Genomic DNA, 71,324 nt, shown 5'->3' with positions numbered 1-71,324 from the left:
AAGAGCATGGGACAAGAACTTTGTCAAATCACAGAGGGACATAGCCTGATGGAGAACCAGGCTGGGGAGGCCTGAAATGCAGCACAAACTATTGCATTAGGCTTGACTGTCTTACTTTTAAATAAACAAAATTTACCATGGACCAGATTCTGCTACCCCTTACTCCTCATCCCAAGCACCGTACTCTGTGATTATCCACACTGATTTCAGAGCCTAATGGTAATGGTTTCCAGCCTCTGCTGAGTTGCTCTGGATTTGAATTGATGACCAGCTAATTACTAATAACCTATTACTGATCCCTTGAGACATCAGGCACTTGCTCTTCTAAGAAATTCTTCTTGCACTGGTGGAAAAAGGAGCATGAACAGAAAAGAGCCGCATGAAGGAAAGTGACAAGTGACAGCTGAAGTGTGTGTGTAACTTTGAGAGAGTGATACAGCAGTTCGTAGAACATGAAAACTGGAAGGGTGTGTCTAGACTACAGGGTTTTGTCGACAAAAGTGGATTTTTGTCGACAAAACTATACCACACTACCGCTGAGTTCTGCAGTTTTGTCGATGCTGGTAAACCTCATTTTACGAGGCATAACGCCTTCTGTCGACAGAGTTTCTGTCGACAGAAGGTGTTATTGCATGTAAACTGTCCTTTGCGTCCACACTACCATGTCGTCAAAGCAGCTTGCTTTGTCGACAGAACTCAATGTAGTCTAGATGCTCTTTGTTGACAGAAGTCTGTAGTCTAGACGTACCCGAAGGGACCTTGAGAGATCATCAAGTCCAGTCCACTTCACTCACAGCAGAACCACGCACCATGTAGATTATCCCTGACACATGTTTATCAGTCCTGCTTTTAAATATCTCCAAGGATGGAAATTCCACATCCTCCCTAGGCCATTTATTCTAGTGCTTAACCACCCTGACAGTTAGGAAGTTTTTCCTAATCGCCAAGCTAAACTTCCCTTGCTGCAATTTAAGCCTATTGCTTCTTGTCCTATCATCAGAGGTTAAGGAGAATAATTTTTCTCCCCCCTCTTTGCAATAACACCTTTTAGGTACTTGAAAGCTATGATGTCCTTTCTCAGTCTTCTTTTTTCCAAACGAAACAAACCCAAATTCTTTTAGTCTTTCCTCATAGCTCATGCTTTCTAGACCTTTAATCATTTTTGTTGCTCTTCTCTGGACCTTCTTTAATTTCTCCACATCTTTCCTGAAAAGTGGTGCCCAGAACTGGACACGATACTCCAACTGAGGCCTAATCAGCACAGAATAGAGCAAAAAAATTGCTTCCCATGTCGTGTTTACAGCATTCCTGTTAATGAATCCCAGAATGATATTTGCTTTTTTTGCAACAGTCTTCTCTTTGCTATCACTTTGCTTCAATTTTGGAAGCTTCAGTAAACAAAAGGACCAGTTCTACTCTTAATTATTTGATATAAATTCTGAGTTCTTCTGAATTCTTTCTGTTAACTTCAGTTCCTCATTATTAATTGAACTTAAATTGTACCCTTGATTTGCTAATGAAAAATAGCTGATGAATACATTATAAACATTCCACTAACCAGGTTGTATCAGAGTGGACACAACTTGGCATACCTCTCTTGAAGTCAATGAAATGATGCTGATTTATATCAACTGAGGCTAAATCTATGTAACTTGTGCTTAAGAGCTCTGAGGTTTTTGGTGCAGAAAAGGGTCTGTTTTGCTTCTCCTGTTAATGACCGTAGGGAGGTGATAAGGAACAATGCTTTAGATAAGTTAGAGTGCACTCTGTGCCATTCATATTTATTCTAAAAAGTTATGTAGTCCTTAAATAAAAGATTCACCTTCCACTGAACTCATTGCAGTTTGAAAAAAGCAGATGACAAAAAGATAAACTTAGAGTTTATGCATTGATAGTTTTCCTGATTTGTCAGGTGTATTTAATCAAAAAGGAGCAGGAAAAGCATTATTATAATAAACACACTACTACACAAGAAAAACATTGTTCTTGGAACTGATGATAATGTGTGATTAATGGCTACAATAAAAAAATAGAAGTTTAACCTACAAGTCCCTTTGTGTTATTAAGAGATTTGCCTTTGATCTTAACAATATGTCTGTGCAGTGATACATAGCTTTAAATTTGCAGTGAGTAAAACAGAAGAAAGTTTAGAACAAACTTTATCTCCTTTCTCATTGGAAACAGGGACACAAAGTTTTTGGCAGGGGGTTGTCAGAAGTTTTTCTTTACCATAAATGACTCAAATGCTAAACAAAGCTCATTGTTAAAGACTCTAGGGAGATTATTATTGACTCCAGTGGTCTTTGGCTCAGGTCCTTGGTACAAGGGGAGGAAGGATAGCCATTTGATTAAAAAGGATGGGGAGATCTGAGCTCTGTTTCTGGATCTGCCATAGACTTCCCCTGTGACCCTGGGCTAGTTATGGAGACCTAAATTGGTAAGAATGCCTGTTAATGCTGAGTGCCTACATATTTGGTGCCCAACTTGGGACACCTGAAAATGAAGCATGGGAAATATGGATCACACACAACTCCAAGTGACTTTAGTGGGAGCAGAAGAAAATTAAGCTCAAAATTAATGGATGCTTTTGAAAATGTGGGTGTCAACCTCTGAATCTCAGCTTCCACAGCTATTACACAATGATAGCATTAAATACCTCCACAGTTTGCTGTGCGGCTTCATTTGAATTTGAAAAGCACCTTGAAATCTTCGGATGGAAGTGAGGAGTATTAGTCTGAGTGTCCCAAGACTACAGTGATGAGCACTAGAAATGCAGGCAACCCAGGAGTAAGGATTGTGCAGTCAGGCCCCTGTTAGGAGAATGGTTGCTCTGCTTGAGTTTGGGTTCTGTAAGTCCCGTTTCAGGCATTTTGGGGGGAAGTTTGTATGCTTTGAATGCTTTGATTTAAAATCTCTCATGCTCGATCACCACTCGTTTGCTGGGCTATACTGTGAGATACAGGAGGAATTTAATGCCAAGTTAGAGGGAGAGCACACCCTCTGTAGGACCCAGTTGGATAGAGAATATGGGATATTGCCCAAATTGAAACATTGCATGTCTGTTTTTCCACTTATGGAGGGCCCAATCCTGCATTCCTTGGCAGCAGGATTGCCAACTCTCCTGGACAGAATGCCATTTCCGCAAATGACATCCAGTTGGGAAGCTGGCAACCCTAGGTAGCTGATTCTGAGAGTATGAACAGAAGGAAAACAGGGCAGGCCCACAGTCAGGAAGGGCTAGATTGTCATAGTCACCACTTGGCAGTAGAAGGGAGAAATCCGGAGCATCCTGGAGAAAGCAGGCCCTGAAATCCACGGAGTGCCTCATTGCACTCATTGGCTAAGCCTGATGTGCTCTGACTCTGCCGTTTTCATATGGGTCAGGTTCAGTGGACCCTTATGGATTATTAGATCATCGACAGCGACTTTATCTAGCTTCAAAAAAATCCTCACACTTCAAAGCATAAACCAACTCTTCAAGGGCTAGGAGGATTATTTCATAATTGTTCAGTACAGAGGTTCTTTTGCCTTCAACATATCTGCTGCTGGTGTTTGTAGGAGACTGGATACTGAACTAGTTGGATCTCTGATCTGATCTGATTTGGCCCCTACTTTGCACAGGGGTTGGTGTCTGCACATGTTCAGGGGTTGGTGACGGCACATGTTGTAAGACAGCAGAGAAAAGGGTTACCAGATTTGTACTGCATTAATAGACCCAAATCACTTAAAAACTAGCCTCAAAGTAGCCCAATATATTTATCAAAACATTTTTATTGACACATTGGCCTATACATCAAATAATAAATGAAGCTTTTGTTAGATTCTAAGTATGGATTTGATTAAAAAAAAAAAGCTACAAGTCCCAGCAGGGGCTTGTCCACCTCAGCAATAAAGCTATGAGATGACAATCAAATTCCAGACCAGCCCCCCCAAACTGGCAGGTGCTGGAGAGGTGTGTGTAGCGGGAGAGCGCATTTGGGGAGTGCTGGAGGGAATATTGGGGGATGCCGGAGGGGAGTGCATATACTGGCCAGGGCATTTGGGGGTGCTAGAAGGATATAACTTTATTGGAGGGGTACTGGAAGGGTGCATGTTTACTGCGGGGGTATTTGGGCCATGCTGAAGGGATGCAGGTGTATTGGGAGGTATGTGTGTGTACTGGGAGGGAAATTTGGGGGTGTTAGAGGAGAGCGTGTGTACTGAGAGGGGCATTTGCGGGGTTCTGGAAGAGTACACGTGTACTGAGAGGGGTATTTGAGGGAGTGCTGGAGGGGAGTGTGTGTATTGGGAGGAGTATCTGGGGGGTGCTGGAGGGGTGCGTGTGCACTGAGAGGTATTTAAGGGAGTGCTAGATGGCTACATGTATACTGGGAGGGGTATCTGGGGGAGCTGGAGGTGTGCAAGTATGTTGGGAGGGGTATTTGGGGAGTGCTGGAGGGGTACAGGTGTACTGGGAGGAGTATTTGGGGAGTGCTGGAGGGGTACAGGTGTACTGGGAGGGGTATTTGGGGGCGATGGAGGGGTACAGGTGTACTGGGAGGGGTATTTGGGGGGTGATGTAGGGGTACGGGTGTACTGCGAGGGGTATTTGGGGGGTGATGGAGGTGGTATTTGGCAACATTGGAGAGATTCTTGGTCCCACACTCAAGGGTGGGGACAATATTAGACTATGTCACGATGGCAGGGCAGGTGGTACATGCCCAGGAGACAGTGCCAGCCCATTAGTCAGCACCTTCTGGTGAGCTTCTCTCTTTCCCCAGAGCAGGGAGCCAGGGCCTGGCCTTGTCACCCCTCCTGGCCATGTTCTGAGGTCCTGAAAGGGGCAGGTGTTCTGGCTGAAAGGCGCTTGGCAGCTCTGCTTAGCTGGCAGGCCAGGCCAGGGCAGATGGGATCCACCAGCTGCAGATGCAGAGGGAGGGACTCATCAAGGCAGTGGAGTGAGCTCTGGAACAAGAAGGGAGGGCTGGGTCTGCCTCTGCCTCGCATGGGACATGTTCGTAGGGGGTTCAAGGGCTACATGTTGCGAATGCCAGTTGGAGTATTTTTGAGCTGTTGTGGGTTGCGGTATTTTGGGAAATTCCACAGCCTGTGACTGCTCAAAAAATACCTCAACTGGCATTCGCAAGTAGCCCAATTCCATGGGAAAACTGTGGACTTGGCAGGCCTCTGGAGCTGAAGGGTGGAGCCTGTATTCATGCCCATTTCCTCTTTTGCAGATATGTTCAGATTCCCAGAAGGAAAGAGCTGACAAAAGCCACATGTAAGCAAAATCACATCACAAGTAGCTTTATAGGGAACAATTCCCTGTTGTAGCATTAAAATAAGACACTTGAAATGTATTCCCCCTTCTGATTCAGCTGCTTTCCATTAGCAAGCCCATCAGTTCCTCATACTTGTCTGCATTCCTGTAAAGACTCTGTTACAGTGAGAACATTATATTTCAGACAGCCTTTCCCTAGACGCTGATCATCAACTGCCATCATGAAAACCTCTCATTGTCTCAACAGGCTGATCTGGGAGTTTAAGCCATCTTCACTATCAGATGGTAATTCTGTCCCTTCAAAAATGTAAGCTCACTAGTAAATCCCCACAAAGTGTCATCAGAACTTGAACTGTTTTAACCAAATGATGGAGTGAAAGTTTGCTCCTTTTGAAAAGTTTTCTTTCCTAACATTGGCTTTCTGCCATCTGTTTCTCAGCAGGGTTGGTTTGCTTTGTTTTTTGTTTTTGCAAGGGGAGGAGAGTAGTGGTTTATTCCTTGTGCCCTGCAAATATATCTTTTCTGGATCCACTGTCCTGCATGTTTTCCCTGTTTTTATAGGTGTTCCCATGGTTAAACAGCTTCTAAGCCAAACTCCTGTCAGACTTTATTGTAATCCCCGGAGAGAAGACTGGAAACTTGCTCTTCTTCTCCCCCAAAGAAGAAACAAATAGAAGACATTTGGGCTTCCTGTGCTCCTCTTTTCATTTCCTTCCTCCCTTTTCCTGTTTCTTGAACCCTAGGCTACACTAGGGAGTTATTTCGAAATAACAAGCCAAGAGTCCATACTACCAAGTCTGTTATTTCAAAATAAGGAGCTGGTTATTTCAAAATAATAACTCCTGCTTTCCATGAGGCATAATGCTTATTTCAAAATAATTATTTCCAAATCGCAGTAATGTGGACGCTCCACTGCTGGTATTTCAAAATAACTACTCCCCAGAGTCATTCAAAGTAATTACTCCCCAGTGCTTCCTGGGGCTCTAAGTCAAGGTTACATGTCCACATTAAGGGAGCCTGCCTTGGACTAATTTTGAGGCTTCTCTGTAGCGCGGACACACTATTTAGAAATAGTTATGTTGGGAGATATTATTTCAAAATCAGTTATTTTGAAATATTTTCCTAGTGTAGACTTGCCCTAAGGGAGATAGAAGAGAAAATTCTTAAAGAGACCTTGATCTACTTTCCTCCAGTCACCAGGACAATGGTCAGCTCTGAGGATTCAAATATCCATCTCACAAACATTTAAAAGGGTTCAGAAACAAGGACAGGGGGAGTTGTTCCTCTGTACTTTGTGATGTACAGTCATTTCTTCCCTACCTTCCTGTATAATCTGTTCATTTTCCAAAGCCCTTCCTACAGCATTAACTGATGGCAGAAAGGTTTTCCCTGATTAGTATTGTAGCAAATCCATGACTATGTAGGACCACTTGGATGCTCAGAACTTCATGGTGAGTCAGGTTGGTGGTGGTGGTGGGGGAATAACTCAGATCCTGCTATTCCTAAAGCCCATGCCACCTGATCTAAAGGAGAGATTTCTCTTAGTATCTGGACTATGACATACAATTGAGTTCTGTTTCTGTCAAGTAGAGGGGAGTGGTGACTGTAAATACATTTGCATCTTTGTTATGACATGTTTCTCCTGAGATTTCAGCATTTCTATGTATCGTCTAAAACACTGTGTACTTTGTGAAATCTTAAGGCTCTTGCCCATATTTCACTCCAATTCCTTGAGTGAAATCTGAGTAAGGACCTCAGAATGGGGCTGTTGGGAAATACAGAATGTACTTACCGCAAATTACACCCCATTTTGCTGCAGTTCATATGCACAGATCTAAGAATTAATGACCTTTTGCACACAGGACCCTGGAGATGACTGCCTCCTTTGCTTGCTTCGCTAGCAGGTGGTTGGGGTGGCGATTAGTACTTTCCATATTCACTGTACTCAGCAATCTGGGCCCTTTGGGCCAGACAGAATTGTCCTTACCCATATGCGGAATATGCAGTTGTGTAGGGCACCCAAACATTTGGGGCACCACTGAGTCTTAATGTCTACTCACCTGCTTCTTCCTATCTCTGTTCTGTGTCCCTGCTTCCTCCAGAAAGGATCTAGTTAACTTAAAAGAGGAAACACCTGACATACCTACTAGCAGAACGTTGAACCCGTGAAAGAGCCATTCGAGTGGTAATGAAGCCATTTAACAGGCATTTGTCAACCCCAGATATATTCTGTCTATTTCTAAATGTACTGTGTTAAGTTTGCAGGACCAGAGTTTAAAATTTATTTTAAAAATATTTCATTAGCATGTTGCTGAAGATTATAAATTCACAGCTCTAAAAAAAATCCTCCTCCTCTGCCACTCCCCTCCAGTGCTGCTGCCACTGGTCATAGGGGCACCAATTTAATAGTATTGCGCAGGGCCTTGTAAATCCTAAGGATGGCCCTGGGGCTAGAGCAACACAAGGTTCCTTTACAAAAGGTTGGAACAGGGGACACACTGAAGAGCAAGGCATCCATGGTCAAAGAGTTTGTGTGGGAGTTTCCCCTTCGAAGTCCATGTGTCCGTCTCAGGATCATAGCAGTCCAATGAATCAGAGTCTTGGATCGTATTGTCTGTAGTGAGGCAGCGCCCTCCAGTAACATACAGCTTGTTTTTGATCACAGCAGCTCCATGATGCATCCGCCTGTCCTTCATGTCCGCACACTTAATAAACTTGTTGGCCTTTGTATCGTAGGCAATTATTCTCCGGGTGTACCCTATACACAAACCAGGGAATGGGAGATATGAATGGTACTTTAAGTCAAAATCCAACAGAAGGGATCATGACATATTTCCTGCTAGTTTTCACAACCCTTGTCAATCTTGTAATGATATGTTATGTTAATTTTGCAGGACTAGGGGACTCCCTACGCACATCTAATGTACCTGGGATGTGCTAGCATGTCAGTTGAGATATATGTCTAGCTATCCAAGCTCTTTTTTTGCCATAGTATCTGAGCACTTGTGAATTCTATAAAACCCTGATATAAAGCTGGAATGTAGGATTAGCTGTACTAGATCAGACTGTAGCTTCTATCAATCACAGTTTGTGCTTCCAGTTTTTCAGCCTATGTTTTTCAAACCCCAGTGTATGTCTGCTAGCCATGAACTTTGGCCCCAGTGCTAGTCTCAGAAATATGCAGACAACTCCCATTGGCATCAGTGGCAGAATAAGGCCATGTGTCCCCGTTCTGAGAGCCATACTGTGCCTATCCATTCACACAGGAGCAGAAACACCATAACTTTTCACTTGTGCACTTCCCACCAATCATTCCCTCAAGGGAGAGATGTTTGCCTTCCCAAAATACGCAGAACAAGCAGTCCAGCTCCCTAATCTGTGGATCTCTTGAGCCTGTCTGGATCTCAGGGGATCTGTGGGAACCCAGGCATGTCTTCTGCCTGAAATGCCCCTTTTCCTCCCCTGTGTCCACATTCCTGGTGATACAATTCCCTTGTTATGGTGGGAGACCCCCTTGCTGGTCAATATTTCTGGAACTCCTTGTCAATATGGTTTACAGAAAGTGGATAGATCAGTTCTGAAAGGGCCAACAGCTTCCCAGTGACTTTGAAACAGAGAGATGAGTTTTCTTTTCTTTTCATGGACAGCTGGCTTTGGAAAGAAAAAATCCTTGGCCTGAACTAGGAAAGAATCTCAGGGTATGTCTACACTACCCCCCTAGTTCGAACTAGGGGGGTAATGTATGCATACCGAACTTGCTAATGAAGCCTGGGATTTGAATTTCCCGGGCTTCATTAGCATAAAGCCGGCGCCGCCATTTTTAAAAGCCGGCTAGTGCGAACCCCGTGCCGCGCGGCTACACGCGGCACGGACTAGATAGTTTGGAACTATCTTCGGATTAGGAAGCCTAATCCGAACTATCTAGTCCATGCCGCGTGGCTACATGCGGCACGGGGTTCGCACTAGCCGGCTTTTAAAAATGGCGGCGCCGGCTTTATGCTAATGAAGCCCGGGAAATTCAAATCCCGGGCTTCATTAGCAAGTTCGGTATGCATACATTACCCCCCTAGTTCGAACTAGCGGAGTAGTGTAGACATACCCTCAGTGACTGCATGAGCAGCATCACATGACAGAGCAGCCAGTTTTATTCTTCTTCCCAGTTTTCTCCGTTTGCTTATCCATTGTGACCACTACTTATAATTCTCTACTGGCATTTGAGCCTCATCATTTCAAGCTTCCTCATGGCTGAGTCAAGGACTGGCCATTGAGTCAGGTATTGTGAAGTCCTAGTTGTAGTCTCTGTTTCATGTGTAAAAGGGATCCTATTAATTTCAGTCAGTGCAAGCCACCAATGTCTGCACATTAAGGAGTAGAATTTGGCTCCAAAAGTGCATGTTCATATAGACTCCTTATTGTTTCTCTCCTGAAGTGATGAAAAGTCCTAAAATCTGCATCAGACAGCTTTATCTAATTGCTTTCCTTGTTGCACAAAATTTAGGGATAGGGCATAACCAGCAGCTCAGATATGGGCCCACTGGAATTTTGAGGTGTAGGGAATGTATTCTGATGCAAATCCCTAGAGCTGAGCACACCTATAGCTGCAAGAATTCTGTTTTCCAGTTCCAGCTTGGGGTGGCCCAGATTTTCTGAGGGTAGCTCATCTCACAAGTTTCCAGATATCCGGAGCTGGTCTTGTGAGCTTTAGGCCCTATCAGATCAGAATCTGATGCCTAACCCTAATTCTATCTCAAAGTCTGATCAAGATCTCACTAAGTATTCACTGCAAATAGAAGTTAAAAGTGGTAGGCAAGGGAGAAAATGAAGGCTTCAAACTAAAAAGGGAGCTTGTCTATGTGGTGCACTAGTTTATGCTAGAGAGGTATAAATTCTAGTGTGCCCTTGTTTGTTGCACACTACCTGGCCCACATGGCCCCCATTGGCACATATTAAAAGTCCTCTAGTGCCTGTTAATAAAATACCACTTCAAACAGCACTACACTAATATGCAGTAGGAGACTTTTAGTATATGCTAGCAAGGTCCATGCAGGCCAATTAGTGCACAACACACTAGTGTGCACTAAAATGTTCATCCCAATAGTGAGGTTTAAAATGCCATGTAGACAAGCCCCAAGACTCCTAGTGTTCAGCCACCATGTTCTCTTTTTGTTCATTCTGAGCTTTTTGCAAGGAAACCTTGAAATGTGGTGAATGCTGGGTTGTTATTTTAAAATGCATTATTTTGTTTTATAATTTCAATTATTGCAAAACCAGCATAATTAGGCAATGGTTTGGCATAATTGCTGGTAATTGACAACTTATCTGCAGGAAATCTGCCTGCTTTAAAGGAGAATGTTTAATGTTAGCTTGGATTTTTGAAGGTTTGTTTAATGATTTTTAAACACAGTTTAAGCCTTAATCTCATTAGCAGAGTGCTTGGGTCAACATAAGCGCAACAGATAAACACATTTTCAGGGAAGAGATGAAAATCCTTTTCACCTGTTTCTTCACAGTAGTCTGTTGTGAGAATGCTTTGCTTCCCCAGCTATGCTTGGGGCCTATTCCTGAAAAGTTTACTTAGGCCCTGGAGTCTTTCTCTTCTTTGAGTAGCAGCTTTCTCTGCGAACAGTCCCGATGGTTTCCAGGAAGGGAAGGATACTCTAGTGCAGCATTTTTCAAACTTGGGTTGGGGAGCCGCCAGGGTAAGCCGCTGGTGGTCCCTCACTGCTTTGTTTACTAAACATATTCATAGCCATGGAGCCTCACAGCTCCCATTGACTATGGTTTGCCATTTCCAGCCAATGGGAGCTGCAAGGCTCCATGGCTATGGATACATTAAGTAAACAAAGCGGTGTGGCCTGCCAATGGCTTATACTGGTGGCCCCACAACCCAAGTTAGAAAAATGCTGCTCTAGTGGTTAGGGTGTCAGTGTGGGACTTGGGAGTCCTTGGTTTAAATCTCTGCTCTATGCTTGGCTTCCTGTTTGATCTTGGGCAAGTCAGAGAGGCCATGCTTACCCTAACACTTCTGCAGGCGTAGCTATTCATAGATTGCAAGTTCCGAAAGTACTAGGGCGATCATTTGCCCTGAGTGTATAACACTGGCCATAGAACTTCCCCAAAATAATTCCTGGAACAGACTTTTTAAAAAATTGTCAGAGATGGAGAATCCATCCTTGGTAAATTGTTCCAATGGTTAATTACTATCACTGTTAAAATAGAGCACCTTATTCTGAGTCTGAATTGGTCAAGCTTCAACTTTCATTCATTGGATTGGGTTACATCTTTTCTGCCAAATTGAAGAGCCCATTATCAAATATTTGTTCCCCTGGCAGATACTTATAATGTGCCATAAAATCACCCCTCAGTCTTCTCTGTGAGTGGTTAGCGACTGGTATAGCTGAGCTGACAGAAGCTCCTAGAAGAGATGCGGTTATACTGGCAAAACTACGTTTTGATAGATATAGTTTTTTTTCACTCCTGGTGGGAGGTTTTACTCTGCTGGTACAGGCTGCAACTTTGCCATAGCGGGAGAAGCTAGTATACTGGTATTCCTCTGCTGGTAAAGTCGTTGCATACAGGAGATATTCTGGCATGTTAATCTGATGCAACTAATGCGTGAATGTAAAGTGGTTTAGTTAAACATCATTAAAACCCTGCATGAACATCCTCATTCAGAATTAGAGACCTTAATTTGTCTTAGTTTACAGTGAATTAAGCTAAACTGAATTGAGGCCACTTTAATTCTGAATGAGGATGTTCATGCAGGTGTTTAATGGTGTTGCACATGGGAAGTAGGGCATGCTGGTTGTCCCCCTTCATCCCATGTGAGCTGCAAAGGTAAGTGACAATGTTGCCTCATTTCACTATCCCTTCAAATGAAGGAAATTGCCTCAGCAAGTTGGTTACCTTACAATGTACTAAAGATGTAAAGAATCCATTGTAAGTATATCAAATTCCATCAGAGCTAATCTTATGCAGCTGACATAGAATCATAGAATCATAGGACTGGAAGGGACCTCGAGAGGTCATCGAGTCCAGCCCCCCGCCCTCAAGGCAGGACCAAACTCCGTCTACACCATCCCTGACAGATGTCTATCTAACCTGTTCTTAAATATCTCCAGCAAGGGAGATTCCACCAACTCCCTTGGCAATTTATTCCAATATTTGACCACCCTGACAGTTAGGAATTTTTTCCTAATGTCCAATCTAAACCTCCCCTGCTGCACTTTAAGCCCATTACTCCTTGTCTTGTCCTCAGAAACCAAGAGGAACAAAGTTTCTCCTTCCTCCTTGTGACACCCTTTTAGATATTTGAAAACCGCTCTCATGTCCCCTCTTAATCTTCTTTTTTCCAAACTAAACATGAATGACCTAGTATAACTGTTACCTCCAACAATGATAATCCGGTCTCCAATCACCACTGCTGGCGCACAAACATTTTTCACCATTCTGGTCTCCATTCTAAACCACATGTTCCTGGATACGTGGTAAACCTGGCAAGTACACAAAGATACACACACTATAAAGAACACAGCATTTCAGCAGACAGTCACACTTACAGAAATGGCAACTGTTTGTTTGTTGATTCATTAACATTCATGTCGGGAGTTGAATTGCTGAAAAATGGAGAAAATGTTCCCCAAAATTAAGTGCTAATCTGTTTCCTCTGAAAAAAATTCAGTTCTAATTTTACATAGCTCTCCAGTTACCCAACCGTTGTCTTCACATTGCTGAGTGGTGTGGGCCAGGCTAGCACAGAGAATTGATAATGGAATGGAACCTTGACCTGTTGGGAGTGGAGGTATATTTAGGACTGACAGAAATCTGTTGTGGATTTTAAGGGTTTGTTCTGATAACACATAAGAACATAAGCATAAGTAGAACTGTGTATGTGTCAGAAACTGCGGCGTAATTATGTTTGTAAAAGTAAGGAAAACTAAAGTAACTAAAACCCTAAAACAAACTGGTTTGAACTAACACTATACTAATGGGGGAAGAGAGTTAACATGCAAATGAGAAACTAATTCATACATATAAGCAAATATAACAAAAAGTTATAAATACATTTTATAACAACGGGAAGTTGAAGATGTATCGTCCAGTTTTGGAGGCGACTGTGATGAGATCATTCTGATAAGCTTCCCACTTGTGAGTAATTAATCACTATTCACTCAGTTTTGCCTTAATACTTATTAGACCCATCTGCTCAGTAAGTGACCTTTCATCCAACATGACCTGTTCATCTCTGTCACCAGTTAAATGTGGCTCCATTTGTTAGTGACTGAGAGCTGTTGCTGGACACTGTTCTGTTCAGAGGCCTACATTTGGAGTGTCAAACATGTCAACCACATCTTCTAAGTCAGGGGTGGGAAATCTAAGGCCTGGGGGTCAGATCCAGCTCCCAGCTTGCCTGGATACAGCCCCAAGGCTTGGGACTCCCCCCAGAACTGGGGAGCTCACACTGGTGCTCCAGCTCCATGCCCCCACCCCTGGCAGCTCCTTCCGCTGGGCTGGAGCATCAGCGCTGGCTCCCTGCTGTGGGGGAAAGAGCTTTGAGCTTCGCGGGCTGGGGTCAGGCGAGCCAGATCCAATCCATGGACTTTGCCTGCTGGAGGTGGAAAGCGGCTTCATACACTGTCGCTCCTCCTTCCCTTGACTGGCACAGTAAAGTACTGCCTGGAGGTCCATCCCTCTCCCCCGCTGAAAGTCTACTAGTCTGGGCCTTTTTGGCTCTGCTGTGCAAGGTGAAAGCAGGGAGTGCCTTTCTGATTCTCAGGAGCCATGTCAGTGAGGTGGTTTGGGGTTTTTTTTTGGTTTTTGTTTCTCACTTTTATGCGGTCCCCCCAGCTGATTTTTCTATGGGTCAGCGACCTCCAACCCAAAACAGCTCACCACCCCTGTTCTAAGTGATTCTCTCCACCTAACTTCCACTGATAATTGAATTACATCCCTGTGATAAATATAGAGCTGATTACGTGATGCTGCCATTTTGATCAACAGGGACTGAACCAGGGACCTCCCGTGTGAAACAACCTGGATCAGCAGCTAAGCACTGTAGCACACACTCTGCCTGATCCACAGCAGATGTAAGAGGAGCACATAGGATGGCAATCTTTACCATCTTGGCTGACATTATGAGTTGAACCAGGGACCTGCAGAATTAAAAGCATAAGTCTTCACAGCTTGAGGTAAACAACTAGGCTGTCTTTGGGTACGTCTACACTGCAGCATTATTTTGGAATAACATTCATTATTCTGAAATAACTATGTGAGTGTCTACACAGCTAGCCCATTATTTCAAAATAATTTTGAAATAACGGGTGACTTATTTTGGCATTTGTAAACCTCATCCCATGAGGAATTACGTCTCTTCCAAAATAGCTATTTCGGAATAGCAGTAGTGTGGATGCTCCACTGCTGCTATTTTGAAATTGCTTCCCCCCAGCCATTCAGAGTAATTACTCCCCAGTGCTTCCTGGGGCTCTAAACTGAGGTAGCACATCCACATTAGGGGAGCCTGCCTTAGACTAATTTCCAGGCTTCCCTGTAGTGTAGATGCGCTGTTTCAAAATAAGCTATTTCTGAGTGTTTCTTCCGGAATAGCTCATTCTGAAATAATTGTGCAGCGTCGATGTAGCCTATGAGTCCTGTAACAGACTCATATCCTCTGTGGACTGGGCACACTGGGAGACACAAAAACCACACTGACCAATCGGTTTCACTTGCCTGGAAAAGCAATATTAAAGCATGACTGACACGTTAAATGCTGAAGTATTGAATGTATTTTGCCTTCTTTTAAAACAGTTTTACAGCTGGCAGCCAGGTGGAGAGCCGTCTGGAACCCTGCAGCCCCCCAGCAGGGATCACTGAGAATGCATGGGCCATTGGGAACCACTGGCTTGTACGGGATGAAATGGCTGTTCCAGTCCTGGTGCTAGTGAATAGGAATCCATATCGCAGTACAGGCAGTCCCTGAGTTACGCGTTCTCCGGGGCGAGAAAAGCTGCTCCCCGTCTCCCTGGTCTGCTGGTCAGACCAGGGAGATGCGGAGCAAAGCCGCGGAGGACGCCCGCAGCGGGACAGCTCAGGCGCGCCGTGGCTGTCCCGCTGCGGGCGTCCTCCGAGGCTTTGCTCCCCGTCTCCCTGGTCTGCTGGGGGGGAGGAGGCGCAGCTAGTGCCCCCTCCCCCCAAGCAGACCAGGCTTTTCTGCCCACGACATCTGGGGTAGAGCAGCTGGGGCGCTGCTGGGTTGGTCCCGCAGCGCCGCTCCTTGGCGCTACTGGACCAACCCGGTAGCACCCCAGCTGCTCTGCCCCAGGCGTCCTGATTCAGCCGCTGCTGAAACTGACCAGCGGCTGACTACAGTAAGCCCGAGGCAGAGTTGCTCTGCCCCCGGCTTCCTGGAATCAGCTGCTGATCAGTTTCAGCAGCAGCTGACTTGGGGATGCCTGGGGTTCTTAAGTTGAATCTGTATGTAAGTCAGAACTGGCATCCAGATTCAGCCGCTGTTGAAACTGATCAGTTTCAGCAGCGGCTGAATCTGGATGCCAGTTCCGACTTACATACAGATTCAACTTAAGAACAAACCTACAGTCCCTATCTTGTACGTAACCCGGGGACTGCCTGTAATTGCCATCACAATTTGGTGTCTCTGCTGATACTGTCTGAGGATGAAGGACTGAGACCCTCAGTCAAGCAGACACTTAATCACCCACCTAATAGTGAGCATTGACTTCACCAGGAATACTCACATATACAATTAGCCATGTGGTTAAGTTCTTAGAGGTAGGGCCTGAGTAGGCATAACTTTGTAAGACTTTCAATATGACACCTTTCACATGCACCAAAATCATAGAGACTCTACCCTGAGATCTTGTACTCAGTTTTACTCAATGAGGAAAATCTCATTGAAATCAATGGGAGTCTGCCTGAGAAAGGACTGAGTAAAACCTCAGAAGGGCCTCAGGCTTTGGGCCTTAATAATAAAGGCTACTTGTGGAAATATAAAAACATTTAAACATAATTTTCTACATACTGGAGCATTTCCAACTTAGGCACGTGTTTCTTGCCTTCTACCGCATGAGACTCAATGCAAATTCAGTTCTATCTTGGGCTTTGATTTCACCCACTAGGTTTGGTATCAATCACTGAACACCCTAGACGAAATGCACGTATATTGACCAGGAGCAACAGTTACCTGTATTAGACGGACAGGGTTCTGCATAATATCTTCCCCTCCAAAGAGATAAATTCTTTGGTCTTTAGCTGCAACAGCAGGATGAAGTACAGCCACGGGCATGCTTGCCATATTCTCCCAGATGTTATAAATGCTATCGTATCTCTCCATGGAATTCAGTATTTCCTGGTTCTCTCCAATTCCTCCAATTGAGAAAATGTAGTTCTTATAGGCTATGCTTCTGTGGGAATAACGTGGAACCAGCATGGGTTCAACTAACCTCCATTGATTTAGCTTGAGGGAGAAAATATAAACATGATCACTGACTGGACTTTTCTCATTGCTAACGGGCATCCCTCCTAATACATAGATATTGCTATGCAGGCTCACTGTGGAAGCTTTGTAAAGGCGCACAGGATGCTTGGCGAGGCTCAGCCACTGGTTGGTTTTCTCATCATACAGCAGGACGTCCCTGGTTGTCGTCTGGTTGTCCTTCCTGCCACCAATGATTATGAGAAACTCTTGGTATGAATATCGGCGAGGAACGTGCCACATGGGTTTGATGTCAGGAGTGCTGGTGCTATACAATGAGAACATCTGTCTCCGGGCTGATTCCAGGATGCTTCTACAAGCGGGTGAAGACTGAATGAGGGAGTCATTGGCGATGAAGTGGAAAAGGAAGGTTGGGTGGACATACTGGAGCCGGACCTTCTTGAACAAATCTTGGATGTAGCCCTGTCGTGTTTGGAGGTCATGCCGGATCCAGACCATCAGTGTCTCAAACACTTGTTCCTCCTCAGCACAGAGCTCATCATCCCCCAGGTAATCAATAAGTTCCAGGGCACAAAGCTCCTTCAGGTCTTCAGAAGATGCTACTGCAGGAAAGCACTTCAGAGCCATCTCCTTGGCTTTCTTATTGAGATTCTGGCAGTTCAAGATTTCAGAGAACCTTATCATGCTCAGGCAATTATCAGGAGTCAGCTGTCCCTGGAGGTACAAGGAGCAGGCCTGAAACAATTTTATGTATTGTAACATAGAAGTGGCCTCCATGAGGTACAAGACGTTCTCGGGTGTTATAAGAATCTCTCCTGTGTAAACATAAAGGACAATCTGATACAAAATATTGAAGTCAATGCCTTTCAAGTCGACTTTTGCTTGGCAACTCTCTTTAAAGTTGTTACAGAACATTGCCTTGAAGTAAGGACTGCTTGCAGCCAGCACATTCCTGTGGCAAGGGATTTCAAACTCACTAGTGCAGAGAGTAACATCAGTCAACATCCCCTTTTGCCTTAAAATGTTGAGCTGCCTCAGCAGTTCAGAGGAGAAGTCCTGGTCTGTGAAGAGAAAGTCCTTTGCAGATTCTTCCTCCATAGCGAAACGTGGGAGAGAAGAATATTGGGCTTGGCAGAGAAAACAAATTCTTAGCAGCTTTTATTTCAATGCCCTGTCCCAAAGTGGCCAGGGAACAGATCTTTGATGGTTACTCTCTGTTTGTGCATAGAAATAGGAACACTGGTTGAGTGGAGTGGGAAGGCAGTACACAAACCAAGTGGTCACTCAGCATCTGTTTGTTTTTTAAAGGTATCAGATGTGAGGTCTGACTCTTTTATTAGCACGACACAAAACATAAGCACTACAGTTCTGTTGCTGACTTGGATTTAATGTGAAAAGCCCTAAGCAAATTGTATGTTCATTTTAAACATGTCTAATAAATGTACTTAGCCTGTTCTTTGCTAGTTTAAAAGTATTCACAACGGAGTAACTTATGACTCCTTCCCTTAAAGTTAGTCATTCCCAAAGAATGTAAATCTGGCAGAGCTAAACTCTGCAGTAGGACAAACTTCAGAGACTTGGAATCTGCATTAAAATGGCTATTAACTCTGCTTAGCTGTTGTTTTATATTAATTAGACATACAACTAAACAATGTGCCAGGCAGAATGATAATATGGCTATCTATCTTCATGGCTATCTGACTGCTCAATATGCAGTGAAATTACAGCTTAGAAATGTTTACCTTATGTTGTCCTTGACTGCACTTCACTCACTTTGTGCCGTTTATTCTTTGCTGAGATTTTCCATAGCTAGTACATGAATAAAAACTATATACCCCCAAGACGTTCCTTTCTGTTGGTAAGTGATTCATAGAGGGCCTTTTCTGAATTTGTTTATTCTGAAGGCACTTTCCCTGCTTTCAGGAGCTTTGTGAAAGAACCACCAGGCAATGAGGCATTGTGTACATTCCAGGGCTAAGAATAGTCACATATGGACTTCTCACTGTTATCACATGTGACTTTCCCCATGCCTTTTGCAAAGAGCTAGACATTACTGAGCATGCCCAAGGGGTGTTTTTTTGGCATGTGTTTACATATAACAAATAGACTCTGAAACCAAGGTACACTTATAAAAGTCCTGGCTGTCCATTTCGAAACAGCCGGAAGGCCCTGTCCTGAAGTGCCTGGGAATTCTAGAAGCCTGTAAACAGTCTTAAGTGCCTACCACTGGGCATGTTCAAAAGTTTCAGAGGGATAGCCAAGTTAGTCTGCAACTGAAAAAACTTAAAAAACAATGAATAATCCTGCAGCACTTTTTAGAGACAAACAAAAAATGCAGATGGTATCATGAGCTTTCATGAGCAAAACCTACTTCTTCAGATGAATGGAGTTAAGGGGTCCAGGTTTCCAATAAATAGCAGAGAAAGAGAGGGGATGAGGAGGGAAAGAGAAGGAAAAAAATGGGAAAAACTATTGTCAGTTAGGGTATGTCTACACTACAAAGTTAATTCAAACTAACGGACATTAGTTCAAATGAACTTTGATAGGTGCTGCACTAGCGCTTCGCTAGTTCGAACTTAATTCGAACTAGCGGAGCGCTTAGTTTGAATTAGGTAAACTTTGGGCAGGGACACCACTCCTACCCCCTGGCTAATACCACTCCATGGACCCAACCTCCATGACTTTATCTCACTTCTCTTTAAACTCTGTTATAGTTCTATCCTTCACAGCCTCCTGCAGCAAGGAGTTCCACAGGTTGACTCTTTGCTTTGTGAAGAACAACTTTCTGTTACTAGTTTGAAGCCTGCTACCCATTCCTCTCCTTTGTTGTCCTCTAGTCCTTCTATTATGGGAACTAATGAAGAACTTTTCTGTATGCACCCTCTCCACCCCACTCATGCTTTTATAGACCTCTATCCTATCCCCCCTCAGTCTCCTCTTTTCTAAACTGAAAAGTCCCAGTCTCTTTAGCCTCTCTTCATATGGGACCTGTTCCAAACCTCTGATCATTTTAGTTGCCCTCCCCTCTCCCACCCTCTCTCTTCCCCTCTCCCACCTCCTTTTCCCAGTCTCCCCGAGTTTTGTTCAATAAAGAGGGATTCTATTTTTGACCACACGTTTTCTTTATTTTGTACATCAGGAAGGGGGGCTAGGGAAGGGTAAGTGGAAGGAGGTGAGGGAGGAATGGTGTACGAGCCCCCGATGGGGAGGACTGGGCTGGCTCTGCGGGCTTCTGGGGGTGGAAGCTCTCCTACAGCCCCCCAATTGCCCCCTTTCCCCAGATGGCAGCCTGCGGCAAGTGCAGCCGGTCTGATGGCCGAGTGCTGTGATGTGCCGAGTGTGGGCACTCAGGGCACTCCAAGCCAGGACTGCTTTGCAAGCGGGGAACCCTTGAGAACTGTCTGTCCGTGGTGGGGGTCGGGACCCTTTAAGCACAGCCCTCGGCTAGCCTGAGACAGCATCTCCACGCTCTACGTCCTCATCTGATTCCCTGCCGGCACTGCTTCTGGCCATCCTTAACCCCGGTTCAGGGTCCACTTAATGTGGACATGCTAGTTCGAATTAGCAAAACGCTAATTCGAACTAGTTTTTTAGTCTGGATCCGTTAGTTCGAATTAGCTTAGTTCGAATTAACTAAGTTAGTTCGAATTAGCGCGGTAGTGTAGACATACCCTTAGAGTGTCCATGCTAAATGAAGCTGATAGATTGGGTCCTAAGTACTCTTAAGTGCCTGGTGCTTATCATTTCACACAGCAGATCAGTGTCAGAAGCTGCAATGGAACCCAGGAGTCCTATCTCCCTGTCTCTGGTGGTGATCACTTGAATGGTCAGAAATTCCTGACGTCTGCATGCAGTTACACCCAGGTAAAAACCAGACAAAGTCCTTTGGTGCCTCTGCTCTGCTATGGGGAGCACATCGCTAGTCCTGCTCTTGCACCGTTATCTTCACCCCAGCGGATCACAGCGCTGTGGTGTCATCTGTTCCTATAGTATAGAAACAGAGGCTGCTTCATACTACAACCTGGGCCCCATGTGGCAGTTTCCAAATATGTATTTACATAAAACCATGTTACATAAAACCATGTTAACATAACTGAGGGCTAGACAGTGCTGTCAAGATACCGCCCTGTGCTGGGGCAGGGCGGAGCTGGGGACAGAAGCAGGGGGAGCACTGGGAAGCATCTTGGAGCCTCTCTGGTTACACAGAGAGGAGCATAGTCTGACACCCCCCCATTAAATAACCCCATCCTGTGCAGCCAGCCAGCCAAATCTATCGGCCAGTGCAGATGGGGGAGTAGGTAGAACTCCATAGCCCTGCCTACTCCTCTCTCTCTCTCTCTCTCTCTCTCTCTCCTTCTCCCACTTTCAGGGGACGTGGTCCCGAGCAGCATAATTAGTAGCCCTTGCACTCCCAGGAGCATTGTCGCAGCAATGTGGGCCATGCAAGGTGGGCTGGGGGAAGGTGCATTGCTGCCTTCCATACCGCTGCCTAAAGAGCTGGTCATCATTATGTCCTAAATATTTACAGTACAATTCAAAAACCAAAATTAAAGGTTCTGCTCCACATTCAGGGAAAATTAATGATGCTGAAACCCGAGCAGATAAGTCAAAAAGCAGCCAGGCATGTCTGCGTTATATGGTGGTTCTTATGCTGAGTGCTTTGGCATGGTGTCTCTCTGCACTAGCACTAGCTCCTTTAGGGTTTGTTTGTTTAGCTTTTCTGGCAATAGCCAAGGATTTATTTTTTAACCCTTAAAGAAACTATCACAGTCCTTCAATCCTGGATACGCTTCACTTATATTGACATTTTATGGTGTCGGGAACTGGGGTTAGATGGGTGGGATTTTTGCTGTTCCTCTTGTTCTGGATGCTGGTGTATGTTTGAAAAACATTTATAACATCAAATCTTGAGGTCTTTACTTATGCAACATCCTTCTGACTTCAGACCCTGGCCCATATAGTTTAAATAAACAATTCCTGTTTGACTGGGAATTGATGCTAAGACTTCACAAAGGGTTTCTGCTAATTCCGGCCATGCCTCTGGGGAAGTGAAGGTATTGCTGCCCGTCTTTGATTACCTCTTCCCTTTGCATGAAGGGGGGAGGAAGGGCTAACAGTTTCAGAGATGATTCTCCCAACAGTGGCGCACCTTAGAGAGCTATGTGCCTCAGCTGGATCATTGTCAATGAGTTTGCTTGAATGATGTCATAGTCATAACTGTTTCAGCTTGACACAGAGCAGAGCCTGCAACTGAACTAGCAGCAAATGTTTGGGATGGGTTTTCCTGTTAGTTAAAATATGTTTTCATGCAGCATATTAGAAATAACCAGGTCTCTCTCTTTAATGCTTAGATTGGCCCAGGTACCTCAGCACCCTACAATATATCACAAAACCTCTGTGAAGTAGCAGTGTATCTCACAGGGAAACTAGGGTGCATCTACACAGCACCCTAAGCTCAAAATAAGCTACACAATTTGCACTATGCAAATTGTGGAGCTTATTTTGAGTCTATTTCGAAACAGGCTGTTTTGAAATTTGGCACTGTCTACACAGCATCAAATTTTGAAATAACGCGCTATTTCGAGCCATCCCTTAACCCTTGTGCAACGAGGTTTACAAGGATGGTGAAATAGCATCCGTGTTATTTCAAAAACTATTTCAAAATAACAGGCATGTTTCTAAGATGCAAGGTAGCTACAGCATTTTGGGATACTGAGGTATCCCAAAATATCACCTCTCTGTAGATGTATCCTGAGACACAGAACAACTAAGTGACTTGATCAAGGTCACATAGAAACCCTGTGGCATAACATGGAATTGAACCAAGGCCTTGTCACATGAAGGTCAGTGCCTGAACTACTGGACCATTGTAACAAAAGCCTCTGAAGCCTCTTGTTTATATGTCTGGATGTTGTGTGCAGGACATACAGGTATCTGTGTAATCCCTCCCTTAGTGCCAGAGGAAGAGTCATGCTATTATGTTACCCAGCTCTGGAAAGAGAGGCAGTGATATCTGTTATCATTCACCAAGGAGTGTGATTGAAATAAGATGCAAAACAGCATGTTAGCAGAGAGCTGCACAAAGCACACCTGTGATACCAGGTAATGTTTCAAAGCAAGTGATAAGAACAAATTGTGAGAAAAGAAAGTGAATCTGTATGTCGAGCAGTTTGGTCTAGTGGGTTAATTTGTTGTTATTAGCACTGTGGCCGTGGTTGCAAGTCCCCAGATGAGTCCGCAGCTCTACTGTGCTAGGGACTGAACAGGTATGAGGTGACAGGCAGCCTGTTCTCTAGAGAGCTTAGAATCTGGACCAGACAAAGGGTGAGAGATCAGAAGTGTTAGCCCCATTTTCAGTCTTTTTTAACATCTCTAGTATTGATCTGGGAGAAATGTAACTTGAATCCCCTCCCACACCCAAACTCCCTCCCAGAGCCTGTGCCCTGCACCTCCTCCTGTCCTCTGAGCCCCTTAGCCCCAGCATGGAGCCCCCTCCTGCATTCCAAATCCATCATCCCTGGCCCCACCCGCCTGCACCCCCAACTGGAGCCCCACACCCAACCCACTGCCTCAGGTCAGATCTCCCCTCACCCCACCCTAAACACCTCATTTCTGGCCACATCCCAGAACCCCCTCCCCAGTACAGAGCCCCCTCTCAGACCATATCCTTCTGCTTCAGCCCTGAACCCCATCCCACATTCTGAACTCTTTGTCAACCAGAATATTTGACTAACCACAACCCCTCAACTTGCTGGGTAACAAAACTTTTACTGTATCATGGTGACCAGAAATGATGGAGCTGCACAGACAAGTGGGAGGGGCTTGAGTCACTGGAAGAATGTCACAGGTAGGTAGAACTCAGCACTACTACATGGGAGGCAGAGGACAGTGACATGTAAGAGTTGGATGAAGCTCTTCATTCTGGGTCAGATGGGACAGTGCAATACCAAAGCTGTCTCAAAGACACGGCATTGGGCGCACACACTTTTAGCCTTTCCAAAAGAATCCCCCTTTAGTCTTTTGTCAAATTGTTCTGAACCTACTGCCCTTTGTCCTCAAACCCAAGTCTTGCTACACCCAATTGCTCTCTTCCTGTTTCCAGCTATCTTGCATTCCTCCTGTTTTGCTGGTCCAGATAGCCGCATGGACCGATTCTGCTGAGCATTGAAACACCATCCCTCTCACCTCTCTTATGCCCTATGTTACTACTGCGTTACTCATTTTCTATATAGCTGATCATCAAGAATGAGTCTTTACAGCATTGTAACTATACTGCTACTGATTGTATTCATGTACAGCCCAGAACCTCTTTTCACTCCTTAAAAGCAGAGATGAGAGTGAATCTAAACCCCATATCTGGATCTTAGATTGGTTCTGAGTGTGCAGGCTGCATAATGGGCCAAATCTGAACACCTCTGAAATCTGGAACATTTAGTTTTGGATCTGAATTTTGAGCTCCTAAATGTAAGAGTTTGAAGCCCAGCCATTGACCCATGATAGAGACCTGAAGCCAAATTTTGCTCTCTTACATCCATGTGAACCCAGATAACTTCATAGGCTTCACTGCTGCCCTTGCACTTGTGTAACTGAAGAATTTGGCCCAAAAATTGCATCTGGAGTTTGGCCCCTGTGGTTTGGTTCAGGCCAGTCTCTATCAGAAGGCAAGAGGCTAACAGACATTTTATCCTGTGTTTTCTTGTTTCCTATGAAAAACGATTAGTCTGAATTGAAAAGACATCCAGTCACAGCAAATTTGAGTACCAAAATTTGAGATTCATACGTAGGCACCTAAAGTGACTTGATTTAAGAAGTGTTGAACACTCTCCAATCCTGCTGAAACTTATTTTAGCATTGGTACTTAAACCTCCACCACCAATTCCTTCACACTCGTTTTGGAAGCCTGCTATACTTTTGCCAAACTGAATCACCCAAATAGTGTTGCTTTCATGGATTTTATTGGATTGGATGTACAATGTGACCTCTGAATGATAAAAGATCCCTGGGAACACTAGACACCTTAGTAATTATTTATTACTGTCTTTCTAAGGGCTTGGCTTACAACAGAACTAAGGCAACCACAGATATAAGATACGTGTCTCCTACTTTGCTGTGCTCTTTTTTTTCTTGATTCTGAGAGCTCCTGGATACAGCCACCTGGGTTAATTTCAGATTAGGAACTTGCCTCCAATAAAAAAATTAATTCTTCTAAAAAATTCGCTAAGTATTGGAGCTGTTAAATATCCCTGTGACTGGTGCATCCATCCAGCCCCATGCACTGTGCAGCCTCACATTGCTCCTTTAAATCCCTCCCTCCTTTTAATTAGCCTTCCTTGACTGACCTTGCTCCTGTTTTAAGTACTGTACCAGCTGCCCAGATACCATTGTTGGGAGTGTGATATAAATGAGAGCGAGCGTGAGACTTTATTCACCTCCTCAGAAGTTAGTACATTGTTATAAAAGGGAATGACCAAGATACATACACAAACCACCATAAGCTTGGTTTCTGACCAGCCTCTCTTATTGCCTGGTTTCCCAGACTATCTTCCCTACTCTTCTTGCTACATTACGTCTAACTGACCGAAGTAACTGGTGTTGCTTGGATCCCTAACTCAATTAAGGTGTTTTTTTAAAGAAAATATTCATGCTTTATTTAAATAACTGTATTTTAAAAAAATACAGTGTTATTTTATGGAGTTAATTTTTCTTTTAGATTTCTTTTAAAAAGGATTGTTAAAATTTTCTGTTTAGTTTTTTTAGTAATTTTTTAAAAATGGGAATACCGTGAAGTATAATTCTTGTTCTTCATTGCTATAAACTCTTGTCCCTTCACTATGTTTTAGCAAAAAAGGGCTACAATTTGACTTCCAATAATGTTTTTTTCTAGTTTTTAAACCTTAAGCATTGATTTAACTGTGCCAAAACAGAACATGGCCACATTTCTCTGTTTTATCTCCATTTCTGTAAGGTTTATTGAGAAACAATCCTATTCCAGGTTCATCCTGTTTTTCTGGCTCATCTTGGTTCAGTCCAGGTATAAAAGTAATTTACATTTCTTATAGGTATTGTCATATTGCAACCACACTGGTGGGGGGAGGGGTGTTCTCCAGACTGGGGAGGGTTGTTGATACATTACCTGTAATAAATTTGTGTGGGGTGGAGTACGGGGGATGTGGGGGGGAAGACTCAAGGCAGAGGGTTGGGGAGTGTTAGGCTGTTTGTCAGAGTGGGGGAGCTCAGGGCAGGGGATGGGGATGTGGGGGGGTACAGAAATCAAGGGGGTGGGGAGGGGCTCAGGACTGGGAGCTGGCTTGAGGATGCAGGGGCTCAGGGAAGGGGGCTTGTGGTGAGGGGTGCAGGAGTCAGGGTTGGTGGAGTGAGGAAGTCTCATGGCAGGCAATTGGTGTGTGTTGGGGGGTGCAGGAGTCAGGATTAGGAGTGAGTGGGGCTTGGGCAGGCAGTGTGAGGGTGCAGGAGTCAGAGTTGGGGGTTGAGAAAGGGTTCAGGGTAGGGTGTGTGTGTGTGTGGAGGTGCATGAGTCAGGGTTGGAGAGTGAGTAGAGGCTCAGGGCAGGGAGTGTGTGTGTGGGGAGTGCAGGAATCAGGGTTGGGGGTGCAATGTAGATGTAGGACAAGACCAGGCCCACCTACCTCCTTCCTCATCCACCCTGCTGTGCTAGGTTCCAGGGAATAGCCCAGAGGGCGCAGTCCCTGCCCTCTCCTGAGCCCAGTGATGGCAATTGTTGGGCCCTTTTGTGGGATAATTTTGCTGATGATGCTGATGGGACAACAGGGCTGAGACAGGAAAATCACTCCAGCTTGCGCTTTGGATGGAGAGCCCAGGGGGGTTCATTGCCCACTCACTGGCAGCCTAAGCAGCTGTGATGATAGGGTCAGAAGAGAACAATATTCAGTCCATGTTGGCAGAAAGTATGATGGCATGATATAGAGTGCTCAGAATGAAGGTGATAGAAACAGAGGAAGAAAGGGACCATCTTCAGAATTCTCAGTAGGCATCCAGGATCCTTGGGGGGAAATGGTGACAAGATTCTAGAAAACTCTCTTTAAGTTACAGGTGGGAAGACAGGCCAGTTTTGATTTAGTTTTTTAAAACTTTTTATTGCATGAAAAATCTGGTGTGATAGGCTTGGCGTGAACCTGGCAACACGTTCCTCTGCTGTAAAGAAAATAAACTGGGTAGCTTTCATTGCTAGCACCACATTTTTTGTATACTGCTTGAAAGCTGATCAAGAAGGTGGCTTCTTCTTAGTTTTCTCCCTTTGTGACAGCAGCCTTAGTGTAGCAGTGCCACAAGCAGCTTTCTAAAGTCCCCGGAGACGTCTGATTTGATGGCCTCGGCTAAAGACTTGTCGTACATTTTCTGGAACGTCTCCTTTATTGTTTGAAGGTCAATCTGATAGGAAATAGAAAGAATTTTTAGAAGAGAGGGTCTGCTTTGCACAATCCCCCACACTTCTAGATCCTGATCCAAAGCTCACAGCAATCAGTGGGAAGATTCTCATTGATTTTAATCAGATTTGGATCCTTGGCCTTGACGAGGAAGAGCTAGGTTAAAAACCTGGGTGTGCTTTTAGCTCAAATCGATATCTTGACTCTTACCCTGACACAGTGGCTCAAGTTACTGTCTCTTCTGGAAGACACTCATGGATGGCAAGGAGTGGGAGAGATATTTCCAGGAATCAAATTAAAAAAAAAATAGTTTGTGGGTCATAAATAATGTTCTGGTTGCTAAGTACAGAGAACCAGATGTCATACGTTATTCTATCAAAGATGGTATCAATGATATGGATCATATCTTTATTATAGAGGTTCTCAAATGATTTCATAGTCAGGCCACAAGTTAACAGGGAGATTGTTCTGAAGACAAATTTCCAGTCCCATTACTCCAATCATTGGACAATCACTTTGCCTCACTGCCACATATACATCTTCCCTTCCTCTTCATGGCCATGAAACATTCCCATGGTAACAACCACTTGCATGGAAGAATGATGTTATGGCACTGTTTATGGAGCTGAAGTGTCTTGACTGTGTTTCGTACTTTTTCAAAGCCTTTAATCAGTCTGCTTTGGCACTTAACTTCTTCACTCCTTCTCCTTTGCCCTGTTTTCCCTTCTAGAATCAGACAGAGCCTGTACCAAGTGACTCCCTAACTTTCCACTGACCATGTTTCGGGAACTGCAGCTTTCTCATCATTTAAGACTTTTTTTTAAACAAACCTCTTTGGGACCCTATTACTCATCTCCCAGTTGAATAATGGTGGCCAACTTTATCTAGATGTGTTTGGCTCCATTGTGTAATTACTAATGTGTCTAATGCATTGTTCTTTTAAAAAATAAATAGATTCACTATCAGGGCTAGAGTCTGTTCTCCGTTACAAGGGAGTAAAAATAGCAATAGCACGTAAGTCAATGGAGTGGTGCTGAATTTAAATTGCAAAACAGATTGACTCCAAGCAGAATCTGGCCCTAATAATTCATTCCCTTTAAATTTCACACTTATCCACCAGAAGATTTTGGGGCCTCTCAGGTCCCAGCATGTCTTACCTCCGCCCGAGTCACGAGGATGCGAATCAAAGTCTCCTCCTCTGTCCCTGCACCCTTCATTGCTTCGTACAGACGGGTGGCAAAATAGCCTTGGCAATCTCTGGCACATCTCACTAAAGAAGAACAGTAAAAGGGACCTTATCCATTCCATACTCTGCACTGCAGCTTCAGCAGGAGGGGAATAACAGCCCTCTTAAAGAAAACCTAGCTATCCCCAATGTTTGTACCCAACTGGACATGTATTGTTATAGAGACTCAATCCTGCAACTGGCTCTGTGGAGATGCGGGGGTCAACCCACACCATGCTAGCTGATGGAGCCTAAAAGTGAATGTACTACCCTGCAGAGACAGCATGTTATATCATTGGGAATGTTAAAATTGAATTAAAATGTTGATGCAGGCTCAGAAGGGCTGAAAAGTTGGATAGTTATGTTCCAGAATGAAAACAAGTGGTATGGGGACATAGTTTTACTTGTTTTTGGCCCCTCTGGATTTCTGCTCCCTGCCAACTTTCTGTTGGGTGTTATGGCATTGGCTTATTTCTGTGCTCAGAGACTCAAGAGGTAGGTAGCCATGCTAGGGTTTAATGGAGGTTCTTACACCCCCACAGGCGTGTAGGCCAAGTCAACATTGGTTGGTTTGATTATGGCAATAATGATAGCTAGTTCTTCTGTCACCCAGTGGTCTTACTGTGCTTCAACCTAATTCTAACAAAGCAAATATCACTGTGTTAATACAAACAGGATCCCCAGTGCTAAAGTCAAGCGAGGATGAAAACTAGAGAGAAACACTATTGATGGTCTTTCTTTTACCAAGAGTGAGAAAGGCCTTCTCCAAATCTCCAGATGTTTCACTTTTAATGGCATCTTCAATGTCTTTTCCTTTCAGCTAAAGAGATAATGAAAAAATGAATTATAGTTGATGTTTGTGCACTAATCTATCCCTCTAATATAACAGCAGTATTGAGCCATTTCTGTTTCTGATCAGTTGGCATGTAACATGGAAAAAGAGGGTATGTCTACACTACAGCACTAATTCGAACTAACTTAATTCGAATTAGTTAATTCCAACTAAGCTAATTCGAATAAGTGCATCTAGACCTAAAAACTAGTTCGAATTAGCATTTTGCTAATTCGAACTAGCATGTCCACATTGAGTGGACCCTGAACCGAGGTTAAGGATGGATGGAACCAGTGCCGGCAGGGCATCAGATTAGTACTTAGAGCGTGGAGCTGCTGTCTCAGGATAGCCCAGGGCTGTGCTTAAAGGGACCCGACCCCCACCCCGGACAGACAGTTCTCAGGGGTTCCCCACTTGCAAAGCAGTCCTGGCTTGGAGTGCCCTGAGTGCCCAAACTCGGCACATCACAGCACTCGGCCATCAGCCCGGCTGCACTGCCATCCGGAGGGGGGGTCAATCAAGGGGCTTCAGGAGAGCTTCCACCCCGAGAAGCCCACAGAGCCACCCCAGTCCTCCCCATCGGGGGCTCGTACCCCATTCCTCCCTCACCTCCTTCCACTTACCCCTCCCTAGCCCCCCTTCCTGATGTACAAAATAAAGGACACGTGTGTTCAAAAATAGAAACTCTCTTTATTGAACAAAACTCGGGGAAACTGGGAAAAGGAGGTGGGAGAGGGGAAGAGAGAGGGTGGAAGAGGGGAGGGCAACTAAAATGATCAGGGGTTTGGAACAGGTCCCATATGAAGAGAGGCTAAAGAGACTGGGACTTCTCAGCTTAGAAAAGAGGAGACTGAGGGGGGATATGATAGAGGTCTATAAAAGCATGAGTGGTGTGGAGAGGGTGCATACAGAAAAGTTCTTCATTAGTTCCCATAATAGAAGGACTAGAGGACACAAAATGAAATGAATGGGTAGCAGGCTTCAAACTAATAACAGAAAGTTGTTCTTCACAAAGCAAATAATCAACCTGTGGAACTCCTTGCTGCAGGAGGCTGTGAAGGATAGAACTATAACAGAGTTTAAAGAGAAGTGAGATAAAGTCATGGAGGTTGGGTCCATGGAGTGGTATTAGCCAGGGGGTAGAAATGGTGTCCCTGGCCTCTGTTTGAGGAAGGCTGGAGATGGATGGCACGAGACAAATGGCTTGGTCATTGTTCGGTCCATCCCCTCCAGGGTCCCTAGTGTTGGCCACTGTCGGCAGACAGGCTACTGGGCTAGATGGACCTTTGATCTGACCCAGTACGGACATTCTAAGCTCAGGGCTCAGGGTTGGGGGTCTCAGTGGACCACCTTGATTTTCATGCAAACCTGCTCCTGGATGGCCAGGCTGGCAGCTATCCTGCCCTAGACGGTCACTTTCCTGTGTCTAGTGCAGAGGTCGTGGATGAGGTCCACGATCTCCGCACTAGACCAGGCTGGCACCCGCCTCTTGCAGACACTGGCAGGCTCCCGGGAGCCGCCAGCTTGGTCCCAGGAAGAGGCGGAGGGCTGGGTGGCAGCGGGTGGCTGGTTCGTGCCGTGCCAGGTGCAGGGTCTGCTGGCTGGGTGCTGGCAGGCTTTCACCTGGCACGGGCACCGTAGCCAGCCCGTGCCCCTTTAAGGGCTCCGGGGCCGGGAGGGGGCAGATGAGTTTCCCTGGTGGTGCCCAGAGTGGCCACCAGGGAAAGCTGGGGAGGGTTAGCCTCCCACTAGTTCGAATTAAGTGGCTACACACCCCTTAATTCGAACTAGCTAATTCGAACTAGGCATTAGTCCTCGTAGAATGAGGTTTATCTAGTTCGAATTAAGCGCTCCGCTAGTTCGAATTAAGTTTGAACTAGCGGAGCGCTAGTGTAGCGCCTATCAAAGTTAATTCGAACTAACGTCTGTTAGTTCGAATTAACTTTGTAGTGTAGACATACCCAGACTGATTTAGATCGTATCAATCCCTTCTTTGACATTAGGGAGTAAGTTTTAATTAGTTTAGTTCCCATAGTGGTCACGGGTCTCACTCTGTCTCAAAGGACCAGATCCTTAGCTGGTGTAATTCTTCAAGACTCTATTGACATTGAAAGAACTATACTGATGTGAATATATATATAATATATATATATTCATCATTAAAGCTTCCTGAAGCATTTGCACTAGTGGAAAATGGGTGTTGTAGCATCTCTAACTGAGAGAAACTGTTCATGCCTCTTCTGGCCAACCAAGGACTTACTTACGTTCCAGACAGTCAAAGTACATTTTCTGGGGGATTGTAATGTTTTTGGGGGGTCCATGTAGTACAGGGCTATTCAACATGCAGCCTGCGGCCTGTTTGTTTGCGGCCCACAGTGCACTTTGGGTTTATGCAGGGCTCAACATGTGGACTGCAGATGGGAGCCAAAACAAAAAAGGAGTCAATATAAAAGTCTTCTGTTGATATGCATTTTAGTAGTTAAATTCCTGCACTGCCATTGCTCATTACAATGCTGTCATGTGGGTAGAAATCGGGTAAATGTAGCATTTTATTAATATCAGCAGAACTGACTTAAATGGGGCCTGTGTGTGTGTAGTCTTGCCTTAATCTTTGTATTCATGCCCGTCAGTGTGGAAGAAACTATTTGCTTCTATTTGCATATATTTGCATGAATATGCAACCACACTTAAGTTGCAGCCCTCTGCATGTGCTGAGATTATCATTGTTGGCCCCAGAGCTTCCGAAGTTGAGTAGCCCTGATGTGGTTTATAAGGGTCTGAGCTTTTCCTGGGTTTTGTGCTATGCTCTAGTGAGGAGGCTATGGGGAAGTAGAAGGAGAAAATATTTTGAAGTTACAATCTGTTTTAATTTTTGTGAATAAAAATACATATTCTATTTGTAAAAATTAGATAATTTCCCCCCACTCTTCCTTGTGAGACAGGATTCTTCCATTCTGGAATATCTGCTCACATGAGAGATCAGCAAAACTGGCAACATTTGGGGTTTGAGTTCTGAAAATCCAGGCTTGGTTTGAATATAGGTTTGTAAATAAAACCTTTCAAAACATGTAGCGTATTTGTGTGTGGACACATGGCTATAGTCTTGGTCAGCCAAATGGAAAGAATGCAGATGGATTTGATTTGGACAACCCATGTTTGGCCTTTGCTTTTGAAACTCAGGGTATTTCAGAGTTGAGGTTCTCTGAACTGCCAGAGTTTGGGTAGTGTTTATGTGTGCATGTGTGGGTAAATGATTTGGGCTTTGGCTTCTCTCTAGCCACAAACCAAGATTTGGAGTAATTTGTGACTGTATTTCCAACCATGCCTTACTAGATTTTTCACCTCATCAAGAGATTCAATGGTTCCAATTATATGTTGAACACAGAACAAGTTTAGGAAGCTAGATACATGCAAGTTCTCATCTTAAGGTAAACATCTTCAGGCATCAAAACACAATGGCTGCGTCTAGACTGGCATGATTTTGCGCAAATACTTTTAACGGAAAAGTTTTTCCGTTAAAAGTATTTGCGCAAGAGAGCGTCTATACTGGCATGTGCTTTTGCGCAAAAGCATCCGTGCCAGTGTAGATGCTCTCTTGCGCAAGAAAGCTCCGATGGCCATTTTAGCCATCGGGCTTTCTTGCACAAGAAATTAACGTGGCTGTCTACACTGGCCCTCTTGCGCAAGAATACTTGCACAAGAGGGCTTATCCCTGAGTGGGAGCATCGGAGTATTTGCGCAAGAACCACTGATTTTGTACATTACAAAGTCAGTGTTCTTGTGCAAATACTCACGGCCAGTGTAGACAGCCACGTTAATTTCTTGTGCAAGAAAGCCCGATGGCTAAAATGGGTTGCGCAAAATTTTGCGCAAAAGCGGCCATTTTTGAGCAAAATCATACCTGTCTAGATGCAGCCAATGACTTTTTTTAGGAACTTATCTACAAAATCAGAGAATCATAAAATGGTCCTCCCTAATGGGAAATTTCATCTTGTCCATCCTCCTGCCAGAAAGTTCTGTCTAGTATGTTCTGCAGTGTTTTGTCCAATCCAGTTTTAAATACTGTTAAGTGTCTACCATGGCCTGTGGGAGATGATTCTCTGGACTACTGCATCTCAATATTAAACTAATTCTCAACCTAATGCATTTTATCTTAACTCTCTTCCTTGTAAATAGCTATGAACTTTGTCTAAACAAACCTGAATTTCATTTGTTACATTACATAGGCACTCAATGAAACTTTGTTTCTTGTCTCTTCATTTTAGTAGCTGAGACAGATGGGTGTTACTCATTGAGTGCCTATGTAATGTTACACATGTTCTCAGTGAGAGCTGTTTATATTTTATCTGGAACCAAGCTGCAAAGCTGAGCTTCAGATGTTCCCAAAGTTCTGGGGTGTTTGCATCTGGGGGTTGGGCATAGGCCCCTCTCTAATGTACACATTTTGAGAGCAAGGGCTATATTGGTGAGCTTCCATTTAGTCAGAAACAGGAGCCCATTTGAAGTTCTCCTACTTTGTCCTTAATACTTCTTAATTATTTTTTCAGGCTCCCTGGGCACAAGTCCACACAATCATGGAAACCTCTTGTCAAAAGAGGCCCATTTCAGCATGAGAGAACAGCAAGAGGTAGACCTTTCCTCCTGAACCTGAGGCTTGCTAGAGGATCATGCTGAGATATGTAGATTCCCACCCATCAGATCTCTTTTTCAGTGGTGGTGAGGAGCAGGTCAAGAAAGGGAGAATCTCAAGGTTTATGGCCAGGGGCTTATTAGCTATAGGATTTAGCCCTTTGCTGGGTCTTTGCAGTGAGACTAGGGAAAGACCCTCTCTGTTATTCATAGTGTTGAGGAAAGACAGGACAGCAATCAGACTTATTTTGCTGAATATTATGGGGCAGGTCCTCAAGTGGTGCAAACTGATGTCAAATATCCATGACACCATTTGGGCTACGTCTACACTGCAATGCTATTTCAGAGCCCAGTGGGCTCTTACTCCATTTAAAGTGCAGAACTACAGCAGGAGCGCACCCCACTTATCGATGAATCAAGCAATTGATGGAAATTCCATTCAGTTGCCACCAAGCTCCAAACTGCACAATACCTGTTTCAGATAAGAAAAAGAAATCCAAAATAAAACTTACCTTTTCATAAGCTTGAAAGGTAGCTCTTAGCTGCATGTAGTTTCTCCTTGCTAAGACAACGTTGAAAACCAATTCGTCCGTTCCCCAGCTGCCTTCCCCTGCCTCAGAGATTGAATGTTAACATTTATGTTTAAAAAATATTTGTTGTTTTTCATATTTTTAAAAACCAAACATTGCAGTGAATCTAACGCATCCAATTCTGGTTGCACCCGACCATCTCATTGGTATAATGCTGTTTTCTTTGGGGCTGTGCAACATTTAGATGCCTGAGAAATACCATAAGCAGATAAAAACACTGACAATTGGGGATTCCTCCATTATTTCACTTACTTCATACAGATCTTTGGCATCTTTCTCTGCAAGTTCTGCATTGATCTCTAGCCCTTCATCTCGGTTAGCCTACAGAAACAGACATTGTGTAGAAAAAGAGAACACATCCTGGTTATTCTTGCACAGTAGAGCCTCAGAGTTATAAACACTTGAGTTAAAAACTGACCGGTCAACCACACATCTCCTTTGGAATTGGAAGTATGTAATCAGGTAGCAGCAGACACACACACACAAAAGCTAGTACAGTAATATATTAAATGTAAACTAATAAAACAGTAAAAGGAAAGTTTTAAAAAGATTTGATAAAGCATGGAAACTGTGTCTGTGCTTGCTTCATTTAAATTAAGATGATTAAAAGCATTTTTATTCTGCATAGTAAAGTTTCAAAGCTGTATTAAGTCATTGTTTAGTTGTAAACTTTTGACAGAATAACCATAACATTTTGCTCAGAGTTACAAACAACGTCTATTCCAGGTGTTTGCAATTCTGGGGTTCTCCTGTACTAGAATGGAGGCTTTTCTGACTTGTGGCTCAAGCCTGTTTTTGCTTTTTGATGCCATCTACTGACCATTGTTTAGTATTGTATCAACAAGTTACACCCAGCTAATGTCTATTTTGGCTTACCTTGTATCCCAACAATCCCGTTGACTTCAAAGGTATAAATCAGGGCAGAATTTAGCCCATAGTATTTGCAGTACTTGAGAAATGCTAGTTCACCAAGGCTAGTATACTGCCTACTGAAATACTCAGTACCTGTTACTTCAGAAGAAGGTGAAAAAATATTGTAATGTATCTAGACAGTCGTGCAATGCTGTATAGAGGAGGCATCCCAAGTGATGCCATTTTTTATCACATTTCTATTCCTTAACAGCAATCATGTGGCCCTGTACTCTTCCTCCCTATTTAACAATCAGAACCATTCATTAACAGCTGCCTTTTTCGTGTTGCTTTAATTTTCAACAAGAATTTCTAGTAATATGTATTAAGGGGATAATCAATGAATATTCCCTGCTTTGTCTCCCTAAAAATACACCCAGTAGGGTCAAATAAAACTACCATGGCTTCCCACTAAGAGCCTGGCTTTTATGTATTTAGCTGTGCCACTGTGGTGCCTTTGCTTCCTGTGTGCTCTACCATTTTCTCTTTAATCTCTACTTGCAGAAAGTGACAGTCATTGTGTGTTTTGTAGTCAGTGCATACTCTGCCTCTCTCCCTCATGACTTCATTTTTGTTCTTGTTTTAACTTAATGTAAAATAAAAGTAATTCTATCTGATATTATGTTTGCTCTGTTTGAATGGAAAAGCATAACAAGTCCCTTCCACCCTTTCTCTGTCTTGTCTATTTAGATTGTAAGATCTTTGGGGCAGGGACCAATGTTTCCTGTAAGCTGGGCACTTGTGCAGCCACTCAGGAGAAATTCAAATGCCATCCAGCTGCTTAGCACAGCGCCCACAGCTAGGTCTTATGTTTCTATTGGTGGTGCACAGCTGCACATGCCAAAGGGCACCTAAAATGTATTCTGTACATGGATAGAAAAAATCTGCGCACGTGTGGAATACTGAGCAAAACCCTCTTATGGAGAATTACCATCAATGGGTAAAATATGCCCTTGACAGAAAGAGGTGGGGAGCAAATGGTGAGAGCAGCCAAGGGCCATGATATTCTCTAGCAGTGTTTCTTAAAGTAACTTTTACTTACTTCCTGGTTCTATAGACTGGTGTTTCTGAAAGTGTTCCACGAAATCACTTTGAGAAACACATTAATTGGCCGCCCCGGTTTATTTACTGGCACCGCGGCCATGGAGCCTTGCAGCTCCCATTGGCTCCATTTCATTCTTTGCAACCAAGGAGAGCCGTTGGAAGTGGTGGCCCAGCCCATCTCATGGTCACATCCAACCTGAATTGTACTGAATCTACTTATGACACTAGATTTGGTTAAAAGGCGGTATATATAGATGTGTCCTGTAAAAAGCCTGTGTGCACAAAACAGATACTTATTAAATCTTCACTATTAGGTGGTGTCGAAAAAAAGAAGAGATCTATATCATGTAGGCTTGTCACGGAAATATTCCAACTCTTACCTGTAGCACAGAAAGCAGAATCTTCCTCAAGGAGCCACCTGTGTCGCTTTCTACATCCGACTCTAAATCCCGGTCAAAGACTATTAAGAAAAAAGTCTGTAAGATTTTTATTCACTGCTAAAGGCTGAGATTTTCTTTAAATGAAGGTGTTTTAAATAAAATATCACTTACGCCTTTTGTATGCTGCCTTTATGTCTACAATTTGCTAGGATAAGTAAACAAACAAAAGATCAGGTCAGTGACAGGTCCGTGTGGTCTTCAGATACCATAGTGGCGTACCTGGGATTAGATCCCAGATAGAATGATGACATTTATTGGGAGCTATGTAATAGGCCAGATCCTCAGTTTTCTCTAAGATTTCAATTCAGGAAAGCATTTAAGCATATCTTTAAATATATATTTCTTTAAGAGAGCAATTAAGCACATGCACGTGCTCATCTCATTGATGCATGTGCATGTCTCATGGATGTTAAACCATACGCTTAACTGCTATCCTATAAAAACCACAAGCAGACCTGAGGCACCTTGGAGACTAGGGCCTAAATGCCCTTCAAACTGCTGCAGTGATGCGAAGGGCTGTTCACACCATTCAGACATGCAGTTGAGGATTCCCTCAGCATAAGCGCGGTGTCATGTGTTGTGATGCACCCCTCAGACATCTGTCCCTCTCTTGTCCCATCTCTTCAAAGCCTCTACATATCCTTTGGGAGAGGGGTGCTGGAGGGTTGAGACGGAACATTCTGAGGTGATTCAGTGAGATGTTCTTTGTGCGTTTGGCTCTCAGGTGGCACTCATGCCACAAACAGCGGAAGTATTCTAAAGGGGAGGGGGGTTCTGGTGCCCAAACTGTGGTCCCACCTCGCCCGTCTCCCCAAGCTCCTGCCCTTGTGTCAGCCCTTCCCCTGAAGTCCCACTCCTGTGCCTCCTCTTACCCTTAACCTCTACTCTCTTGTTGCCTCTTCCCCCTAAGACTCTGCTTGCTGCTTGCTTCTCTCTGCCTCTTTCTCCCTGTTGCTCACCCTTACAGTGGGTAAAAAGTGATGGTGCCATGGCCCTCTACGCTCCCTTTCCCTTCCCCCGCAATCCAGTGTCTGACTCATGCAGTCCCAGAATCCCAGACATTATTCTGGTACTTCTAGGAATGGTGTGAGCCCATGCCTGCAGGTGAGACACCTCCCCCTCCTCCTCTCCATGTGACATTGCATGTGTGGTGTGTAAGGACATGCTGGCAGGGGCAGGGTGGAGCACTCTTCAAAATGTCACCCCCCCATCCGATATTAGACACAACAATGTGCATTTTTATCTCAGCCCTGGAGTGGGGACAAACTACCCAAAAAGAGGGCTGTCCAGTTTATAACAGAATAAATGGCCTGGCTATTTGGGTTTCTTCCTTACAAATATTCCTGATTCTTGTGTGAGGGGGATGATAGCTTTTTGTCTGCAGCTTCTAGAGCAGTGGTTTCCAAACTTTTCGGCATCACGCCCCCTTTTTGATTTTTGAGAAACCCTCACACACACCCCTCCCAAAAAAATAGCAGCAAAACTTGTGGTGGGATTGATGTGTGTGTGTGTGGCTGGGTCGCCTTGTGTCCCCCCTGGAATTTCTTCACGCCCCCCCACCAGGGGGGCACGCCCCCCAGTTTGGGAACCCATGTTCTAGAGGGAGACATACTCCACTCACTTGAGGAAGCAGGACAGACATAGCTTCTTCAAGAAGGCAGTTACCCTCTAGTCAGAACAGTACAGTAGGGAAGATATATAACAGTTAAACACCCACGAACCTTATTGACCCTAGTGCAAAGAATCTCAATAAGCACTGATTCATCTGTTCCTGCACCTTTCATTGCTTTCCGAAGCTCTCGGGCATCGTATTCACATGGACGATCCAACAGAGCCAAGGCTGTCTTTTCAAAATTCCCACTTAGTTCTCCTTTCAATACCTCTTCCAAATCCTAAGAAAGTAGCCCCAAAAGTTCATTCTTAACACAGAAAAATCATGAAGAAGAATTGAGAGGTAATGTTTACTATTGTTTGTGATTATTTGTCAAGTTAGTTGTGAACATTTCCTGTATTAAAGGAACTCTTTCCAAAATTCAGAGCAGAAAGGAAGGAGAAAACTTTAAATCCCTGGGCCTAGTTCTTCTCTCCCTTATGCCAATGATCATCAGGAGTCCCTCTATTGATGTCAATAGATTTATCTCAGTGTAAACTGCTAGGCAGTGCCGTGCCTTGAGAAGGTGAGTTGGGATCACTTGATACCCTATCTGAAGAAGCTCTTGCTATGTAAGCAAGAGGCAAATATTATTACTGTGCATGGCTGGCAGGGCCGGATTAAGCTGGGTGCTAGCCCGGCAGCTGCCTGGGGAGCCAACCTAAGGGGCGCAGCACGCTGGAGCCGGGGCCACGCATGCACCCGGGAGTGGAGCCGCGCATGCATTGCGTGCCCGCTGCCTGGGGCGCAGGAACGGCTCAAGCCGGCCTTGATGGCTGGTAAGGGTGATCACACCCAGAAGTTGCATCCTTTGGTTGCAAATACCTCAGAAATTCTCGTATCAATAGAACTGTAATGGCTAGGTCTGAAATTGGTTGTTTCAGACCACTTGGCTCAGTTCTCTAACATATGCTGCTTCACATACTACTCATTGGCTGTGTCTAGACTGGCAAGTTTTTCTGCAAAAGCACCTGCTTTTGCGGAAAAACTTGCCAGCTGTCTACACTGGCTGCTTGAATTTCCGCAAGAACACTGACGATCTCATGTAAGAAATCAGTGCTTCTTGCGGAAATACTATGCTGCTCCTGTTCGGGTAAAAGGGCCAGTGTAGACACCTCAGATTTGTTTTGTGCAAAAAAGCCCCGATTGCGAAAATGGCGATCAGGGCTTTTTTGTGCAAAGTGCATCTAGATTGGCACAGACGCTTTTCCGCAAAAAGTGCTTTTGCGGAAAAGCGTCCGTGCCAATTTAGACACTCTTTTCCACAAATGCTTTTAACGGAAAACTTTTCCGTTAAAAACATTTGCGGAAAATCATGCCAGTCTAGACGTAGCCATTGTGGAATAATTCCTTCAGTCCTTACTTTGGTAAAATTCTTATTGAACTTAGTATTGGGTTTGGCCTGTTGAAGGATTTTGGGCCCAATACGGCCACTCTTACTGACACTAATCTACACTGAGCTCTAATAAATTACAAATGAGGTTTAAGGTCTGCAGGATTTGAACCTACGTCTAAAATAAGTGTTTTGGAGGCTTTTTTTTTAAAATATTAAAGATTACTCAGACATTGATTGCATCTTTCCCTTCAGAAGTCAAGTACCAAAACAGATTTCTGACCTTTTGAATTTTATTGGCAATCTGTAGGTATGATTCTAATTTCACGCTAGTGTAAATCAACAGTAAATCCACTGAAGTCAATAAAAGTACACTAATGTAAAACTTGTGTAAATGATATCAGAATTGTCTTTCTGGATTTGCATTAGACTTTTGGGAATTTCCATTGCTACATTTACTATTTTTATTGTCAGTTCAGACATTCAATCTCACTGCAGTGGAGGCAAACAAAAATGATACCGTTTTAAAAGTTTCTGGAATTTGAGCATAAATGTCTGGCTCTACTGAATTAGATAGAAATAATTTTAATTGGAAAATGCAGTCTTTTAGAGCTGGTAAAAATTTTTCCACCCAAACAGTTTTTTGTCAGAAAATACTGAGAGGAAATTAAAAAATGTTGTGGAAATGTATTAATTTCATCAAAACTTTCTTGGGGAAATTATCGCAATGTTTAGATGAGACTGAAACATATTGTTTTGATAAAACTGAAATGTTTTCTGTTCACCATTTTGTCTTTAATGTTATTAAATTATAATTTATAATATAATATACAATTGAAGTGGTAAACATTGAAACAGAGTATCAAAACAAAACCTTATCATAACAAAATATTTTTGGAATATATCATTTTGTGAAATTTTTTCAGATTTTGACCTTTCATCCCAGATTGGGATAAAAACATATTTTGACAGCTCAGACTTTCCTATGCACCAGAAATTCCAAATTTCAGTCAATACTAATTTCTATTTACAAAGCTAGCTGTAAGGCCCAAGGCAATTATTATAATCAATATTTTAATTCACTTTGTAGTTCTTTTTTCAGAAACTAACTTCCTAATCCCATGTCTTTCAAAAACATGGCATTATCAAAAGTGGAGAAACATGGGGACACATTTCTAACAAGCATTCTGTTTGAAACAAAAGGGCTGTTTATTTTGGAATACCTTGCCATACGTGGTCTTGTACTTCTGTTTTATTTGTTGCCTTTGGTCTGATGATCGATTTGATAGGATTTCAATAATTGCCGTTTCATCTGTTCCTAAAAAAAATATACACCAGGAAATTGTTCAGAAACTGCCCACAGATTTCATTTCTTCTAGGAGAGGAAAAGATGAGCAAGCACTCTCCTGGCTAATTAGTAGAAAGTTAGTTTCAGAACATCACTTGGTGTTAATATTAACTTTTCTAGTATGTACCATTTAAAAAAAAATTTTAGTTTGCAACCAGTGCTTTGAACTGAAACAGAAATGCACCTAAACCAGTGGTCTCCAACCTTTTTACACCCAAGATCACTTTTTAAATGACAGAACAAGCCAAGATCTACCACCCATCCTTCCCCCAAGACCCCACCCCTTCCTTGAAGCCCCGCCCCTTCCTTGAAGCCCCACTCCACCCTCTCTATTCTCCTCCTCTCCATCACTTGCTATCCCCAACCCTTATACTGCTGCTTCCCCCCCCCCCCCAATTCTTCTGTAGGAAGAGGTTTTTCCAACATTTGGCCTGTCTAGATTGGACCAAATGTCAGAAAACCCCCTTCTTTTGGAAGCCCCCTTATTCCTCATGGAAAGAAGAATATAGGGGTTACCAAAAAAGCATGGTCCTGCATGCTGGGGCTTTGCTCCTGGCCACAGCTGGGGGGGGGGGGGGGGGGGGCTGTGTGGACTGGGGAAGGGGGCTTAGTAGCTTCCCTTTTTAAAATGTTCCCACACCACTGTTTTCAGCCCCTCAGTTGCCCCTCAGACAAGTATGTCTGCACTGCCCATTCCAGCCCTCTCCTAGACAGTGCAAATATTTTAAGTTCATTATTCCACATGTTTTATCAGGTCAATACTGACCAGTAAAGTATGAATATTTAAATCAATGGGTTCTGGTCTTTCTTCTGCTATGGCTTACCTTGATACCTTTCATTATTTTGAAGCCACCACCAAATGTCTCTAAATGAACTTGTCCTCTTAGCGCCTTCATGTAAGCTGTTTACCACCCTCACCATTTGCATTCATCAGGGACTCTGTGTTGGGAGGGGTGTTGCTCAGGGTACAGGGAAGGGGTAGCTGTGGGCTGTGTCCCGGGAGAGGTGTAGCTCAGGATGCCATCAGGGACTGTATCTGATGGAGTTCTCTGCCTGAAGGGCCCAGTGATTCACTAAGCCCCTAGTTGGCACTGTGGGGGATGTAGGTGAAAGGCCATTGCATACCATCCTACAGAGTCACTGTGGCCATTGGTATCCAGTGGTTCATGGACACTGAGGACTCTGTATCTGAGCCTAGAACAGTGGTTCTCAAATTGCAGTCCAGTTTGTCCAATAGTGGTCCATGTCTGCCTTTCAAATGGTCTGTGGCTGGAACTTAGTCTCCCTCCCTGCTCCCTCTCCCTACAGCAGTGGGGAGCCTGGGCTGGCACTCCAGCCTCATACTCCCCTCCCCATGAGGTTGCAGTGTCAGCTCAGGCTTCCTGCTGGGGCGGGGGGAGGTGGAGAAAGCCCCGACCTTCCTTGCTGGATCCGGCTTGCAGGGAAGAAGTGGAGCCAGAAGTGGTTCTGCACACTACTGCTTCCCTTCCCACTTCCATGGCCAGGGTGCAGGAGCAGGTTAGGGGTGCAGGGTTTCGGTGCGGAGTGATGCATGAATGGGGTAGGGATGCAGGGTCTGTGTGTGAGGGGGGACATTACGTTATTTTCACACCCCGCACCACTCCCAGGCACGTGTCCCAGGCATGGCTTCTTGCTGCTCCCATTGGCCAGTTTCCAGCCAATAGGAGCAGTAGGGAAAGTCTCCAGGCAGCACATATGCTGTTCTGCTATTCCCTCAGCTGGGAGAGGGGAGAGGAGGTGGCAGCTCATGAAACCATTTCTAGCTCTGCTTCCTTCCTGCAAGCTGGATCTGGTGGACAGAGTTCGGGCTTTCTTTCCCGCTCTCCCACAGCGGGAAGCCAGCGCTGGTGCTCCAGCTTTACACGGGGAGGTCTGCGAGGTTGGAGTGCCAGCACAGGCTCCCTGCTGCTGTGGGGAGAGGGAAGAAGGAAGGGGGAGCTGAGCTCCAGCTGCTGACCAGATGGTAGGTGGCTGTGGACCACTTCTGCAGTTCAAGAACCGCAGCACTAGCAAAATGGCTCAGGCATAATTGCTTAATTAATGGTGAGTTTCCATTAGCAACTGGAGATCTGTGGAAAGGTTTGCATTGAGCCAGATGGGCCATAGGCCAAAAAGTTTGAGAACCACTGGCCTACAGGATGCAGCGGCTGGTTGCCAGCCCATGAAGGGAAAGGACCTGGTGTCATCAGTCCCCCCACTCCTGAACATTTAATCATGCCCCCATCAGGAAAGATTAACTCAAAACTGATCAAGCAGTTGTTTTGCCACAAGTGTGCACTTGGACATATAACTTCTGTAACGCAGAAGTGCCCTATTGGTGCCAATGCAGCTAAACGAGGTTATGTCTACACTGCAGGCTTCTTGTGCAAGAAGCTTTTTGCAGAAGAGATCTTCCACAAAAACGTCTTGCACAAGAACGCGTCCACACTACAAAAACGCACTGCAAAAGTGATACGCTTTTGTGCAAGAGAGCGTCCAGACTGCATGGACACTTTCTCAAAAGAAAGCTCTGATTGCTATTCACAGAACAGCCACCAGAGAATCTGTGCTTTTGTTGATTGGCTCTTTTTGCGCAAAACGCCCCTGTTGCTCGTCCACACAACCTTTTGGCACAAGAACTCTTGTGCAAAAAGGAGTTATTCCTCATAGAAAGAGGAATACCAACACCACAAAAACCCCTCTGTTCTTTTGAGTTACTGTAAATTTACTTGTGCTAAAACACGCTTGAGATGTGGATGATCTATGGGTTTTTGTGCAAAAATGGATATTTTTCTGCAAAAACCCTGTAGTGTAGACATAGCCCAATATGTTAAAAACAGTGACATTCTTACCCATCCCTTTGCAAGCTTTTTGTAGTTTCTTGGCATCCCGTTCTGCATTAAAATCATGATGGCGCCGAACGGTTGGCTAGAAAAACAGAGGCAACAATCAGTGGAAAATAAATACAATGAACCCTACAAATTACGCTACATGGAATTTAGGAGAGGTTGCCATCTGATCTTTATTCACAAAGGTCCAAGCTCTCATGTCCTTTCTTAGTTTTTACGCACTTCTTAATTAGGAAAAGCTCTTACCGACTGACTTAGGTGTGTTGATCTGTGACTAGATTATGCAAACCTTACTCACATTGCTAAGCATTTACTCAAATAGTTCCATTGAAGCCAATGGAAATAAGTCATCACCAGCAGGAGAGAGGGATGCATGAACTAGCCCTGAGTGAACACTTCAGGATTTGTCCCATTGACAATGAAAAATATATTTAGCCTTTCAAATACTAGTACTAATGGATAAGATGGTCTCTGACTCAAATAGAACATGAGGATTGATGTTGTTACCGTCATTCATACAGCCAGTCTTTTTTCATACAAGTAATATTATTGATTTCAACGGGAATAGCCACATGGGTAAAAAATACTTGAATGAGGAGCTTCAAGCTATTAATTTGCTCTTTATAAGAGTTAAAATGTAGCAGCTGATCAGTATCACCCAATGGCAGCACCATGATCCAGATGACAATGAATAAATTTGGCAAAAGCTACTAAATGACCTACAAGCTCAAGTCCCTTGGAAACTTAGTGCAATTTAAATTCTCAAGTGCGTAAGTCACTTTTGAAAATGGGACTTCAGTCCTAAGTCACTTTCATGCTTTTTAAAAATTTACTTTTTAACACGTTTAATAAAGGTCACATTCTTGTGCAAGGAGAGGTGTCTTCTGCATTCAAATGAAAATGCTGCAACTTTGTCTCCGTAGACCCCTTTGATTGCTTTGGCATTCATGTAGTTGCAAGAGGCATCTTTTATTGTTATTCTTTTTCAAAATTGTCAGGCTTAAATAGTTTTAGTTCTGATGAAAAGATTGTCAGTCAAGGATAATGAATGGCTCTTTCCAAAAAAACAGGTGTGTCATAGCAGAATAAATCTCCCTGCACTGCATAGCCAGTCTACCTCAATACTTTACTGAAGGGATCAGGTCTGGCCATTAAGTCCTTGGTGCCTCTGAGCTCACCCAAAATCATGTCAATTAGTGCTAAATGTGACTGTAACAAAGGTTCTATTTGCTGAAATTATTTGTCAGCTACCCTTACGTTTTATCATACACACAACAATGTAATGTTTCTTTTCTCAGGCGTCTTTCCTTGATTTCAGGTGACAAGATATTAACACTTTCACTACCAGACCATTATCCTAGATTGTGATTTTAAAGTTACATGTTGTTATACAATATGAACAGATAGCAAATCAAGTCCAGCAACAAGGGAGTTACTTGACTAAACCTTTGAATAATTGTAAAAACAGACCCACCTATACATTAATATTTTCGGTTGTAAGTTTTAATTTTTTTTAATTATTCCAATATAAAATTCTATCAAAATGTGAAAGAAAACACAAAGCTACTGTAGCTGAACTGATGTTGTTGGATCCAAATATTTCCATTGTAAAAATATATGGTTGTTATTGCTTTGATAGAATTACACACGACAGGCATACATTTTTTAATATGTGGCTGAAAATACAAATTAAACGGATGTTCGGTTTCTTCATTCCTTACAACTGATGCACAGCATCTAAGTTATTTTCCTCTAGCTGATGATCGGAATAATTCTGAGAATAGAATTCACCTTTGTTTTTTTTATAAAATCAGGTTGTTCGGCAGCAGCCTAATTAGACTGAGTAATGAGCATAGGTTAATGGAATAATTGCATCTTACAAAACAATGAAAGTCTACTCTGAATATTTTTTTCCATGACGCAAAAGCTGTGTGTGCAATGGATCTATTCATCAAAGCCACAATACATGTACAGCATTGATGTAAGAAGAGTCATATAACTTGTTCCAGTTGTCATCAGCAAGTAACAGATTCAGTGTTCACCATGACTTACTCAGAATTCAATAGACCCTCAGCTGGTCTTATGAATGATGCTTTCTGTTGTTTGCCATACAGTGTTTATTCATCATTGTATTCTATTCTGTATACCATAAGCTATCTTGTGTTAATTGAAGGCAGGACTCAGGTTCAGACTTTGGTCATCCTCTGCATGTTGTGTAGTAATTGTTGTTGTCAGAAGGAGGTCACAGAGAACCGAGAACAATAGAATTCTGTGTCAATAGAACTGGTACAGAGGGAAAAAATATCCTGACCACCATTAGAAAACTCATATTGTGTCAGCTCTCCATGAAATTTTTCCCTCACAGGAAATATCTTTATTCATTTATGCTTTTATGAAGCCTGTAATCCGAGTTAATAAATGCATGAGACTCATTCTCTTTATAATATTGTTTTAGTCATTTGAGCTTTGAATTGACTAATTACTAGTACTATTCTGCACAGGATGTGTTATAGTTTGTAGATATGAGTTCTAAACTCCTCAAGACCTGGAAATAATTTATTAGCTGTCAAGACATATTAACAAATCACATACCTAAAGTCAGTTAAAAGATGAAATGACACAGCTTATTTATAAAGAAAATAAAATCTAGCTAGCTATGTCATCTCTTTTACTGCAATCAGGATAGAGTTTCAACTGCCTTTACCTTGTGTAGACTTTTACAATATAAATGAAAAATGGAAGCAAAACCATGACAAATCAGAATGGTAGCACTTTACAACCACTTCCTTCTCTCTTTCTCAAGTGAAAATGACTACAAAAAACTGCAAGGTAGTGGAGAATCAGCCTATTGAGTTCAATGAACTGTGAAAAAATTGCATCCTTTCTTGACTCAGTTGATCATATTCTATCCCCAGTTACATGGAAGTCAATTTGAAACCACTTGAAGTAACTGTTTTGGGACTGGAGCTTGGGCAAATGATTATGGAAGACCTGACAGTGGTTAGGGGTTTATTGGATTCTAAGCACTGGAAGGTTTTTCTTTACTAACAAACATTTCAGGCAAGATAGTACAAGTTTCATTTTCATTGAATCATAGAATAATAGAATACTAGAACTGGAAGGGACCTCAAGAGATCATCAAGTACAATCCCTTGCCCTCATGGCAGGACCAAGCATGGTCTATATCATGTCTGTCTAATAAATGTCTGTCTAACCTGCTCTTAAATATCTCCAGTGATGGAGATTCCACAACCCCCCTAGGCAATTTATTCCAGTGTTTAACCACCTTGACAGTTAGGAAGTTTTTCCTAACGTCCAACCTAAACCTCCCTTGCTGCAGTTTAAGCCCATTGCTTCTTGTCCTATCATAAGAGGCCAAGGAGAACAATTTCCAACCCCCCAACTTCCCTATGACACCCTTTTAAATACCTGAAAACAGCTATCATGTCCCCTCTCAGTCGTCTCTTTTCCAGACTAAACAAGCCCTGTTCCTTCAGCCTTGCCTCATAGCTCATGTTTTATAGACCTTTAATCATTTTTGTTGTTCTTTTATGGACTTTCTTCAATTTCTCCACATCTTTGTTGAAATGTGGTGCCCAGAATTGGACACAATACTCCAAATAAGGCCTAATCAGCGCAAAGTAGAGCAGGAGAATGACTTATCATTGTAATAAGCTGAGGGTCAGTAACATGGAGTCAGCAGGCCTGAATAATAGCCTATAACATAAAAACAGCAACAGGCTTGGAATCTAGCGACCAAGACTTTGGGTCAGTAACAAGGCAGCCAGGAAAGAGGCCCTTTTGAGAATTGTATGATTGTGTCAGTTAGGTCAAGCATGAAAGAACATAGGGAGGCATCAGATCAAGTACAGGTTGTAAGCTAGAGGGGAATAACAGAACATCTCAATAAGAAGCTTCAGGGGGTAGAAATGTCTTGGTACCAATGAACTCCCCACGAACTAATGTACATACTGACCTAGGTTCAGGATCTGGTTGAAGTTGACAGCATGAAGTATAGTAAGTAAGCCCCACTTCTGTTAGGAAAAGAGGTGATAACTAGGTAACAGAGGGTGGTAACTAGGTAACTGTGAGATGGTAACTAGGTAAGAGAGGGTGGCAATTTGGTACATCAAAAGTGATATAATTTATTTGTAGGTGTCTATAAAAGGGCACCACAAAGGATGATCACTAGCTGACCATGGGGGGATGCTATGGCATTAATGGGTGTTAGCACATTGTCATGGCTTACATCTGGTGTAGCAGTACTGTGGTGCAATCTATCTGCTGGCAACTATGACTGTATGTCGTTTGACAATAAATCTGCTTGGATGCTTTCAATCCTTATCTGATTTGTGGTCTCTGGGGCTACATCTACACTGCAGGTTTTTTCCACAAGAACAGCTCTTCTTGCGCAAAAATATGCCGGGTGTCTACACTGCACACACGTTTTTACACAAGTACATGTACAGTACAGCGTCGGAAAACAGGGCTTCTTCCGGAAGAGTTATTCCTCTCCCCACGAGGAATAAGCCATCTTGCACAAGAGCTCTTCCACAAGAAGGCAGTATAGACAGGCAACATGATTTTCTTGCGCAAGAAACCCCTATGGCTAAAATGGTCATCAGAGATTTCTTGCGCAAGAGAGCGTCCACACTGCCATGGATGCTCTTGCGGAAAAGCACATCTCTTGCACAAAAGCACATGGCAGTGTGGACGCACTCTTGTGGAAGACCTTTTGCACAAGAACTCTTGTGCAAAACAGTTCTTCCGCAAGAAGCCTGCAGTATAGACATAGCCTGGGAGTCTGTCGCGTTGACTCAAGTGCACAGGGTAAATGCGTTAGACAGGGGAGCATGCACACACGCAGCCAAAAGTTTATCATAATTGACGGAGTAGAGGACCTGTCAGGAAGCCATCAAGACGAACCCCGAATCCTGACAGAGAACGATTCTGACTGGATGACACTCGTGTCTTGCTCCCAACACTCCTGTTAGTGCATCCCAGACTCACGTTTGCTTTTTTTGCAACAGTGTCACACTGTTGACTTATATTTAGCTTGTGGTCCACCATGACCCCTAGATCCCTTTCTGCAGGACTCCTTCCTAGACAGTCGCTTCCCATTCTGTATGTGCGAAACTGATTTTCCTTCCTAAGTGGAAAACTTTGCATTTTTGAACTTCATCCTGTTTACCTCAGACCATTTCTCCAGTTTGTCCAGATCATTTTGAATTATAACCCTGTCCTTCAAAGCAGTTACTCTTCACTGGGACTACTTATGGGAGTGAGCTGCACAATTGACACAGATGCTGGATACACTGGGCCAGATATTGTAGAACTCTGTGCCCTCCTCTGCCAGAGCTGCACTGCATGTTGATGCAAGGTGGACTCTGCTATGCCCAGTTATTGTCCGATGGAATGTTTTCTCCCAGCACTTCAAGTGAAAGGTGCCCCCCTTTTCCTGTAATTTAGCTGAGGCCAAGCCACGAAGAGCCAGGGAGGCAAGACTGGCTCGCTAACCACTTCCTCATTTCTATGAGCCCTGCTCAGGGACAGTGGAAAATTGAGCCCAGCTTTCCCCAGATATTTTTGAAAATTTCAGAGGCATTTTATTCTCTTCATGTGCTCACACTCTCCAGGGCTATGTCTAGATGGCAGGTGGGATAGCTCAGTGGTTTGCGCATTGGCCTGATAAATCCAGGTTTGTGAGTTCAATCCTTGCAGAGGCCATTTGGGGCAAAAATTCATCGGGGATGGTACTTGGTCCTGCTAAGAAGGCAGGGGACTGGACTCAATGACCTTTCAAGGTCCCTTCCAGTTCTAGGAGATAGGCAATCTCCATTATAATTAGATTGGCATGATTTTCCAGAAATGCTTTTAACAGAAAAGTTTTCTGTTAAAAGCATTTTCGGAACAGAATATCTAGATTGGCACGGATGCTTTTCCGCAATCTAGATGCACTTTTGCGCAAAAAAGCCCCGATCACCATTTTCGCGATCGGGGCTTTTTTGTGGAAAATAAATCTGAGCTGTCTACACTGGCCCTTTTGCGCAAAAGCTTTGTGCAAAAGGGACTTTTGCGTGAACGGGAGCAGAATAGTATTTCTGCAAGAAGCACTGATTCCTTACAGTAGGAAGTCAGTGCTTTTGCGGAAATTCAAGTGGCCAGTGTAGACAGCTGGCAAGTTTTTCCGGAAACGTGGCTGATTTTCCGGAAAAACTGGCCAGTCTAGACACAGCCCAGTAGTACAGTGACAAGAGCCTTCTAAATAGCATGGACAGATGGTTTAGCAATTTCTCTTTTTTAGATAAATAATTTAAAAAGCTTAGGCTTTTATGTATGTCTATAGGCTTCAGGGGGGTAGTCGAGTTAGTCTGTTTCAGCAAAAACAACAAGGATTCCAGTGGCACTTTAAAGACTAACAAATGTGTTAGGGCATAAGCTTTTGTGAGCTACAGTCTTTTGAGAAGAGGCATGTAGCTGCCGTTATCTCAGATATGGCATGCTGCCAAGTCAGATACATCATTTCTTGGGAAGAAGAAGCAAGATGAATAGTATCCTAAACGTGGCCTCTTTGTTTATTACCTTTTATGTTATTTGATTGCCTCTTGTTAGCAACTTTGGGGTCCAGTCCCTCATTTCAACCTGTCTTGTGTAGTCACACCTGTTCAAAGTGAGTCTATAACATTGTCATTTTCCTTTGCTAGTATACCTTATCTACAGTGCTTTCCTAGGCTGCGTCTAGACTGGCATGATTTTGCGCAAATACTTTTAACGGAAAAGTTTTTCCGTTAAAAGTATTTGCGCAAGAGAACGTCTACGCTGGCACGGATGCTTTTGCGCAAAAGACATCTTTTGTGCAAAAGCATCTGTGCCGGTGTAGATGCTCTCTTGCGCAAGAAAGCTCCGATGGCCATTTTAGCCATCGGGCTTTTTTGCGCAAGAAATTAACTTGCCTGTCTACACTGGCCATCTTGTGCAAAAATACTTGCACAAGAGGGCTTATCCCTGAGCGGGAGTGTCAAAGTATTTGCGCAAGAACCACTGATTTTGTACAGTACAAAGTCAGTGTTCTTGTGCAAATACTCGCGGCCAGTGTAGACAGACGGCAAGATTTTGCACAAAAGCAGCTGCTTTTGCGCAAAATCTTGCCAGTCTAGATGCACCCCTAGGGTACCTCTACACTGATGTGGCTTCTTCACTGGGAACAAATCATATAGGAGCAGATGAAATAACTCAAATCCTGCTCTTGGCAGGAGTCTGGACTCGATGACATCCTGGGGTCTTTTCCAGCCCTATGATTCTGTGATTCTAAATCTAGTTACCATCTGCCAAATAAATATTTTAAATAATTTGTTTATTATCTTTCTATAATCTCAAATAAATATAACAGGTATTGATGAATGATACCGATATATATATTTTAAAGCGTTTGTGCATCTGTCTGTCTGTGAGTCAGTCTAGCCTTCTGTGAGTCTGATTGTTCAAGAACTCCTCCTAAATGGTAAAAGCTAGGACCACCAAATTTGGTATACAGCTTCCTCTTATACTAACTTAAAGCAAGGCCAGGGTTTGATTGATCCAAGGAAACGGGATGTGCCTGGAATCTGACTGTTTCCCATAACATGGAGAGGGAGAGGGCTGTTAGGAAGAACAGCTTTACTACAGAGTGCCAACCCACTGGGTGGCGGCCGCACTTGGAAGAGAGTGGCCAGCTAGGGATGGGGTTTTCCACATTACTGGCCACCGGACTGGGTAAGTGGTCCCCCTGCCCCAATTAACCCCTTGTCTTAATTCTTGGCTGCAGTGTCAGATGTGGGGGGAAGCGGACCACCAGCCCCACCGCCATGGCCCTCCTAGCACCACCCCTGGGGTTGGGCAGCACAGTCCTGCCCCCCTCCTGAGAAGATGCTGGGACTGGGAACTGCAGCCTGGCTCCCCCCCTCCCCCACCAAGAAGAGATGCTGGGGCCAGCCAATGGGGCCCCAGCTCCCCCCTGGAAACTCCAGGGCTAGGAACTGATGACCCAACTTCCCCCCCCCCCCCGGAGGAGATGCCAGGGCTGGGACCTATGGCCCAGCCCCCTTCACCTGAGGAGACAGTAGGGCTGGCCAGTGCAGCTCCAGCCCCCCAGGAGATGCCAGGATAGGGAACTGCCACCCCTCCCCCAAGAAGATGCCATGGCCAGGAACCATGGCCTGCTCTCCCACTCTGGAAGAGAAACTGGGGCCAGGAACCATGCCTCCCCCCTGAGCAGTGTAACCTTTGCCACCACTGGTAGCCCTGGTAAGTCCTACAGACCTCCCAGCCCCTTGCCCTGAGCCCACTACTCCCTGCCCTGATCCCTGCACCCAGCCCTGTCCTAAGACCCACGCCATACTGTAACCCTACCTTGCACCCCCCTGCATCATCCCTCATGCCTCCCAGCCCCCTGTCCTCACTTCTACACCCCACTCCCTTCCATGAGCCCCAACCCCTGTACTCACTTCTGCACCTCACCCCCTGCTGCGAGCCCTCACCCCTTCCTGATTCCTGTCCCTCTAACCCCCTGCCCTGAACACCCCCAAATCCTACCCTGACTCTTCCATTCCCCACACCCTCCCCTGAGTCCCCCAAAACCCAAACCCCTGCCCTCGGACCCACATCTCCTGCCCTGACTCTGGCACCCCAACCCCCTTCCCTGATGCCCCCAACACCCCAAACCCTGCCCTGACTTCTGCATCCTCACCCCCTGCCCTGAGCCCCCCAACCTTCCCAGCCTCTGCCTTCACTCCTGCACACTCACCCCCTGCTCAGAGCCCCCCTCAAACCCAACCTCCTGCCCTGATTCCTGCACTCCCACACCACTAGCTCCCTGTCCTGAAGGATCTGAGAAATGCCAGGTAAGTCTTCTAGTTTTATTAATAATTGTTGTTGATCACTTAGGTAATGCCCTGCATTTATACAACACCTTGCAAAAATATCCCTTACCCTACAGATCTTGTGATTTTTTTTTCTGTTTTTTGGCCTCTGTCTTCACAGACAAGATCAGCTCCCAGACTACTGCACAAGCTAACACAGTCTGGGAAGGAGGGGGCAGCCCTCAGTGGAGAAAGAACAGCTTAAGAACTACTTAGAAAAGTTGGCCATACACAGTGGGGCTGGATTGGGAGTTGGCAGATGTCATTGCAGTGCTTTTGGCCATTATCTCTGTAAACTTGTGGAGATCGGGGGAAGTCCCAGATGATTGGGAAAAGACAAATATAGTGCCCATCTTTTAAAAAGGGAAGAAGGACAATCCAAGGACCTACTGACCAGTCAACCTCACCTCAGTCCCCAGAAAAATCATGGAGGGAATCCTCAAGAAATCCATTTTGAAGTACTTAGAATAGAGGGAATTGATCAGGAATAGTCAACATGGATTCAACAACGTCAAGTCATGCCTGACCAAGCTGATTGCCTTCTATGATGAGGTAATTGGCTCTGTGGATACAGGGAAGCCAGTGGATGTGATCTACCTTGACTTTAGAAAAGCTTTTGATATGGTCTCCCACATAATTCTTGACAGAAAGAAATTACCTAAGGAAATATGGATTGGATAAATGGATTGTAAGGTGGCTAGAAAGCTGGCTTGATTCTTGGGTTCAACGGGTAGTGAGTAACAGATCTATGTCTGGTTGGCGGTCGGTTTCTAGCGGAGTGCCCCAAGGATTGTTCTAGGGCTGGTTTTGTTCAACATCTTTATTAATGACCTGAATAAGGGGATGGATTGCACCCTCAGCAAGTTTGTGGATGACACTAAGTTAGTGTAGATATGATGGAGGTATAGGTCCAGAGTGACCTAGACAAATTAGAGGATTGGGCCAAAAGAAATCTGATGAGGTTCAACAAGGACAAATGCAGAGTCCTGCACTTGGGACGGAAGAATCCCAAGCATTGTTACAGGCTGGGGACCGACTAGCTAAGCAGCAGTTCTGCAGAAAAGGACCTGGGGATTATAGTGTATGAGAAGCTGAATATGAGTCAACAGTGTGTTCTTGTAGCCAAGAAGGCTAATGTCATATTAGGTTGCATTAGGAGGAGCATTCCCAGCAGATCTAGAGAAGTGATTATTTCACTTTATTTGGCACTGGTGAGGCCACATCTGGAATATTGCATTCAGTTCTGGGCCACCCACTACAGAAAGCAGATCGATGCATTGGAGAGGGTCCAGTGGAGGGCAACCAAAATGATTAGGGGGCTGGAGCACATGACTTAAGAGGAGAGGCTGAGGGATTTGGGCTTATTTAGTCTGCAGAAGAGACGAGTGACGGGGGATCCTGTGACCCCCGCAGGTCAAGCCACTGGTGGGCCACCAGAAAGGCTGTTTACCCTGTGTCCTCAGATATGGCCACCCACAGCTCCTATTGGCCACAGTTTGCTGTTCCCGGCCCATGGGAGCTGCAGGGAGGAACTTACTGACCTCCACTTCCCATAGCTCCCATTGGCCCAGAATGGCAAACTGTGTCCAATGTGAGCTGCAGACAGCTATACCTGCAGATGCAAGGTACACATCTGGTCTGGCAGCCCACCAGTGCAGCCCGCATGCCACATGTTGCCCACAACTGGTTTAATGTCAACATTGTTTATTCCATTCTCCTTTATCATCAGCGTACTAGAAACTGCTCCCTTCCATGCAATGTTTATTGTTTATAAATTAGGATCTGTCCGAATTAAAGGAATAACATGAATGCAAGATATAATTATTAATGCCTTATCTAGCGCAAGGTAGACACTAATAATACTGACAAATGTTAAATTATAGACTGAATAAAGTATTATAATTAAGTTTGTATGTTAAGCTTGATATCACGGAGCTGGGCCAAATCATGAAGACAGTACTCAGTACAATTTATTTATCCAGTACTGGAATATCTGGGCCCTTCTGATGCTAATGGGAATTTTATCTGAGTCAGGACTGAGTACAGAGTGCAGAATTCAGTCCATAGAGAATTGACCAATAAGCATCTAAAAGTCCTTAGAAATATAAATACCAACTCTGTTTGAAAGAGACGGCTTGTGTTTTAATTTGCGGAGTTCAAAGGTGCACTGCAGACATCTGGTCTATCTCCACTTTATTTACACAAGTGTGTAGCTCTGGGACAGTTTAATATTTAACTATGGAAATAAAGTATTAATAGTCTATTTGATCATTTTAAAAAGAGGCACCCAGCATGAGGTAATGCTGGCGGAAATTATTGGAGACTATTTTACAAAAACATATTGAAAGGCGGAAGACACACTAACAATCTTACCAGCACAATATCTTTATCTCATAGCATATCTAATGCAATCTGGGACCCAAAAGACTTTCTGAAAGTAGCCTGAGTCAAGGGGCTGCCCCAACTTCAGCCCCAGGTGTGGTAGGGGGAGGTGCTCAGGCTTCAGTTTCAGTTTCAGGTCCCAGAAAGCCTAACACCAGTCTTGGCGACCCCATTAAAATGGGCTCACAATCCACTCTCCCCACCCACAATTTGAGAACTGCTGGCTGCTGTACTAAAGCTTTAACCAAGCTTTAAATCACAGTAAAGTATTAACTAATTCAGGCCTGTACACCGGAGTGTGTGTGTGTGTGTGTGTGTGCATGCACGCACTTTCTTTGTAAATGTGGACCACAAGGGTGTGAGTGAATGCATCCCCCATGATCTCCCAAGTAAGTGGGGAAATCAGCCTCAGCCTTCCCCTGTCCGGCTGGAGCATGCTTACTTGGGGGACCAAGCAGGTGCTTTCACACCCTTCACACCTCCACTGTATATGGGCCTGTAATTAATCCTGGGAGCACCCTTTGAGTGACAAATCATCATCACAATTTTATGGATGGGAAATGTGAGTCAGAGGTTAAGGCTTCGTCTAGACTGCAAGCCTCTTTCGAAAGAGGCTTTTTAAAAAGATACTTTCAAAAAAGTCTCTCTCGAAAAAGAGCATCTAGACTACAACCAGTACTTTCGAAAAAGCAAGCCGCTTTACTTTCAAAAGAATGCGGCAGCAGTCTAGAGGCAGGGGACCTTTTCTGTAGAAAAAAGGCCACTTTTTTTGAAAAAACCCTGTAGTCTAGACACTCCTTAAGTGAACTGCCCAAGCCAACAACTGAATCAGCTGCACTGCTGGGATTGGGATTCAAAAATTCCTGCTTTAGGGATTCAAAAATTCCTAGCCTTCACAGCCTCCTCTAGGACTATAATAGAGTTTAAAGAGAAGCTAGATAATTTCATGGAGGTTAGGTCTATAAAAGGCTATTAGCCAGGGGATAAAATGTTGTCCTTGGCCTCTGTTTGTCAGAGGCTGGAGAGAGATGGCAGGAGACAAATCGCTTGATCATTGTCTTCGGTCCATCCTCTCTGGGGCACCTGGTGCTGGCCACTGTTGGCAGACAGGCTACTGGGCTAGAGGGACCTTTGATCTGACCCAGTACGGCCGTTCTTATGTTCTTATGTTACTTCAAGAGCATGGGATGCAATAAGACCTTTTAGGAGGCCTCCCATGCATAGGGTGACCATCCGACTTAACAGATAAGTCTTTCTAACCCCATGGAAACAACACACTTGCCAAGTAGACAGTACTAAAGAAGTCTTTGCAATTCTCACTAAATTGTAGTGACTAAAGTCTGAAGATGGGTCACTACAGTCTTTGACGCAAATCATGGCTTTATAGATATTCACTTAAAACAACATGGAGTGAGTCATTGCTTAATTTATAACATTTTTACGGCTATTGCTAGATTAGATAATCACTTCCTGCACTGTAGTTGTTTGTTGGGATAATAATGCTTTGTTGACAGTGAACGTTCATATTGAAAGTATCAAATTATCAGATTATAGGCAAGTTTCCCAGTGAAACAATGTTGGGAATTTTTTTCATGCTGTTCTAAGTGGCCCAGGACATTACAACTATTATTGAGTTATTATCTAGGTTCTTATCTCACTGGATTGTGTCTGACTTGGTTACAGCATGGTTCAAATTTGTTGAGTAGATGTGACAACTCAACCCAAGTCCTTACAACTCAGCTATGCCTTGGACAGGTCAATTTCACTTTTGAATTTTAGCCTTGTTAGGTCCTGTCCACACTACCACTGAAAATAGTTTATGTGAAGCACATTTATGTTCTCAATAAGTAATCTGATTGTCAGTCAGTAATCTGAAATGCTGTTGTATCCCTGAATTTACTTAGCAAAAAAGTAATGAAGTTTGAAATCTTCCAGAAATGCAGGAAACAAAATGCAAAAAACAAATAAAATCACATAAGATTCCTGGTTGCCTTCATACAAGGTTGGCACAGATCTATTTGAATTAAATGGAATAGATTACTTCTTTTTAGTGGTCAAAACTGAGCTGTTGAACAACACATCAAGCAACAATTTACTAACACGTTGTAAATCAGTTTGCCTGCCATAGAATTTCACGTGAATTGATAACAGACAATGCCCCACAAGAGTCAGTGTATCATTTTGGCTATTCTCTTTGATCTATTAGTTCAAGCATGTATGTCAAGTCTTAGGATGCATAACCAATAGGGTTGGTAGAAAAGTCAGCACAAATATCAAAGAACTGAATACGAAATAAAAGCTCTGGCAGATTGAAGGGATCTATACTTAGCATGGTTAATACCACAACACACTTCACCTGTGTAGACACTTATGGAAGTGACCTAGTGTTTTATGAGCTCATGACAATAACTAAGAAGTACTTAGAAAAGAACCATAGATCAGGAAACTAGAACAGAAGAAACAAAACAACAACAAAACTAGTGACCCCTAATGCAAAAGAGAAGGAGAGAGTTAGATTTCCAACAAAAATTATCCTGAAGCATGTCAAAATAACTATTTTTATCCGTTTACACCACCAAATTTAAAGCAGTCCCAAAGGAGAAAAAGAAATCCTTAAAACAATAGCAAGGGAATAACATATCTAGAATGCTAGTGACAAGGATCATTCACTGACAGAAATAACACAAGCCCGCTCATTCACTAACAGTGTACAGTATCAGGAGCAGCAAACACAGACCCTTACAAAGTGCCCATGTAGTGAAAAAGACACTGAGATTTGTAGATCATAGCTATTGACAGATGTTTAATAAGAGTTGGAATAATCCCTTCATGTATTAGAAGGGCTCAGGTGTTTTACCCTGACCTTTAGATGGTTTATTACTTGGCTGCCTTACATTGTGCTTGGTTTTGGTTAATATATTTTCTTTACATTTCATTTTAGGAAACTAAAAAAGGACTATGTAACTAACCACTAGAATCAGTGACCCCAGCTATGTGATGGAGTTTTAACCTTTTATAAACCTAACTCATTCATCTGATGTGCTTCTGCTGCCTTTCATTGCCCCATGGACTATTGGGACATACCTGACACATTTAGCAACGGAGCAGATATATGCATGTACTCTGGAATGTGTGGAAGAAGTTAGAGAACAGCGATAAAATGAAAGCCTGTTACAATTATTGGGCCAATTTCATGCTCAGATTCAGAGGTACAACTCTGTTTGAAGTCAAAGGAGTTAACAGTATGCAAGAAGGAAGAAAGGGCTAGTTTTTAACAGAATTCTAAGGAATTTCATTAACAAACAATACAAGTCAGTCTTTATAATTAAAAAAGAACCATAATTTTCATAAAATTAAACATGGAAAAAAATCAGGAAAACACTTCAGAAATTCTGGAAATTGTCACAGAAAATACTATTTATATGTACAGATTTGTAGTATGTTTCATTGTAGATCATCCAGCTTAAGATCCAATGTCTTTCCAGGCATGTCCTATATCTAGACAATGAACCAGTTCTATTACTAAACATCAATCCTGAACATTTGCATGGTTTCCTTTTCTTTGTCCATAACCGCATAATAGACTATTATATAGCATACTTGTTAATACTATAACAACTAGGCATTAGGTGCAAATTTCATTAATAAAGTTGTGTATAATACACTGTGCTCTCAGAAGGCAACCTTCAGCAAATCAATGCATACGTGATTAATTATTAATTGGTGCATACATATAGAGGATTAATTATTCACTGTAACAGAAGCTTCTGAGGAGCTGTAATGTAACTGAAAGCCAAGGTTAACTAAACTAACAGTACTGAATTGAGAAATAGAAGGCATTATAATTAAATCTTGAATTCTTAATATCTCAGGATGTCACACCCTGTGGAAGTGGTAACACCCTCTTTTATTAGGATGAATTATAAACCTTTGTTCACAAGGGATGGTTTGAATTATAAATAGCATAACTAATGTCACTCATATGTCCATGCAGATCTTTACGTTAAAAATAAAATGCAAAAATATGTTACTCTCGCTTCAGTTTGGCACATTTAAAAATGTTATTCCACACCCCAACCTTATCAAGAAGATGCTCTGTTATCTGAACAGAAAATGTATCCCATTGCTTCTCACAACGTACATGTGATTGTAATGAGCAGATGAATGACACATAGCTAATGGTTTTGTGACATCTGGAAGGGCAGAAAGAAGACTGAGTGAGAAAGTCCTTGGACTATAAGGGTGTGTCTAGACTACATGGCTCCGTCGACGGAGCCATATAAAATAGTTTACCCAACAGAGTCAATGAAGTGGGGATTTAAATAATCCCAGCTTCATTAAAATAAAAATGGCCACTGAGCTGTGTCAACAATCAGCTGATCCGGCACAGCGCGGCAGTCTAGACGTGGAGCGGTCGACAAGGGAAGCCTTTGTCGACCGCTCCCTTATGCCTCGTGAAACAAGGTTTACAGTAGTGGTCGACAAAGGCTTACCTTGTAGACTGCTCTATGTCTAGACTGCAGCGCTGTGCTGGATCAGCTGACTGTTGACACAGCACGGTGGTCATTTTTATTTTAATGAAGCAGGGATTATTCAAATCCTTGCTTCATTGACTATGTTGGGTAAACTACTTTACATGGCTCTGTCGACGGAGCCATGTATCTAGACACAACCTAAAACGTTAACCAGTAGGAGCAGAAAAAAGCTGGAGTCCACTAGACAACAGTGAATAAGTACCTTCATGGGGAGATAAGATTCTAAAGCTCTCTTGAATCTAATGGAGAAAGGCAGAACAAGAACCAGTGATTGTAAGTTAAAGTCAAGCAAACAATGAAAGGCAGCAATGGCACAGCAGATAACGATGATTCTTGGCCTCTTCTTTCAACGTGCAGCCCTGATTTAACTCTCCCACTCACTAAAAAGGTCTTCACTTTGTCTTCACGAAACACTGCTCTCTGGCATGCAGGAAGTGGCAAGACCTATTTGTTGAAAAACATCCAATTTCATGTGACAATTTGAACTCTGCTTGCAGCCTCCATAGACAAATGCATCAACACTCTTATATGGTACTTGATCCTACCTCTGTCAGGGGTTCTGACGAGCCAGTTCTGAAACTCTGGACCTTCATCTTCTGCCATGAGATATTTGATCTCATGAGACATCTTGGAGATTTGGGAGAGCAAGGGCTGACCTTCTCTGACTTCTCCACAAACAGGGCAGTTTTGTCAGTGTGCTCTTGGTCAATGAACACTTTTTGACCCACTTTGTGATGTGTAGAACTGCAAGTTCTAATATCCAGTTGATAGCTCAACAGAATGTCACAGGGTGAGAATGCATCCTAAGGTTGTGTAGAAATTAGTTGAAAGCTATGAACTGCTTCCACCAGTGTGAAGGTTATGAAAAATTTAGATAATTTGGAACACCAACTCCTTTCAAATGTAAACTGATGTGCTTCCGTGTTAACTAAAGCAAAAGCTGCTTTGCGATACAGTAATATATGTCACATAAAGTAGGATGTTAAAATCTTGCTGCTGCTCAGGAAGAAGCCGGAGCAATTACTGTCTGCCCACCAATTAAACTTGATTGCTATGGATGATGATATCTGTTGGGAAGCATCATCATCACACTAAGTAGAATGTGAGCCAAGACCAGGGACAGTGCTGCCTTTCTACTCTGCTGGGTTAGAAGGGACTACAGGAATCATCTAGTCCCCAGGGCTACTCAACATGCGGCCCATCGTGCAACCCGTTTGTTTGTGGCCCTCGGGATGGTTTGGGTTTACGCGGGGCTCAACATGCAGCCCATGGGTAGGATCCTTTGAACATGGACTCCACTGGGAACATGCGTCACAGTGGTGAGGTGCCTCCCAGGCGGGGTGAGCATTGAAAGACGCTGGAACAGATGGGTACAGGGTGTCAGCATTTCTAGACCCCCTGGAGGTGCTGGGAGCACCGAACATTGTGGGAAGTGCTTTGGATTCATACCCGTCAGTGTGAAAGAAGCTATTTGCATATATATTTGCATGTATATGCAACCACACTTAAATTGCAGTCCTTGGCATGTGCTGTGAGTATCGTTGTGGTCCCGAGGGCTTCCAAAGTTGAGGATACAGGATTTATTTTATCTGAATTTGTTGTGTACAGGGCTTGTGTGTTGTGTGGGCTCTTCCTTTGCACTTTTCCAATCAGTAGACCTTTAATTTTTGTTTCGCTAGTTTTCAATTTTCTTGTTACACACTGTGGTAGACAGCTACATCTGCTTCCAGGAATGTTCAGAGCAATATATCACTTTATTTCAATGCCACCCTCATGTGCCTTGCAGATTACCACCGATTATATCACAATACATATTGTGAAGGCTGCAGCAGCTGCAACTCAGCAACTGAAACTATCAGGCACTTGGGAGGCACTGAAGAGGTCTTCCTTGTGAAATGTACAGTAGATAAAAACAAAGTATTTACCATATAGACACATCGTCTGTTACTGCTTAATAATTCTAGCTGTAACTGAAAATTTCCTAAAAATAACTAAATGCAAATAAACTTTTTTTAAACTTGTGAGTAAAAATGTACAGGGTTAGTATATAATTATTTATATTTCTTTAATTTTTATAATAGAAGGTGCCCATAAATAGTTCAAGGGCTCTGCCCTTTATTAAAAACTGCAAAATCAAAATATACATCTGAACCCCACCTCACTTCTGCTATAAAGTTGCATCTGTTCATTTAAAATATTAATATCTTCCATTTATTCACCCATCATCCATTCAGCTTTGCCCTCATACCACTGTACTGTAATAGACAATCATCAATAAAAAAGCTTCAGAGGTATAGCCAAGTTAGTCTGTAACTGGAAAAACTTAAAAAACAAATAGTCATGTAGCACCTTAAGGACTAACAAAACTTGTAGATAGTATCATGAGCTTTCCTGAGCACAACTCACTTCTTCAGATGAATGGAGTTATTAAAGGTCCAGTTTTGAAATAAATAGGGGATGGGGAGAAAGAAGGGAGAAAAAAGAGGGGCGGTGGGGGAAGAAATAGTCAGGTAGAGTCTCTATGCTACATGAAGCTGATAGAGAAGTTGCAAATTGTTCTTAAGTACCCAGTGTTTGTTTTTTATATCATTAGGATGTGGAACGTAGTGAGCCATCCAGCTAATGTCTCTATTCATACCTTTGTGATAGGAATCAAACCTGTGAATGAAGTTAAGTTCCAAGGCTTCCCTGTGGAGTTGGCTTGTGGAATTGGCCTGAAACTGTATGGTGACTTTGAGATCCATTAATGAGCGCCTGGGCAAGTTAAAATGTTCCCCAACAGGTGTCTATGTGTTGCCTTTTTGGATATTTGATTTGTGTCCATTAATTCTTTCCCATAGAGACTGACCAGTTTGGCCAATATACATGGCAGAGAGGCATTGCTGGCATTTGATGGCATAGATCACATTAGTGGATGTGCAGTTACATGAGCGGCTGATGTGGTTAGGTCCTGTGATGATATCGCTTGCATAGATGTGTGGAAAGAATTGGTTCCAGGACTGATTGCAGGGGTGGGTTCCTGGATGAGTATGATGGAGATGTGCTGCATGGTTACTGGAAAGAATTTGTTTGAGGTTAGGGGGTCGTCTGTAGGTGAGGACTGGCCTGTTCTCTAAGGCCTGTGAGAGTGAGGGGTCATTTTCCAGGATAGGTTGTAGATTGTTGATAATGCGTTGGAGGGGTTTAAGTTGTGGACTGTAGGTGATGACAAGTGGTGTTCAGTTGTTTTCTTTTCTTGGCCTGACTTGAAGCAGTTCATGTCTGGGTACTCTTCTGGCTCTGTCCATCTGTTTTTTCACTTCTCTGGGTATTTCAGTTTTAAGAATGTTCTATAAATATCCTGTAGGTGTTTGTCTCTGTCTGTGGGATTGGAGCAAATCTGGTTGTATCTTAGCGCTTCGCTGTAAATAATAGATTGAGAAATGTGTCTTGGGTGAAATCTGGAGGCATGTAGGTAAGTATAACAGTCAGTAGGTTTCTGGTATAAGGTGGTGGAAATGTATCCATCATGTAATTGTACTGCAGTGTCAAGGAAGTGGATCTCTTGTGTAGACTGCTCCAGGCTGAGGTTGATGGTTGAAATCCCTGTGAAATTCTTCGAGGGTCTCGTTCCCGTAGGTCCATATGATGAAGAGGTCATCAATGTAGTGTAAGTAGAGTAAGGGTACAAGGGGGAGAGAGCTGAGGAAATGTTGTTCAAGGTCAGCCATAAAGATGGTACCCCTTTGGTGCTACTTTGGTCTGCTGCTGCTATATCTGGTTCTTTGTCGTAGCAGACTGATTACTCTGTGGGCATGAGGACTGGCCCCTCTCATGTCTCTGCTTTTTCTGAGGCATCAGGGAGGTAGATTTGTGCCTACTCCCTCTACAGTCAGTGCCAAGTCAATGCCAGTCCTTACTCAGTGCTGTATCATGTGTCATCAGCGCTGGAGAACTCTGTGCTGAGGCTGTGATGCTGTGGGTTGAGTCTGGCCCCAAATTGGACTAGGGGTGAAGTGCAGCCTCCATGAGCAGAATTCTGAGTCTCCGCTCATGATCTTTCAGTATCCGTGGACAAAAACTCTTGCAGATGAGGGACTTTTGTTTCTGGTGACCTTCACTGTGTGCATGGGTCACCTTTTGGCATAAGTTTGGTGCATAATGGATGCAAACCTCACAGAGAATGGGTAGATGATATAGTAGATTGGTGCGGAGCTAGTCTATAGAAACTAAGCCACTCTGCATTGGATAGGGAAAGATGGAAGGAAATAGTGAGGGAGGCATCGGACACCAATGGGTGTTGAGCCCATGATTGTTGATGATGATGATGATGATGATTAAGCTTAACAAGCCTTAAACACCAGGGACTGAGGCATTCCTGGCCTGGGGGAAAGAGAAGAAATGCGATTTCCACCCCTAACTAGTAAGAACAATTAACAACTAACTATAAATTGTGGGAAGTATATACACTAACTACTGCTAGGAGCAATTGCAAGAGTGAGACATTCCAGCTGCCATCATTGGGTGGTAAGAAGGAACTGGGCGGGGGGGGGGGGGGGGGGGAAGGTTGGCAGGTCAGGAAGTTTATATATTGAGTGCCATATTGGCACTATTCTACAGGGTGTTTAGGGTAATTCAACAGTTGTTGCTAGGCAAAAATCTTCCTGTTTCCAAGTGCACACACCTGACTGGAATGCACATGAACAAGTAGTCAAAAAAGAACATTATTTTTTATTGGTAACATCCCCATGAATTTGCCTTGTAAGGAGGTAGAATTGTGTGGCTCCGGAACTGGAGCTTTCCTTATTGAGTAACATGTTTGTAGGTCAAACACAAACCAAGGCCACAAACAAAAAGTTTTTTACCTAAGAGTCAGTTTCATTTCAAGTACATTAGGGATGAATTTGGCTCCTTTAATTTTGCTGATCACTTGATTATAATACAGCATGTGCTGAGCCATTACTACAGATTATAACCACCATTTTAAGCTTGTTTTCAGATTTAATTGACATTGTTTTAGGGATATGGATTTTATCACCTTCTCTACATCAGCATATTTTGCCTCCTTTTTTGAGCAAAGATACAGCTTCACCCATGGGGCTTTGTCTACACTGCAGGGTTTTTGCACAAGAAGATTTTTGTAGAAGAGATCTTCCACAAAAACCTCCTGCGCAAAAGCACGTCCACACCTCAAAAGCACATCGAATGAATGCTCTTGCGCAAGAAAGCTCTGATTGCCATTAGCAGAATGGCCATCAGAGCACCTGTGCTTTTTCTGATAGGCTCTTTTTGCACAAGAAACCCCTGCAGAGTGTCCACACATGCTTTTTTGCGCAAGAGCTGTAGCGCAAAAAGGAGTTATTCCCCGTGGGGAAAGGAATAACTACTGGCAAAAGCCCTCTGTCCTGTCCATTTACTGTATTTTTTTTGCGCAAAAACACACTTGAGGTGTGGACGTTCCACTGGTTTTTGAGCAAAAACCTTGTAGTGTAGACATAGCCTCTGAGTATTAGAGCAGACAAAGCTTAACTGTTTTCAGTACCAATCAATATTTCTTCAGAGACTTATATATGTTATCTCACCTTATATCTGGGTTTGCCTCTTGAGATAGTGCTGTTAAAGTTTGAGTCTTGTTTACAGAAACACCTTGGATGTTTTCAAATTACCTGGTCTATGCCAGACTCTCCCTCTCCTTTTTGTTACAAAGGGTGTGTCTAGACTACCTAGTTTTGTCGACAAAAGTGGACTTTTGTGGACAAAACTATACCAGCGTCTACACTACCGCTGAGTTCTGTCGACATAACGTCGACAGAACTCAGCAGTTTTGTCGACGCTGGTATACCTCATTTTATGAGGCATAACACCTTCTGTCGACAGAACTCTGTCGACAGAAGGTGTTATTGCCTGTAACATTGCGTCCATACTACGGAGTTCTGTCGACAAAGCAGCTTGCTTTGTCGACAGAACTCAATGTGTCTGGACGCTCTTTGTTGACGGAAGTTTTGTCGACAGTATCTGTCGACAAAACTTCCGTCGACAAAACGCGGTAGTCTAGACGTACCCTTAGAGACCTCCCAGATGGAGGAAGCCTCATGACAATTATAGTCAGAATGTGAGACTTCATGGGACTATCTGAGATTCTTAAAAAACAGGTTAAATTAAAAATGAATCACTCACCCGTCTCGAAATTATTCAAAGACACCCAAATTCATGGAGAACAATAAAATAAACAAGATCCGGAGTTTCTTGGTTAAGGCATTTTTTCAGAGATGACAAGCGGAAAAAACAACTGTAATCCAATTTTTCAAAAGTGATTAATGCCTCAGCTTTTCAAATGGTCAGAAAACCTTTTCTGATTATCCTGAAACCTTCCCCAAAGCACCTCTACTAGCAGCAGAGTACACATGCAAAATTTTAGACTGATTGATTCTATTTGGTGTATGTTCTGTTATTGTAAGCATGTCAGTCCCAGTATATTGGAGAGACAAGATGGGAGAGGCAGTATCTTTTGTTGGGTCAAACATGATAGATATCTCACCCACATTGTCCATCTGATTCCATTTGGGACAATTAAGAAAGAAATCAAAATTACAGATAGTATTGAGAATGTAAGATTGCAAAAGGAGGAAACAGTTACAGACTTTGAACCTTCTAAAGGATGGGAGCATTGAGATCCAGAGTTTTGGTCTACTGCAGAAGCAGAAACTAGATCCTGTCCAGAGAGTGAAACCCAACGGAAATCTCAGGATTTGGGATCTGGAATTTTGGTTCAGATTCATTATAGCCCAAATTAGATTTATGAAAGGAAGCTAGTCTTTAGAGCTAGTCAGAATTTTTTCATTGAAGCATTTTTTGATGAAAAAAAAATGCCCTTTTTGTAAAATATGACATGTTTTGAAAAAAAATGTGGAGCCTCCCTCCCTGAAATTAAGCATTTTGATAACACCTTGTTTTAACATGTTTGGAATTGAATGTTTTAGCTTTTCTTTTAAAAATAACTTCCTAAATTCATTTTTTTTATATTTAAAAGAATTTAGGAAATTAAAGGTTGAAATAGGAACTGAATGTTTTGGTTTTATAGAAATCATTCCATTTTGTGGAAATGTTTTGACTGGCCTCAAATTAATATTTTTAGAATTTCATTTTTGTGGGAAATTTCAACCTTTTTGGTTTTTATTTTGTTTCACAATGGGAAAAAACTATGTGAAACCAATGAAAATCAGGTTCCTGCCAAGCTCTACTAGTCTCAACCTTAACTAAAGAGAGAGTATAATGCATAATGCAGAGTCCAGGAAAGCCAGTCTTACGCCAGTGCAGCTTGTGCTATAGTAAAGTGCGCCCTCTTGCACCCCTCATAAAAAAAATTGCTTACTGGCTCATTTGCTGACAAACTGGGGGCCCCTATTGTTGAATCCCGCACATTTTCTGTAAGGCTGTACGACTTGGTCTGGGGAGTTAAAAAAACACAACACACAAAGCACGAATAAAAAATATTATGGTGAAATGTGAAACAGGAGAAGAACAAACTGCTTATTTAGGGCTACAGGTTTTAAGGGTGCTTCAGAAGAGATACTCAGAATCAGAAGTAGAGAATATTTCCAAGCCTAGTTCCAAGCTCCTGGAGTCAAATCCCAAGGGAAGCCGAGCACCTACATTTCCAACAGGTGTAAACAACATGAGCGCTCGACTGTTCCTATTGAAGTCAGTGAGAGTTTTTTCATTTACTTCAAACTTTTGTTTACTTCAGCCCTTTTAGACTCACCTCACGCAGGAAAAATTGAAGTGATTTACCCTTTCTTGGGTATGCAGGGATGTCTGTATAGGGAGGAGACAGCATGTGTACAGGAAGCCTCTCTGCCCTAGCTTTGTACAGCCTGTGCACAGTGTGATCCAAATAGCAGTCCCTGTGAGCAAGGACTGCTTGCTTCTTGGTCCCTGTGGGGAACAAATGGCTCAGAAAGGAATGGGAGGATGGAGGAGCCATTTCCCCAAGACCCTGGCACTATCCTTCGGAGTTGGACTGACACACCACTGCAACAATCTGCATGGAGTCTGCAATTCCTAATGGCATTGATTCGTAATCTCTCTTGATGCCGTGCACTGGTTTCCACACAGGGCTCTGTGCAAATGGTACAGTCTAGGCCAATGGGTGTTTGGCTGAGAAAATAATGAGTAAAGACCTCAGGATATGGCCTTATGGAAGCTGCAAGTGCCTAGCAGCTGAAGGGATATGGCTCTACATTTTGAAATGCACTAAAAGCATTTACAAAAAAATTACATTAAATAACTCAACTCTTAAAAGAGGACCTGCTGCAACTGTATTAACTTCAGGGATGCCTTTTATCAGAGTTTAATTTAACTCTTTCAGAATACACAGCAGCAGAACTAAATGTTATGCTAATTTGTGAGTTTCAAAAATATAAATACAAAGCATATTGCTTCTTTATGATGACACAAATTGCCTAATTGGCAGATGTGCTGAGTACTTGTAGCTCCCATTGAAGTTCTTTGAAAATTATAGAACCATAGGAAGGCAGGGCTGGAAGGGACCTCAAGAAGTCATCTAGTATATCCCTGCCCCACACTGAATCAGGAACACCCCTAGGTCATGGGTTCTCAAACTACATTGCACCGTGATCTCTTTTTGACAACAAACCTTATTACATGACCCTCAGGTGGAGGGCCTACGTTTTTTAATTCTACAGTACTCCCTCTATTTAATGAGAATATATTCACTATTAAAACATTCAGAACCTATATTACAATGTCATTGCATTGTATATGCAGTGATGTAAAAATGATCAGGTAAACACAACAAAATCATAATACATTTAAAAACATATTTCTAATCTGAAATCCTCATGATTAATATATATATTATTGCATTTAAACAGATAGTGCATACATCCAATTCAAATTAAATAATTACTTACATGTAAGTTACCCATTTTTGCTTAGCTTGAATGAGTGGCGGATACAACTGCTTTGTTGTTCAGTAAGATAAGTATGTGCAATAGTCGAGTTTTATTATTGCTTCCACATATTGTTCCTGCCCTGAGAGTTCCTGGATTAATAAATAACTTTTGACATTATCGTAATTTAGTTATTTATAGATGGGTGTGTATACATCAATATAAATTGACTTTATTATCCTAAACATGTAGCAGTTAATCCTTCAAAGGGCTAGAGTTTGTCTGTGTCATTCAGGCGAGAATCAGCACTTTATTGTATTGAGCCACTGGTCATACCATTTATTGTGATTATGGTAATTGCCAATATGTGCTTTCTAAACATTTTAAAGGGGATGATCCCTGCTGTCAGTTCACAGTGGGTGTGATCCAGCGAACTGTGGATCGTCCTCGGCTCCAGCTGAAGGCATGGCCAATGATCTTAGATTATAAGCTCTTTGGGGGACAATCCTGTACAGCACCTAGCACTATGGAGTTCTGGTTCATGACTGGGGCTCCCAGGTACCCTGATAATACAAATACACTTGAACCTCTTTAATCTGGCAACCCTGGGAAATAGACTATTTCAGATTATGGAGTTTTCCAGACAGTGGGTTGTCTCTATAAATGAAGGTTGCCGGGAGCAGGGGTGTAGTGCCTGGGAGGGAAGGAGGATGCAGGACTGTGCTGGGAAGTGGGGTGCAGGGTTTGGGAGGGCCTCCAGTCCAACACTTCGCTGTGCAGCCATTCCCCCAGCTGGAGGAGAGAGAGAGAGTAGTAGTGCACAGAGCCATTTCCTTCTCCACTGTCAAGGTCCAAACCATGGGTGTTATCAGATCACAGAAACCTGGCTTACAGAGATTCAAGTGTAAATAAAAGTGCTGGATCAGGCCCCATCTGAGGACAGCCATATAAGCATATAGAAATTAGAGGAAAGGAACAACAGTCAATTAATATAAATTCATTTGCATTTATGATAGATCTAAAAAAATCCAAGTGATTGATTTAAGTTATAGGAGATCCTAAAATAGTAACCAAAACCAAATTCAATGCATGTTCAGGAGATGTATTACAGGCTTTAGCAGTATCAATGGGAACATCAGTAATTTATTTAATAGTAAGTATGGTCATTCTTAAAATGTCAGAACATGCTCTAAAGATTTAATCAGCTATCATTGCACTGTGGCACATTCTGTAAAGACTTTAATGATTTTTGCAGATTCTCAAAAAGTTAAGAGTGAACCATGACCATAAGCATTTTTGACCAGAATTGAATAAACTGTGGTAATCTATCTTTGAAAATGTACAATAGATTTTAATATATTTCCTCTTTGTTCCTTTCAAAATACACGTCTAGCACTAGGCATTGAATGAACAATTTCACGGATCCCTACTTCTGCCGTAGTATTTTCCAGAACTCCCCTTACAATGATCCAGCACCCAGTAAGTGTAGGAGCAGAAAAGGGGGGAAAAACATTGAACTTACTTGCTAAACTGTATGGCTACGTCTACACTGGCCCCAAATTCCGGAAAAGGGATGCAAAGCAGGTAAGTCAGAATAGGGAAATCCGTGGGGGATTTAAATATCCCCCTCGGATTTAAATAAACATGTCCGCCGCTTTTTTTCCGGCTTGGGGAAAAGCCGGAAAAAAGCATCTAGACTGGCGCGATCCTCCGGAATAAAGCCCTTTTCAGGTAGGAATAAAGAGATCCTCCGGAAAAGGGCTTTATTCCAGAGGATCGCGCCAGTCTAGACGCTTTTTTCCGGCTTTTCCCCAAGCCGGAAAAAAAGCGGCGGACATGTTTATTTAAATCCGCGGGGGATATTTAAATCCCCTGCGGATTTCCCTATTCTGACTTACCTGCTTTGCATCCCTTTTCCGGAATTTGGGGCCAGTGTAGACGTAGCCTATGTGAATGTTCAGGTTTGAATACACTCACTCTACTGCTAATTCCTCCTGGATAAGTACAATCTAAGAAGCCACTGATTTCATTGGTGGTGGAAGAATGCAGCAGCACAGCAAGTAAAAGGGAGGATCAATCACAAGTGGGTTATGCATGCCAATACCCATTTTGAATGTGTAAACAGGATATCAGTATGCAAAATTACCCTGCTGTACACTATACTTGCAGTCACTTTGTGGATTTGATTTATATGGTCATGCTTGAAAATGTTGCCATATGATTTATAACAGATAAAGGATTATGAGATTCTAACAGGGATCCAGCAGCCAAGAAAACTGAGTCCATGCTGAAGGCTCTGAAGCCATATCCACGTAGGTGCAATGTTCAAACTGTTGGGATGGAGTATTTTTGGTCTTACTACCCCCATCCCATATAATGGCATGCTTCAACCGATTTTCTACTTTTATCCAGTAGCATGGAATGTGAAGGGCTGCTATAATTCAACCACCTCTTCTTACCAAGTTCAAGCAGTGAAGAGGTGGGACTGATTGAATGAGATTGAGAGCAACATGGAGTTAAAAGTTTATAGCATGGACCCCTGTAAATAGGACACTCTACAAATAGGAAGCACATGAGAGGCAGAGAGCCAGCAGAAAGCAAGATACTGAATACTGGCTAACTGTACAGGCCAAAGGATCAACATTAGTATGATA

The 71,324-nt window shown here is 43.3% G+C and overlaps 2 protein-coding genes across 5 annotated transcripts; both read right to left on the bottom strand.

Annotated features, from left to right (window-relative positions):
* Window positions 1–5,270: 5,270 nt before the first annotated feature.
* On the bottom strand, window positions 5,271–18,684 carry KLHL38 (kelch like family member 38). 3 transcript variants are annotated; one of them, XM_025178695.2, is made up of 5 exons: window positions 18,452–18,684; window positions 16,827–17,923; window positions 16,458–16,730; window positions 12,648–12,753; window positions 5,271–8,018 (listed from the first exon to the last, which is right to left on the bottom strand). In XM_025178695.2, the coding sequence occupies exons 2-5, from the start codon at window positions 17,805–17,807 to the stop codon at window positions 7,732–7,734; spliced, it is 1,647 nt and encodes a 548-aa protein (XP_025034480.1). In that variant the 5' UTR covers window positions 17,808–17,923; window positions 18,452–18,684; the 3' UTR covers window positions 5,271–7,731. The 3 variants fall into 3 exon arrangements, with proteins under 3 accessions (XP_025034480.1, XP_006137543.1, XP_006137544.1); XM_006137481.4 differs by having other exon boundaries at window positions 16,458–17,923; XM_006137482.4 differs by having other exon boundaries at window positions 16,458–17,524; window positions 18,452–18,683.
* Window positions 18,685–26,790: 8,106 nt separating this feature from the next.
* ANXA13 (annexin A13) lies at window positions 26,791–68,801 on the bottom strand. Of its 2 annotated transcripts, XM_025178691.2 has the most exons (12): window positions 68,692–68,751; window positions 67,131–67,205; window positions 43,969–44,044; window positions 40,992–41,086; window positions 38,506–38,676; window positions 36,896–36,929; window positions 36,725–36,804; window positions 34,644–34,712; window positions 34,314–34,415; window positions 29,085–29,160; window positions 28,273–28,385; window positions 26,791–27,119 (listed from the first exon to the last, which is right to left on the bottom strand). In XM_025178691.2, exons 1-12 carry the CDS (start codon window positions 68,704–68,706, stop codon window positions 27,000–27,002), a joined length of 1,026 nt encoding a protein of 341 aa, XP_025034476.2. In that variant the 5' UTR covers window positions 68,707–68,751; the 3' UTR covers window positions 26,791–26,999. The 2 variants fall into 2 exon arrangements, with proteins under 2 accessions (XP_025034476.2, XP_006137542.2); XM_006137480.4 differs by lacking the exon at window positions 67,131–67,205 and having other exon boundaries at window positions 26,793–27,119; window positions 68,692–68,801.
* Window positions 68,802–71,324: the final 2,523 nt, after the last annotated feature.

Source organism: Pelodiscus sinensis, chromosome 2 (genome assembly GCF_049634645.1).
Source record: "Pelodiscus sinensis isolate JC-2024 chromosome 2, ASM4963464v1, whole genome shotgun sequence".
Lineage (NCBI taxonomy): Eukaryota > Metazoa > Chordata > Testudines > Trionychidae > Pelodiscus > Pelodiscus sinensis.
This window is presented reverse-complemented; position numbering and strand designations above follow the sequence as displayed.

What these genes read in the sequence shown, in the direction of transcription:
- KLHL38 (XM_006137481.4), bottom strand. Translation starts at nt 17,807, where the DNA reads ATGGAGGAAGAATCTGCAAAGGACTTTCTCTTCACAGACCAGGACTTC. An exon ending in ACCCTGTCCGTCTAATACAG is followed by an intron (nt 12,754 to 16,457) that starts GTAACTGTTGCT and finishes TGTACTTGCCAG; the next exon opens with GTTTACCACGTATCCAGGAA. An exon ending in CCGGATTATCATTGTTGGAG is followed by an intron (nt 8,019 to 12,647) that starts GTAACAGTTATA and finishes GTTTGTGTATAG; the next exon opens with GGTACACCCGGAGAATAATT.
- ANXA13 (XM_025178691.2), bottom strand. An exon ending in TTTGCACTAGGGTCAATAAG is followed by an intron (nt 36,930 to 38,505) that starts GTTCGTGGGTGT and finishes TACTTATCCTAG; the next exon opens with CAAATTGTAGACATAAAGGC. An exon ending in TTCTGCTTTCTGTGCTACAG is followed by an intron (nt 34,713 to 36,724) that starts GTAAGAGTTGGA and finishes CTGTTTCTGTAG; the next exon opens with GCTAACCGAGATGAAGGGCT.